Genomic DNA, 71095 nt, shown 5'->3' on the forward strand with positions numbered 1-71095 from the left:
TTTTATAGCGTGTTACAAGTATTGTGACATTTCCTTTTTAGGGAAGTGTTGCAAGTAAAAGAAAATGGAGGAAGTATATTGCTTTGTCTTGAATTGGAAGCATGAAATCAATTTCCTTGACTTTACCCAAATATGAAATCAAAACAGATTCAAAACGTCTTTTTAAGAATTACCATGGAGGAAACGTCTAGATATTTCAAATAACCGTTGGACGTTCGAAATTTCTGGGTGTTTCATTCTCAAACGCCCAAAAATCTCGAATGCCTAGTGGTGGTTCGAAATATCTAGACATTGCTGCCATAGTTTTTCACAAAAAAAAGGGCGTTTCAGCCCAATGGCTATACAAATATTGTGGCCACTATATTCAATGGCCACTATATTACTTTTCTCATCAATATGATCAACTTAGAAAACATTTTCTGTTATAACACCATATTTTTGGAATACTTCTCTCCGTGGTTGATAACTTTTCCATAAGACTACTCCATATAATTATAAAAAATAAAAATAAAAAAATAATAATAAAAAAAAAAAAGAGAAACAATTCTCTTCACCTCAATGCACTTCACATGGTTATCATTAATTTGTTTTTCTAAGGAAAAATGGAAACTAATAATCCCACCTTTGTCATTTCTACTCAAAACAATCCCATCTTTTCAAAATCTAGAAACAATCCCACCTTTGACCCATATCTTCTCAAAACTGTCCCTAAACCGGTTTGTGAAATTAGCAACCTATTTAAGAAGGTGACTTGCCACGTGTCACCTTCTAATTGGTTTTTTAAATAATTTAAAAATAAAGAATATTTTTTTTTTTACCGCCTGCTATCTAAATAATCATTAAATTTAACAAAATTATAAAAAAAAATCTTTGATTTTTGTGTCAAAAACATGTTCTTTAATGTTTTTGAGGTTAATTTGGTCCTTTGGAATCGATTTGAGGTCAAAATTGACTAAAAATTATAGTAAATACCTTATTTAGCCTACTAAAAATACGTCGTTTTACGTAATTCACACAAAACGAGACATTTTCGATAATTTTTAGCCAATTCGGATCTCAAATCGGTTCAAAAGACCAAAATGACCCCCAAAATGTCTAAATGACATGTTTTTGATATTAATATCAGATAAATTTTTTGAAAACCGTTAAATTTAATAATTTCTTTGACAGTTGGGGGTGATAAAAAACAATTTCGTGTTTTTCTTGGTGGTAAAAGTAAAAAAAAAATCTAATGATAATACTTTAAAGAAGAAAACGAATCAATTATATTTAGGAACTGTAATTATAAATCCAAAGTACTCCGTATATATATTATCTGACGCTAGTAATTAAAATTGTAGCCATGATGACAAGTGACAATGTGAAATTAATTCAATTCCTCAAGATTTCATTATGCCTTCACATGTACATATATAGTTTACAATATATTCCTAATTACCGTAGCCTTAGGAATAATATCAAATCAAATATTAACATAAAGATAACTAACATTATTCCTAAAATATTATCTTCCAAATAATATCTCAACATCCCCCCTCAAGATGGAGCATGGAGATCTCGAATGCCCATCTTGCTAAGAATAAACTCAAACTGTGCCTTTCCCAACGCCTTCGTGAAAGTATCTGATAATTGCAACTTCGTAGACACATATGACGGACATATGAGACCCTCTTGAATCGTATCTCTAATAAAATGACAATCAACTTCAATATGCTTGGTTCGCTCATGAAAAACTGGATTATTAGCAATATGTAAAGCTGACTGACTATCACAGAATACTTTCATCCCTTGCTTGTGTTCCACTCCTAAATCTCGAAGCATTCTCTTCAACCACTTCAATATTCACACGTCAAACCTGTTATTGAACGATATTCTGCTTCCGACGAACTTGTAGCCACCGTAGGTTGTTTCTTGGTCTTCCATGACACAGGAGACAAACCAAGTAACACAAACCAACCAGTCAAAGAACGCCGAGTTAATGGACAACCTGGCCAATCTGAGTCAAACCAACCTTCTAATTATTGCAAAGCACTATCAGATCTAAGAAGAATACCTTGACCCGGGCACTTCTTTAGATACCGTACTACTCTCAAAGCCGCTTCCCAATGCACTTCCTTAGGAGACCGCATAAACTGAGATAGAATATGCACCGAGTATGCCAAGACCGGTCTACTCACAACCAGATATATTAGACGTCCTACCAGACGCCTATATCTCTCAACATCCGCGAACTCTTTCCCCCCTGAAACGGCTAGCTTGTGATTCTGCTCCATTGGAAAATCTGCAGGTTTAGCACCTAACAGTCCTGTCTCTGAAATGATATCCAAGGCATACTTCCTCTGACAAACATAAAATCCATGTTTGCTACGGGCTACTTCCAATCCCAAAAAAATATTTCACAGCTCCTAGATCTTTCATTTTAAAGCATTCACATAAATATGCTTTAAAACTTTCCGATGCAAATTTACTGTTACAAGCAATAATCATGTCATCCACATAAACTAACACATTCAATTGCAATTTACCTTTCGACAAAGTAAACAGCGAATAATCATTATATGACTGCTTGAAACCGTATTTCTTAAGAGCCATGGACAACTTCTTGAACCAACACCGTGGCGCCTGTTTTAGCCCGTACAATGATTTCTTCATTTTGCACACCTTATCTGAATTGTTCCTTTGGAACCCAGGAGGAACTTTCATATAAATCTCCTCCTCCAACTCTCCATGTAGAAAGGCATTATGTACATCCATTTGATGCACTTCCCATTCCTTCACCGCCGCTACCGCCAGAAAAGTACGGATTGTAGACATCTTTGCCACCGAAGCAAACGTTTCATTGTAGTCTATGCCTTCCTCTTGATGGTTACCAAGAATAGCCAATCTAGCTTTTAATCTAATCAGCTTGCCTTCCTCATCTCTCTTCTCAGTATACACCCATTTGCTTCCAAGTGCTCTCTTCCCTTCCGGAAGTGTTTCCAAGGTCCACGTACCTTGATCTTCTAATGCCTTAATCTCGGATGCCATTGCATTCCTCCACCCTTCATGTTTCATTGCTTCTTTAAAGGATCTCGGAATCTGTGCCTCTGTCACTGCAGCAATATAATTTCTATGTTTTTCGGAAAACCGATCATAATTAACAAAATAGGTTATAGGATAAGGAGTACCCGAGGAAGATGATTCCACGGATGACAACGATTGGACTTTATTTTTCCGTATAGTATGCGTAACACAGTCACGAAGTTTTGTTGAAGGGAACTTAATCCGTTTTCCTTGGCCCAAATTTTCTTCACTCACTTCAGATTGAGTAATATCACTGACCTCATTCGAAACCACACCTTGTTGCACATCCGTGTGTGTCGCACCCAAGCTGCGGTTATCATCACTTCCCCGCAACTTAGCTGTGGACTGATCTGCCTGGGCATATTCTGCCCCTGCACCGAGCTGCTGCTGGCTCTGCTCACGCCCAGCACTCGACACAGGGGTGCCCTGCTGCGTACCCTGCTCTAGCACAGCCCCAGCTGGGCTGCCCTGCTGCTTGTCTTGGCCAGCGCCCGATGATGAGCCAGCGGGCCAGCCAGTAGTGTGCTGCTGCTGGAAACGAGTGCTACCATCACTCGATGGACCCCCGATGGGTGCTCCATTCCTGGCAGCCTCCTCAAATTCGGCATACTCACCCATGTTCCACTGCTCAAACTCGTCACCACCATCCACACCTAACATCTCCACTTCCAATTGTGACTTCGAGGGCTCATTAGTGTGTTGAACATAAGGAAAGGTTTGCTCATGGAATTTCACGTCCCTAGACACGAAGTACTCTCGAGTTTCCAAATCAAACAATTGCCACCCTTTCTTTCCAAAAGGGTAACCAAGAAAAACACATTTCCGACTTCGAGAATCAAATTTATCACCTTTACTTTTCTGATTATGTGCATAACACAAGCATCCAATACACGAATCGAATCATAAGATGGAGTTTTGCCAAATAACATCTCATATGGAGTTTTATTCCCAAGAAGAGGATTCGGAGTACGATTAATTAAGTAACAAGCCGTCAAAGCGCACTCTCCCCAAAATTTAATCGGCAATCCACCTTGAAATCTCAATGCCCGTGCCACATTCAAAATATGTTGGTGTTTTCTCTCCACTCTCCCATTTTGTTGAGGGGTACCCACACATGAGGACTAAAAAATAATCCCGTTTTTGACAAAATATTCCTTAAGATGATTAAATTCAGTTCCATTATCACTCCGAACTACTTTTATATCTCTATTAAATTGACGTTTAATTAAGGCAATAAAATTGAGAAAATGAAATTCAACTTCAGTTTTATTGCTAATCAAATAAATCCAAACGCCCCTAGAATAATCATCTACTATTGTCAAAAAATACTTAGCACCACACGACGAGGGAACTTTGTAAGACCCCCACAAGTCTATATGAACTAAATCAAACAAGCCACTAGCTTTATTCTCACTAATAGGAAAACTATCCCTAGATTGCTTTGCCCGAGGGCATACATCACACACATTATTATTCTTTCTAATAGACTTACTCACAGGTGTAAGTAACCTCAAAACTTTCTCCGACGGATGACCCATGCGTTGATGCCAAAGATCTACCACACAATCCACTACTAGCACCTTCACTTGCGGCACACCTCGGAAAAAATAAAGTCCATTGTCTCGTTCACCCACCCCAATCACCATCCTCGTCGACTGGTCCTGAATAACACAAATTTTGTTAGTAAATTGTATTGTATATCTTGACTCATCATTTAATTGAGTAACAGAAATTAAGTTACAATTCAAATTTGGTACAAATAAAACATTATCAATAACCAAACCACCCTCTAGTGTAACCGGACCCAATTGATTCGCGTTCACTGTTTGACCATCCGGTAATCCTACCGAACAAGTTTGAATTGTTTTAATGTTCCTCATAATTGACAAATCATTCGTTACATGATTAGAGGCTCCGATATCTACGATCCATGGGACTTTTGTCTTACCTTCTAAGCGAGACTTAGATTTATTACTCAACAATTCAATGGTTTGTTGAGCTTGGTCAGAAGTTACACCCGCAAGACCTTGCGTAGAGGAAGATTGATTGCTCGCTGCACTATTCATTCCACCTTATACAGCATTTTCTCTATGAGTAGTACTCTGAGAGGCCGTATTTCTCCCCCCGCTAGCACCACGACCACCTTTGCTTCCCCCACGACCACCTCGACCGCGACCTCTACCTCCTCTGCGATTCTCATCCCACCATTCGGGAAACCCGATCAATTGATAACAACTCTCTTTATCATGACCTTCCCGATTGCAGTGGGTGCAAAAGGGTCTTTCACCATCACCCGAGTTTGATTTACCTCGTGTGTCCACCTTAAACGCCATAACATTCTCCTTCGGCTTCCCATCCTTAGAACGAAGTCTCTCGGTATTTATCACTGCTTGATACGCATTATCCACATGAGGCAAAGGATTTTGCGCCAATAGTTGAGCCCGGATTGCCTCATACGGATCATCTAGGCCAATCAAGAAATAATGTAAGTAATCTTCGTCTCGAATATCACCTACTTGCTTGGCAATATTACACGTACAATGCCCACAAGAACACTTCGGGACTCGAGAGTATTGCAGCAACTTTGTCCATATCTTGGATAATCGACCAAAATATTCCGTCACCGACTCCGTGGACGTTTGCTTGCACTCACCCAACGAATTCTTTAATTGACATACTCTAGTACCACTTACAACACAGTATCGCTGCTGTAAGTGGTCCCATAACTCACGCACATAGTCATAATCACCAACGGTGGAACGCAATGACTCATCCAACGTGTTACTAACCCAAGAGACAAGCATGGAGTTGACTGCTATCCAGTGCTTCCTCTGTGGAGCATCGGCAGCAGGCTCCTTCAACGAGCCATCCACAAACCCATACTTCCACTTCGCAATCAAAGCACGACGCATAGCTTTCGCCCACTCGTCATAATTCTCCCCACGTAGCTTAATTGGGGTAATAATAATTCCGGGATGATCACTCGATCCCAGATGATATTCTAGATCAACAGGGGGTGGTGGTGGCGGAACATCGTCGTCTCCCTTTGCCATCACCAATAACAGTCACTCGAAAAAAAAAATAGGATACCTAAACCTAGGCTCTGTATACCATGTCAAATTAATTCAATTCCTCAAGATTTCATTATGCCTTCACATGTACATATATAGTTTACAATATATTCCTAATTACCGTAGCCTTAGGAATAATATCAAATCAAATATTAACATAAAGATAACTAACAATATTCCTAAAATATTATCTTCCAAATATTATCTCAACAGAAAATGATAATAATTCTAGACATTATCAATTATTACATGAAAATGGATGCAAAAACTCTTAAAAAAAAAAAAACAAACACAAGCTATTAATTAGCTAGCATAGATAGAACATAAGTATTGAAGCAAGGTGCAAACGCTTGCTATTGAAAGGCCGGCATTGGACCACAGCGCTCGTAATGTTGGCACGACCAACGATGGCCCGCTGCAAGAAGTTGGGTGTTGCCAGCATACGTGCTATCTTGTGCTATTGGAAACACCAGCTTCACTGGTTTTAAAGTCAAGTAAATCTCAGGGGCAGCAGCCCTTACAAGACAAAATGGGTCGATGATCAGCAGAAGAACCAGGAGAAGACGAAGATGAAGCACATTGAAAACAATACATCTTCTTCCACCATAGCTCTCGCCATTGTTTTTGATGTTCATCTTAAATTAATTTCTACTAATGACTTTTTTTTTTTCTTTTTTTTTTTTGTAATTTACACTCCTTTACTGATATCTGATCTCTCGCTTCGCTAATATATAATGTATGGCTTTTATAACTCTGCTGCAGGATAACATATATTGCTTTTATAATGTACTCACTTAATTGTGTATGTGAAATCAGAAGTGGCTGCCAGTTGTATATCAAGTTGACTTCTCTTTACTTGTCGGTTGCAATAATTGGTCTTTGGCATACTCATACTGCTCCTGGAGTCCTGGCCCTTATTTTTAGAAAATTTTCACAGTTGTTACCAATTAAAGGACCCTCCTTCACATTTACTACTTTTTTAATTTTTTTTTTTTACTTTGCTAACACCTAAATCATATTGTTACGCCCAAAGCTGCGGGCGGCGCCGGTAATTTGGGTGGGAATCGAACCCCTTCCCGAAACCACCCTAAACGAGTTTTAGGGTTTTTCTTAGGGTGGTTTTGGATGGCAGGGAACTCCTTCGACGTGGCCAGAAAAGGGAACAGGGGACGAGGAGGGGCTAGGATTGGGTTTTCGAGGGGAGATTGGCTGGGATCGAGGGGGTTTTCGAGGGGAGAGAGGAGGCTGAGATCGAGGATGGGATCGGGTTTTTGAGAGGCTGGGAACACGACACCGGCGCCGACGGGCTGAGTGGTCGGAGTCGCGAGCAGGGGGTGGGCTCAGGCGACGGTGGCAGTGGCTTGAGCAGGTGGGTGGACGGTGAGTGGCGGTTGTGGTGGGTTTGATGTTGAACAGTGGAGGTGGATTATTGGCAGCTGGTTGGTGAGAAGGAGTGGTGGGTGGAGGGAAGGAGTGGTGGCTGGACGGTGATTGGGTGGTGGTAACGGAAATACTAACGGTGTAAGTTAAGTGGTAGTGATTTTTAACAAACTCTGATTTAGGTGGTAGCAAAGTAAATTAAAAAATTAAAACGATAGTAAATGTGAAACATGGTCCTTTTGCTGGTAGCAAATGTGAAAATTTCCCTATTTTTATTTGGGTTTTGGGATGACTGAGGCCTAAGACATACGAAGTATATTAGGAAAGGTAACACACATGTTAAACATATATGTGCACTGATAATACTATTAAGTTACAATCTAATTTTTAATTGAGGTAGTATGATTTTTACACAGAAAAGTTGTGAAATTTCACTCACCAAATTATTATGTTTACATTGAATCCTCTGCTCTCTCAATAATACTCAAATCCTGTTATTTAATTGTTTCTTTAGGTTTGTCATTGGCAGGCTAATCTTACATACTTCCTCTGTTCTTTTTTACTTGACATGTTTCTTTTATCACGCTTGTCAATGCACAAGTTTAACCATCAATAATTTTAATACTCTATAAGTAAAAATTATAAAAATTACATACTGTGATAGCATTTATTTAGACGATTCTAACAAGATCCTACACGAATATGTTTTTCTTTACCTATAATTCACAAAAGACGGTCAAAGGTGGGTTGGTGAATAGTGTAAAAGTCAAAGCAGGAATTTTAGGGTTTCGGTTGTGGTGGTTTAGAGTTAGGGATGGCCGAAAAGGGTAGGGGGAGGGGAGGGGGGTCGATTTCGGTGGGGGAATCAGGGGAGGGGGGCCGATTTCCGGTGGAGGGAAGGGGAAAGGGGGTTACGGTGGTGTTGGTATGGGTTTTGGGGGTTACGGTGGCGGTGGTGGTCTGGGTTTGGGGGTGTCGGCTTAGGATTAGGATTGTCAATTTTGGGTGGGGAAAAGGGAGGGGGTGAGGTCGCCGGCGCCGGCCGAATCTTTAGGCGCCGGCCGCCGGAAGGGGGGAGGGGGAGGGTGGCAAATTAGGGGAGGGAGAGGGTGGCAGATTAGGCCATTAGGGGAAGGATGGTTGGGGTTGGTTTTTTTTTAATTTTTTTAAAATCTTTTTTTTTTTTTTAAATAAACTTAACGAAAATCCTAACGGATTCTGTTAAGTGGTAGTGATTTTTAACAAAGTCTGATTTAGGTGGTAGCAAAGGAAAAAAAAAAAATTTAATAGGTAGCAAATCTAAAGCGAGGCGTTTTAGGCGGTAGCAAATGTTAAAATTTTCTAAAAATTAAAGATTTTGGTCAATAAAAGTGCCCCTGATCCTTCAAAACCAAACTCCAAAAAGGTTGGTAGATTTCTCGTGGAAGACCAATAACTTAGGAAATTGGCCATCAAAAAATAAAAATAAAAAATAACATAGGAACTCTAAACTTCTGATTCTCTCAAATTTCGCCATCTTTTCTAAAATTTATGGATTCCATGAAAAAACCCCAAAACCACCACCTTTAATTGAAGAAGAAAGAGAGACAAAAAGTTGCAGTCTTTAATTTCCTTCAACAAAATTCAATCACGGCTTTCTTTGCGATCAACGCCCAAACAACCCCCAAATCCCACCAAAAATCCCAAATCAAAAACAACAATTTTGATCGATTGACAAAATTGGGTGTTGATAAATTGAGAACCCCTTCTCCTCACGGAGGCAGGGGTGCTCTGCCTTCTGACGGCGGTTGCCCTTCTGATCTCCTCTTCCTTGCTTGTGGTGGCTTTTCTGTCAATTACCCTTTTCTTCTTTTTTCTTTAATTTTTCTGGGTTTTTCTTAGATTTTGCTGATTTTCTGTTTATTTCGAGAATTTTTGGGAAGTATAAAAATGGGGGTTTTGGATAGAACTCTTACTATTAAGAGGGTTCCCACGGTTCTTTCCAATTATCAGGAGGAGGATGATGTTGGGAAGCTTGGTTGTGGGCGCAATTGCCTTGGGAAATGCTGCTTGCTTGGTATGAATTGATTTTGGTGCAATTAATATTAGTAATTTTTTTATGAGTTTGATTTGCATGATGTTTTTTCGTAATTTTTGTTTTTAGTTTGATCAAATAGGTGCTGCCTTTGTTGAATGATTTGATGTTTTGCTTGTGATCATGACATTTATGGCTCAATTTGCATGAACATCCAATATTCATGTTGAAAACTGTTGCATAAAGTGCATTTCTGAATGTGCTATTTGCCTATTTTATTTATCTATCATGTTTGGGATTATAATCACATTGACTAGTTATAGACATTGCTTTATTGTTCTTTATATGTTTGCCTATGACTTGATCATCGAAGCTTGTTTAAGTTTGATTTTCTTAGATATTCTCTTTAGTAGGATTTAGATTCTGAATTTCATACAATTGTTTGTTGAAGTTGTTCTTATCTTCTTGATTCGCTCTTGGTTGTGTTCGTTTTACAGCAGCTTGCACTCGAGCTTCTTTTGGTTATTTTTTATTCATGTTCCCGTTAATATGTTGAATCAAGATTTCTTTTGGGATATTGTTGAGCAATTGCTTTAGAGATGAGATCAAGATTAGTTTGGTTACCTTATGATTAGCATATGATGTAAACCTGTAGTTCAGTAATTGTAATCAGCCTAAAGCATGAGATTAACACATGTGTATTATCAGTTGTTTGCATTTGATACAAGATGAGAATCGAGAACGTGTAGCTTTGAAGGATGAGAGTCAATGTGTGTGTCTAGTCACTAGTGTCTCTACATAAAGATACAGATTCAAGGACTTAAGGGTTACTAAGATGCTTCTGGTTCACTCTAGTGTTAGGTGGATTTGTTTCCTGCCTTAGCTTTGTGCATAGAATATACTACCCCATCTATTCAATCCATTTGTTGGGTTTTGTTTTCAGTGTCAAAGCTTCCTTTATATGCATACAAGGAAGAGGATGATGCTATGATTGAAAATGGCATGGCCTATTCTTTGGATCAAGGGCCTTCTATTTCCTTTCTACATGACCTCTTGCTGGGACAGTGGGAGGACAGGATGAGGAAAGGGCTTTTCAGATACGATGTGACCAAATGTGAAACTAAAATTATAACAGGAAGATATGGATTTATTGCCCAGCTTAATGAGGGACGTCACCTGAAGAAACGGCCCACTGAGTTCCGGGTTGATCAGGTTCTTCAACCATTTGATGCTAACAAGTTCAATTTTACAAAGGTTGGCCAAGAAGAAGCACTTTTTAGGTTTGAACCTAGTAACAACCATATGACTCATTATTTTCCAAGTGCACCTGTCACATCAGAATCCGATTCACCAAACATTGTTGCTATAAATGTAAGTTTGTGTGTATATCTCAGCTTTGCTTTTCTTGCTGTCTCCCAAAAAGCAAGTTGCCCTTTATTTTTGCATATTAGATTAGTTTTACCAAGAAGAATTTTGTGTGGTGTGCCTCATTGGTATGTAATTGGTTTTATTGTCAGGTGAGCCCGATAGAGTATGGACACGTCCTTTTGATTCCTCGTATATTTGATTGCCTGCCTCAGAGGATTGATCATGCAAGCTTCTTGGCTGCTCTTTATTTTGCAAAAGAAGCAGTTGATCCCTTCTTTAGAGTTGGCTATAATAGTTTAGGTGCATTTGCCACGATTAATCACCTCCACTTTCAGGTAATTATTAATAGAAATCTTTTGGAGTGCATTACGGACTTCATTTTGACTTCTGTCTATATCCATGTTCTTTATTTTTTTTTTTTTTTTACTTGTGACAGGCTTATTACTTGCAAGTGCCTTTCCCAGCTGAGAAAGCACCAACTCAAGTGATATCTGAAGCACAAGATATTACTCGTAATGGAGTTGTGATATCTCAAGTTTTGAAGTATCCTGTTCGGGGGTTTGTCTTTGAGGGTGGTAACACTATACAAGAGTTATCTGATGCTGTTGCTAATTCTTGTATTCGCCTTCAAAGTACTAATGTCCCTTTCAATATTCTCATATCTGGTTGTGGGAAAAGGATATTGTTGTTCCCTCAGGTAATCTTTTTTCTTTTGCAACCGTGATCCAACCCTAAAGAGTAAATTGTGTCACACTTTTCTTAGTGACTTTTGTGTCTAGTTGCATCTATATCTTGTTGGGGTTTATTAAAGGATGCTGCCATCGTTTTCCATAAGTTTACTGCATATTTCATACCTTACAGACTTGTATATTGAGGCGGGACAGGGTTAGGGGTATGTTTCTGATGGAATTATGTGATTGATTTTCATTTTAGTATCTAATGTTTTTCTTGAAATCAGATGTTTGACAAATGATTGAAATGATGTATTCCATCAATTAATGGCCTGTTTGGTTGTTAATACGTAGTAATTAAATGTTTGGTAATGGACTAATGGTAATGAGTTTATAGGTTTTTGTAACTTTGTGAAGAAGATTGCCAATGGCCCAATACCCATGGACCCATGGTAATGCTAGTCCCTCCCCCAAATACCAAATTTTCATTACCATTTTAGGGGTGGTAATGTGGTATTGTGTGAAAATGAAAATTGTTCGACAAAAATACATGTTTGTAGGTGAGGTAGTTCCATTGATATGGTAATGGCCATAGGATTTCCTTGCAAAATTACATACAAATCCATTATCATTCCTGCCATTAATGACCGCTTACCAAATGTACTGTGTATATTATTTTCAAACCACTGTTTTAGTGTTTGCTGTTCTTTAGTGCAATTTAGAGTAAGATGCTAGTGCTTTGCAAGGAAAGAGACTAATATTTGATATTTTCTTTTGAAATACAGTGCTATGCTGAGAGACAAGCTCTGGGACAAGTGAGCCCAGAAGTGCTGGACACACAGGTGAACCCAGCAGTGTGGGAGATCAGTGGACACATGGTGCTGAAAAGGAGAGAGGATTTCGACAAGGCATCAGAGGAATACGCATGGAGGCTTCTGGCCGAGGTATCTCTGTCAGAGGAGAGATTCAATGAGGTGAAGGCAGTAGTATTAGAAGCTTCGGGGCTAAAAGAGATTCTAACCTGTAGGACTTGCTTAAAAGAAGAGGAAGGGACTGAGGAACTTCTCCAAGAATCTTGTGAATCGGCTCAACTGCTGCCAAAAGATTGTATAATTTTGCAGTAAAGTTAGCAGCCAGCGTTGGCACTGATGCAGTGTACTAAGTGCCTTACCGCCTGGCCTTCACTGTGCTAACTTTTGTACTCCCGTGAAATTAAGAGAGCTTGACCTCCATGTTAGGCCACACTTCTTTCTCTGCTTTTTTTTCGTTCTGATATTTTTCATTGGCTAGATTATACTTTCTGTATAATAAATCAGGATACGCCTGTAAAACTTCTTGAGTCCTAGAACTCCAGAAGCTATAGATGAAGCAAATGTCTATTCTCTGTAGATATCTACATTCTCAAAATAATGCACCATTAACAGTTGGAGTACGACCACCCTTTTTCTGCTATTTTATGTTTATTCTTGTTCATCAATTGTCTTGAGCCATTGCCCAGTAGTTTGGACATCTTCGTCATAACCATAGAGAATAAATGACACCCAAGAAATTTATCTATGTCAGGAACAGATTTCTTAGTATCTCGGTCTGTCTACTAGCAACTCTGTTAATCACAATGTTATTCTAGTAATCTCCTCATTTATTACGGCCTCCTATTTTAAATACCAAAACACGTCAATAAACACACAAGTTGTCAACAATGTTAAGCTAGTGGTCTTATCCTCATAACCTCATCAGTTAAGGTCTACCGTATTGATTAAGAGTCTCATCCTCATAACCTCATCTATTACGGTCACCCTAATTTAATAACAAAACGCGTTGATAAACATATATGCGAAGTACGCAAGTTGACAACTTGAGAGTTTTCGTTTTCACAAATAACAGACTCGAAGGCCTCTATTGTTCTATCAAACTTGGAAAGCTTCAAACTTTTGATATAGTTTTAGGGACGATTTCTGATGGGCTTTGGAAATGGTGTTCAGGACATAAATGGCCTTTATTGAAGACACTTAAGAGCCCATTTAATATCTGATAAAGTTTTATGGAAAAGGAAAAATAAGGAGGTTTTTTTTTTCGTCTTTGACCTCTTTTTTACTTTTGAGAATTTAGATTGACTTTTTTAATGTGAAATATTCTAAACTTTCACAACTAACACTCCATTCTCTGATTCTCAAGCAATACGCTTATTTGGGTTTGTTAAATACTTCCTCTATTTTCGAGTAATTGATTTATTTGGACTTCACAGTATTCACGCTTTTTTTTATTCGAGTATCATTTTTTCAAATAAAGTATAATTAATACTACTACTCCCTCCGTCCTAAAAAGAACGACCCATTTGGTCAAAACTTTGTCCCAAAAAGAATGACCCATTTGCATTAAAACACCACCAATTTGCAACAATATTTGTGTAAAATTAGCTTCCCCATATAAAAATTTCATTTTTCATGTTATTTTATTACTTTCTCTCTCTATTTTTTTACAAACCCCATGTAAATTTATCTTTCCAATATACTTTTACTTCTTTTTACTTAACTTCCTTAATACTTGCGTAATCAACCCAAATGGGTCGTTCTTTTTGGGACGGATGGAGTATTTTTTTTAATAGTCATCAAATTCTCAATTCATAATTTCATACCTCTTAAAAAATTATTATAATTTTTAATTAAGAAATAACTAAAGATATTAATATTCAAGTCAAACATAAACCGTATACGGACTATAGATACATTTATGGTGATTATCATACGGATTAGAAAATGAATATCCTAACAAGTATAATCTTTATTCTTAAGAGTCTTAATGGCTATAGCACTTAAGGGTTCGAACACATTCTACACATGATTACTAGATGCTTATTGTTTTCATTTTTAGATGCTTATGTGTATTACTTATTTGGTACTGTAGATTATTTATTATTTATTATCACCTCAATGCTTTAATCAACTTGGGACTAATATGATACTACAATAGTAGACTAGTAGTATAGACGTATAGTACAATGATAATATAATGTTCCCTCAGTTTTATAGTAATCTTCTCATTTAAATAATTTTTGGGAGGTAAAATTGGTCAAAGTGAGAAAATCAATATGAGGTGGATATAGTATCATCAATAATAGAGTAGAAATATAAGGGATAAACATATCGTGGTGGAACTCTCTACTTTTTATATTTCTTTTACTGGCAACACAACCTTTATGCACACAGTTCAAGGAGGCGATTAGTGAAGGTAAACAAATATTTTAACATTAGATTAGAGAATGAATAGGTACTATGTGTAAAATTTATTTTTGATTAATTTACACTATAATATCTCAATCTCAAAGTGCGTATTACGAAACTGTATTAATATTTTAAAACGGAGGAAGTAAATTATATGGACAATCTAACAAAATAGTAATTTTTTAAAGAAAAATTTAAGAACGTTCTCTTCAGCTAATTTTCAGTTCAATTCAGCTCCAATCAATTCAGTTCATTTTAGTTCCTAATTTCCTTCTTTTATATAATATTCATTTCAATTCATTTCAGTAAATCAAAATAGACCCTTAGGAACTGTTAACAACCAAATTGAAGTACAGTAGTAAATCAAGTAATAAGGAATCTCGTACTAATGTTCTTCAATTATATTTACTTATTAATGGGGGCAATTGTGGGTCCATTAACAGAAATAGTTGCGGTGACTTGGTGAATGGTGAGTTGGTGACCAATCTGAGCATTGGAGTTTCTGGAGCTTGGACCCACATTTAGAATTTTAGAAGATGATTTTCTGCTCTTTTCTTTTCTTTAGAAGAATTGTAGCTGAAAACAACCTCAATAAGAAAATTAAAAAATTCATTGACAAATTCTTCTGACATTGTTTAGAATAGGCTATATGTACGACATGTTCTTTTCCCATATATTACTCCACTTCCTGCTCCACATTCGCAGGAAACCTTAGAAAAGTTCTAAGCTAAACAACAAACCTTAACCATAATTCAGTAATTGTGTTATATACTTAGGCTTGTTCATTTCATTTCATTTGCTCTTAATTTCCTTCTTTTATAAAATATTCATTTCATTTCAATTCAATTAAGCTGAGTTCAGTCAATGAGAACAAGCCTTATTATATCGATCTTTTTTAATTTATCTATTGTAACTTTGTTTTATGAAAGTGCTTTAAAAAAACAAGACAAACTAGGTTAGGGTAATACTATAATATAAAATAATGCGGGATAATAGAAGGTATGTTGATAACTTAGGGATTAATTATATTTTAACATGATTTTGAACATTAAGTACATTTTTGGCAAAGAATATTTAGAGTAATTGTTAAATAAAAAGTTATTGTTAACTCAATATAATTACCATAGTAGCTTAGATAATACTACTAAATCTGAAAATGATACCCAGTATTAATTATGGAACAGATAATAATAATTTACATTGATTTTGTACCCAAAATAATTTAGTAAACAATAATAAAACCTGAGCCATATGCTATTGCCGCGCTCCATTGAACATTTCAGACATGTCTTGAATTTTCGCCACATGACTAATCAATTCCTCAAGAGTTTGTATCGTGATAGCATTATAATACACTAGATAATGATGTGTCACGATAATTTCCTCCAATGAAGGAAAAGCCCCAAAATTAACCAAATTATTTTGTGTGTACATTAATTATTATAGGTAATGCACACTTGATTGTTTTTGTGGTCATAAAATTTCTAGTATGGGCAACTCGCTTTCTTTCCGAGCGCTCTCATCTTTATTACACCATCCGTTTTAAAACACGATTAAACTTATACGAGTAAATAAATAAAATAAGCAATGATTTCATAATATGGTACGGCATGCACTATTTTAGACGCACCTACTATCTTAGATGTATATAGTTCACACGTTAAAATCTTACCCAAAAAATCGGTATGATCTATATTACGGAGTATATCTTATTTTTTCGTAAAGTATCGCAAGTAGCCCTACTAGCTCCCATATCGATTACACGATTGTCAAATATACACCGTATCTGTCAATTCCATACCATAAATGAATCCCAACACAAATCAAGCAATTAAAGTCGACAAAATTGATAGTAAAACACAATATTCGTCTAACTCATACTATATAGAAATTGAGCAATTGATTAGAAAACCTAACTGAATCTAAATCGAATAACTCCACAATTAGCATAAAATAAACAAAAAGAGAATTACGAATTAAAATCAGAAATATTAAACTAAAACCAGTTAGCAAGCAAAGTGTATTCACAAGAATACTTTTCCCTTCTTAAATCCCTAAAAATCGTCAATTAAGAAACCATTAACTAGCAGTAGTATATTCAACCACTAATTAACAATCAAAAAATTACACTTAAAAAAAGTAGTAATTAAAATTAAAATTAAAAATTATCACCTATACACAATTAATCTTCTTCTTCCTCTCTCTAGATTAACGAACGATTTCATCAATCAAGCGGCCATCATCTTCTTAAACTCCTCGAAATCGACATGACCATCACCATCAGCATCAACAGACTGAATCATCTTCTTACAATCTTTCAATGAACATTTTTCACCTAAACTCTTCAACACATCGTATAACTCACGCGCTGAAATCTTACCGTTGCCATCTTTATCGTATAAACTGAAAGCTTCTTGAAGTTCCTTAGTGGAGCCGGCATTGCCGCCAGATCCGGCGTGAAACTCGGAGAATTCAGTTAGATCGACGTAACCGTCGCCGTCTTTGTCCATCTCATCCATCATCTTCTTCACTTCTTCCGACGATGTTTCCGATCCTAAGGCGTGTAACAGCGACTTGAGTTCCGACGCCGAGATCTTTCCGTCGCCGTTTTTGTCGAATTTCTGGAAGATTATCTCAATTTCTGATTGAGATTTTTTCTGAGGATTTGAATTTGAAGTTGAGTTTTTCGCCATTGATGAGAGGAGAGGAGAGAGAAAGTGAGGGTTGAGAGGAGAGAGAAAGTTGAGGAGAGGAGAGAGAAAAAGGGGAGATTAAAAGGTTTTTTTGAGAAGGTAGTGATGGAGTTGTTTTATAGTTGGAGAAGACGCGGTTTTAGGAGGACGCGGTTGAGTAATAACCAACTTTCTTTGAGTATGATTTCTTATATTTTTATACTTTATTATTATTTTTTTTAGATTCTTTTTTCTGTTATTTTAATTTAATTTAATTTTTTTTTATTTAGTTAGTTGGGGGTAGTAGTTAGGGATGTCAACGGGGCGGGGCGGGGCGGGGATTGGCATTTCCATCCCCATCCCCACCTGACATTTCCATCCCCATCCCCACCCCCATCCCCGCGGCGGGTATGAAATATATCCCCATCCCCGCCCCGGCGGGTCTCAGTCTAAAACCACCCCCGCCCCGCCCCCCACGTGGGTATTCATCCCCACCTAATCCCCGCCCCGTTACCCACCTAATCCCCGCCCCAGACCCACCACAGACCCGCCACCATTAACCGTACATAAATATTGAAAATCTAACAAGGCAAATAAACACCTGCATTGTTTGATGTCATTCTCCTCTCCTAAAAAAATTGTAATGCCATATTGGTTAATTCATGAAATACTAGATCTCAACAAGTAAACATATCATTATTTAGTATACTAAAATGGATAACCTACTATTTATTGTTTGACCACACATTAACAAAGAGAACATGGCTAAATTAATTTCCTAATGTGAGCTTGTCTGCTTGACTTAGCATAAGAATGAATGAATAATTTCCAGTAATTGAGTTCAGCAATATTATCAACTAATTATATTGTACAAGCTCCAAAAAAAGAAGGCAAAAGCACTTAAGCTAACCAACAATCATATAACAAATACATTCATCAATAAATCAAATCTCAGTTAACGTCCAATGTCATAATATAAATACACACAGCTCCAACACCTTTCTCAATACGGCATGCAATTAACCACCCAAACCATAAGTCCATAACCAATTAACCACCCAAACCCACACCGTAATCCCTCCATAACCACCCAAACAAACCAGAAAATCAAATGCATATAACAAATCGAACAAAATCTAATGAAAAAAAAAAATTGGGGAAAACAAAATTAGATCAAAAATATAAAAGAGAAAGTTAGAAAGAGTACCGGATAATCGAAGATTAAAGATCAGAGTTCCTCAGTTCGAGTGAGGGAGTCCTTGTTCCTTTGAGAGTTTGAGAGAGGCTATGAGAGGTGAGAGAAACAACAGAGTGTTGGCTAATGGCTAGGGTTTTTTTTTTGAAAGCAGTGTTGCCGTGTTGGGCACTTGGGCTAGAGATTTTGTTCTTTTTTTTTTTAAGTATAATTTTTTTAAAATAAATAAATCTGATGGGTTGCTTAAAAAAATATGGTGGGTGGCCAGGTGGGGTGAATTATGGGTATGGGGCGGGTAGGCGGGTATGGGGCGGGGCGGGTAGGCGGGTATGGGGCGGGGCGGGTATGGGGCGGGGCGGGTAGACGGGTATGGGGCGGGGCGGGTCTGGCGGGGATGGGGCGGGGCGGGGATGGGGCGGGTATAACGTAAAATCCACCCCCGCCCCGCCACCCATGGCGGGTATGGATTTTAGACCCATCCCCGCCCCGCCACCCGCCAAAGCTAGACCCATCCCCGCCCCATCGGGGCGGGGATGGGGCGGGTCTCCTACTAGACCCGCCCCACTGACATCCCTAGTAGTAGTGCTGCTGTTGCCTCTTATTATACAGTTAGGGTTTATATTATTAATTGTGTAAATAATACAAGTAATGTATGATATGATGATTTCAGAATTATTCAAGATGGAGAGATGTGATTATATGTCATGTTGTTATGGTTGAACAAAGCAACTAAGCAACAGACTATATCATTGAATCATTCCTTAGTTCCTTTATAGTGATGGCCAAAGCTATTTGTTTAACCACCACCCAAGTTGCAATTTAGTACGGAGTACTAATCTAACGCGCACTAATTTTTAGAGTGGACTGTTCATGGATTAAATTTATAGCACACGATCTAGTCATACTTGTTATGAACTTAATCAGTTTTGTGACTTAAATTCACTTTCCAAATACACCTAGACAATCTAACACAAGTAGAATTATCTCACATCTTAAATTAAAAAGAGTAAGTCCCAATCCAACCAGTATAATTATTTGGTACTTGGTGCTCCCTCTTCACAACCTAGCTTGCCTCCAACAATCCAACCCGTCTAGCTACCCTAGCTTAAAGAACCAGGATTGTTAATATAAAAAGGACGTGATAATAGAAACCATTTGAAATTAATGCATGCATATCTTACACGCTCTCTATTTCATCCGTTTCATAATTATTGACACATTTTGATTAAGACATAGCTTAGACTTAGACTACGTTGTATAGCATGCCAATGATTACAAATCGAAGAGAGTATCAACTTATACGGGTACAAATTAGGAAAATAATTTTGTCTGAATATACATAGAAAAATAATACAATGATATACTAAACCCTTAGGGTTATATATAATAAGCTCCTAAAAGCGGAAAAAATACATTCACTATTATATAACAAATTAACAATTGCTACGCTGATCCATGCATATTCAATACTCTAATGTATAATCAATAAAACATAGCAAATTGATGTTCAATCTACAACAAAAACATAGCAAATGATCAACTTATAAAGTTAGTAATTTATCAAAACAGTTAACGACAAGTTTGGGCTTTAAAACGTACACGAGAAGTGTGTGCAAGTAAAAGTTTAGAAAGTGAATAAACGTAAAAGAAAAACAGTTAAATGAAAGAGATAGACAACCAATTTATTATGATCCATGTTCAAAATAGAAGCTCCATGTGATGTAGTTAGGTCCTATACTTTTCTGTGGGCTTTTTGGTTTGGCTTCTTATTTTTGGACGCGCTTTCTTGGGTACAATTCCAATCAATTTTACTTGCTTATATAGTCTATTGCTTGTATGTGTATTTATTGTCTTGTTAATTCTTAATTGGTGAGTGACACAACGGCCACAAATCCAGATTTAGCGGACCCGATTCACGGATCTGCTTTTATTAACAACGGAGTTGTTTTTTTTTTTTTTTTTTAAATTTATGAAAAAGGGAAACATTATGTTAAACACTATACGAGGAACTAGTAATGGAGAAACGTTATGCATGTAGAAATTCATAACAAGACATATTCATGTAATTACATATATGTACGAGAGTAGTATCATTATATATGTACAAGAGACATTCATGTATAGTGGTACTATATGCATGTATGGTGACATTATATATGCATTCAGTTTGTTTATGATAGGTTACATGTTCAAATCTCCCATCCATATGTGTAATTTGTAAGGAGGGTTATTGACTTGTCAAAATAAAACCCCTTACAAGTTAGTTAAATTCGTATTAATTGGTGGGACACCTTTATGAGTGAAAGAAAAGAGATGCATATGTTGAATTAAATTAAAAACAATTCAATTGTATAGTGGTATTATATATGCATTCAGTTGTACGTATATGATAGGCTACATCTTCAAATCTCCCATCCATACGTGTAATTTGTAATGATGGTTATTGACTTGTCAAAATGAAACCCTTTACAAGTTAGTTAAATTCATATTAATAAGTGGAACACCTTTATGAGTGAATGAAAAGAGATGCATATGTTTAATTGAATTGAAAACAATTCTATAATACAATTCTATAATACAATTGTACCGGTGTTTGTATATAAATCGCTTAATATTATTTGTAAGCAATGAGTAAGTACTTTTTTTTCTTCTTATAAGAAAATTCATGAAATTTCATGTGGATGATTTGAAAAAAAAAGTAAGGAAAGAAAATATTATAGCAAATTTTATGGTGAATAATAAAAATAAAAAAAAAAAGTGTAAGGGTGTATGAGTGGAACCACGTAAAAAATATTTCATTCATTTGTAAAAGTTCGATTTAGTTTGCATTTGTGTAATATTTAAGGTACTTTTTTGCCATTAATATCTTTAGTTAGATATTGAAAATTATATAAATTTGATATCTAAAAAGTTTATTGTAAAATAAATTTATTAAGATCTCAACCCACATGATATGCAATTACTTTTGTATACACCCGGTTTTCAGTAATTTACTGTACATCGAGGTCACTTTTGTCAAATTTAGTGTCACTTTTATCAAATTTAGTATCACTTTTGTCAAATTTATCAATGAAGCATAAATAACTCTTATATATGTCATAGTAACCTTTGTGCGTTTTAGTGTAACTTTTGCGCCTTTTATAGTCACTTTATAACGGATGTTCAGTAATTTACTGAACCTCCGTTTTATTTAAAAGTTTGTGTAATTTCTTTTATATAAATGATTATATGTAATCAAAGTAATGAGTGAGTCGCATTCTTAGAAATAGATGTAGTAATGAATAACCCATCGAAATAAAATGGGAGAGTTATTTTGTGTGTTTATGGAATAGAGAGATAGAAATTGAAAGTATAATAATATAAAACCCATCATAATTGATTATTCTTAGCTATATATTTTTTTTACTCCATTTCTCATTGCTACGAATAGGTTTCTTTTATTATTTCTAACTCAGCTAATCTATACTATATACTAAAGTAATCACCAGAGTTATCCCTTAAGTACACATGTCACATTCACAACAAAAATTTTCCCGCCCAAATATTTTTTAGCTTTTTTTTTTAAATTTCTTTTTTTCCCTTAAAAAATAACATGATAAAAAAAATTTAATGAAAAAAAACTTACAATAATTTATAAAATATTTTAAATAATGTATCTAACAAGAGAATTTTAAGGATAGACATGATATGAATTCAAATTCAAAAATAAAAAATGTTACATATAAGCCATTTCATTTAAACTAACTCCATTTTAATTGAATTTTATTCATTTATTTATTTATTTTTATTTTCAAGTCTTATTATTATAAATCCGTGCATTTGCACGGGGATAAAACTAGTTTATTGTTATTTTAAAGCTTTATATTTAGTATAATTTATGAATATTCTTAAGTACTCCACCTTTAAAATATCATAACCCTAAAATATAAAGGAATAAAAGTAGGAGATTATAGCGTTGAGGATTTGCGGTGGATCGCGACGCTCAGTACTCGTATTTATAGTTGATATTTGATGGTTTGGAGGAAGAGGAAGAAACTTCATTATAAATTGCTACATTAATCTAGAAGTCTTTTGAACCTTCATTATTTTTAGTATCTTCTACAACATGCAACCATTCAAGTATCTACTACAGTATTTTCCTCAAAAAAAAAAAAAAAAAAAAAATGATCTTTATGGAACTTAACCACGCTATTTAATTAATAGAGAACCATTGTATGCATGGTTTGAACAATTTCCTAAATTATAACTTTAAGCACTTGTAATCCGGATAGGTTCATCCTTTAATTTATAACTAGCATTTTGGCCCGTTCAACGAACGGGTTGAAGCTCATTTTATTTTTCTTGAAATGTGTTACTTATTTGTGTTGTATGTGTCGGTGATTTTTTTATAATAATTTGCTTAATTTTCTTACTTATAATTTGCAAGTTAGGAATACATAAAGATTTTAACATTAAATAATTTGTTATTTTAACTTTTACATTAAAAGGGGTATAAAGAGGAGTACAATTTTTTTTATAGTGAAAAACACTAATGGAACACTCCATTTCTTACTCAAATTTGCAAGTTAGGAATGCATAAAGACTTTAGCATTCAATAACATTTTATTTTATCTTTTACTTTAAAAGGGAGTATAAAGAGGAAATATTAATTGTTGTGTTATGTGGCATATGGGTGAATTATGATGACATGTGTCATATAGGTGATTGTGGTTTTGTTTTTTAAATACTAATAAAGTATAGATTAATTATCTTTACAATCTTTAAGTACTTTAGCTTGTGCATCTACTTCCACTGATTTTGTGTAATTGTTCTTTAATTTATCCGTTTGTTATAAAATTTAATACGTAATATAATAAAGGCAAAAGCTAACGAACACCATGGGGGTGTTGGATAAGCTAGTTAAAAGTAGAAAGATAAATTAAAATAAACAATAATTACATCGATCGACGCGTGATTTTGTCCTACTTTTTTAAATTAATACTTGACGTTCGTCCGTTCGCTAGCAAGATCCGTATAATAAATAGGCCTTTGAGTACTTTAGCATGTGCATCTACTTTAACTGATTTTGTGTAATTGTGTCTTTATCCGTTCATTATAAAATTTAATTCATAATATAATACGAAGTATAATATATAGGCGTATCATTTTGTAAAATATTATACAAAAGGTTATATGGTTGATAGCAAATAGTTGAGATTGTATTATTTTATACACACCGCTACTAATTAAATTATTTTAACCTAATTTTCCTACTTGTAAAGTTGTATATTTTTTTTATGTTGAAAATATGTTAAATATTTGTATTGCTTGAAAAAAGTCAAACATAATGCTCCACAAAACCTAAGAATTTCAAATCATCAAAATATCTTATATCTCTATTTTTATATATTTTTAAAAATAATAATCCAAAAAACAATAGCCAGAATTTTGCTTCCCCAACCAGAACAAAACTATCCACCTCCTCATCTCCAAACAAGGCTTTCTCAATCAAGTCAACACTCTCAAGCTCTCACTCAAACTCACTCCAAATTCTTCCCGATTTATCTCACTCATATTTTCATCTCCATCACTTTCATATATTTGCATTTTATTTTCTAGAAAATTAACCATATAATACCATAATTAACAATTTTGTACTACTTGTAAATTAAATTCTAAAATATATTAATGGCTCTGTATTTATCCCCTTTTCACTTCACTTCTCTCTCTTCCAAATCTGATTATTCTTCACCCTCTAAATTTCCCGGCGCCGCCGCCTTTTCCCGGCGAGAATTCCCCGGAACCTCTGTTTCTCCGCCGTCTACTGATTCCGACCGCCGTTGTATCTTGAAAGGTATCAGATTCTCTCCCAAATAAAAATATTTAATTAAATTTAGCTTTCTTAGATTATTATGTGAAGTTTAGTGAGTTTGTATTTATCAATGTGACAGTTATTAGTTGTTATACTACGAACATGAAGTAGTTGAGACTTTGAAAAAAATGATTTTGCCTTTTTATTAAAGTTCAAATGACGTGATTTTGGAATTAAATTTTCCCTTGAATTTAACATGATAATTGATACAAAATGTGAAAATTATGTGGAAAAAAAAAATAATTGTTTAGAATTTAGGGTAAACAAACAATTAATGGTTAAAATTGATTTTGGGGTTTGCAAAAATCTGTAGCTATTTTTGTGTTTGAGTTGATAAAGATTAACTTTAACTTTGATTATTACTGTATCAACTATAAAGTTTGGACCTTGAATTGATGATTACCTATAAAAGTAATTTTTGTTGACATGGGTACTTCTATAGATGAATTGAAATTGCTTTAATTAGTATTTTTGGATCGAATCTAGTAGAGTAATCAATGCATAAAGTTTAACTTTGGCTGAAACCAATTTCAGCAATGGCTTTAGCAAAAGTGTTGAAACTATTAAATTGCTCCCCATGTTTTTTGCTTCATGATGAGGTAAAAGGTGACAGATCTCTTGGAATGGACATAGTGAATTAGTGATTGATCAGCATTCGCTTTTCGGGCATTTTGATAGTCTTTATAGTAAATGTCTTTTTTAGTTACTCCGTATAAGTTATAAGTATTGATTTGCGATTTTGGTATGAAATGGGCTCAAGGGAAAGGAGGTAATGTCATTAGCTTATATGTATCCTTAAATGGATGAGTCAAAAGTAGTAAGTGGTAGAGAATTGGTAATAATTCTGTTAATACTATTTTTTTTTCTTTTTCTTTCTTGAGCTATGCAAGGCTTATTAAAGCATATGAAGTTTTATAGTTATACATATCACAATTTCTACTTCTGAGTGTGAACCGTTGTGCAAATTTGTTGGTACTTTTACCCTCTCTTTCCTTTTCTCCACTAGATATATATCACCCTACAACTCTATTCTAGCGTTAGCATTGAAGTGGTTTCCTTGACAAAACCCGCTTGAGGTATGATTGTTGTCCTTACAGTCAGGGATCAACCTCAACTATTACCTTCATACTTCATACTGCAACAGTTCTCTATATATATCCTTTGTTGCTTTCCCCTTCTATTCTGGTCTTCTGGAGTAGTTCCTAATATTCACAAGTTTGATTATTAGATATATCGAAGATGTGGGGGTGGTGCTTAATCTTGTGTACATGATCTTTTTTCTCCTCTTATTTGATATGTTGTTGATTATGAGATTGATCCTTCCAATGTTTATTATTTCATCTTCTGTAGCTAGGGCACAACCTGGAAATAATGGTTCATTTGAAGCAAGTGAGTCTTCCCTTGTGGTTTGCTTCGGGGAAATGCTTATTGATTTTGTGCCTACAACAAGTGGGCTTTCCTTGGCCGAAGCACCTGCATTTAAGAAGGCTCCTGGTGGTGCCCCTGCCAATGTTGCTGTTGGAATTGCTCGTCTAGGTGGTGCATCTGCATTCATAGGCAAGGTAACAATCCCTCCTTTGTTGCTGTGCTGCACGTTCCATTGTTTCATGTAATCACTGCCTTTCAGTTAATTTCACAGCTTATCCTTTATAAACTTCCAATATCTTGTACTTTGAATTTTAACATTTGAAGCAGAGCTAAATTTACCTCCATATCCTGCACAAGACTGTTCTGTTTCTAATGAGTAAAACCACCTGTTTCTAATGACTACAGGGAGGAGAATGAATATCAATTTTCAATATTTGTAACATACTTCATATTGGTATATGTATTTAATTCTGTTACACGAGTCTTGTTTATGGGTGAAAACCTGAATCATACATTTTGCTCCAGAATTTAAATGCTTTGCCAAACTACTTTAGTTTTACCATGAATGATGAGGCTTGTGACAGTTTCATGATTCTAGTATCTCAAGCACAACAGACTTCATTGCAGCAGTTAGATATAATTGAGTGACTGAGTGTATGGATAATTTGATTGTTACATCCTGTACAGAATTATCTATTGCAATTTGTGCAGCAAAAATTTTCTTGGATATCTTTAGTGTCTTTAAGACTTGCATGATGTTATTTTTAGTCCTAGAATGGACTTTGTGGCTGAATTTAATAGAAAAGTGTGATAATTCAAGAAGCTCACTCGCAAATCTAGATACAACTATTAGACTATAGCTAATGCACAACACTAAGTTTAGTCATTATGTGATGCTCCATGTTTCCCCCACTTCGCGTATGTGAGGACTACAAGCCTAAAACACTTTGCTGTTTTGGGGCCAGTCACACCTCAAGAATCACGAAGCTATGAATTGCAGAAACATAGTTGAACTTGAACATAAGGCTTTCTCCTTCAATACATTTTTATTTTTAGGGGGGTCAAGATTTAGTTGCTTTTAGTATCTTTGGTGATAATTTGCTGTCATATTGCTGTTTATTTGCACAGCTGCCTTAAAAAAGCTCTTCCGCTGTGTTTCTGCATTATCTGTACATGCAGGTTGGTGAAGATGAGTTTGGGTACATGCTTGCTGATATTCTAAAGGAGAATAATGTGAACAATGAAGGAATGCGATTCGATCCCGGAGCACGAACTGCGTTAGCCTTTGTGACATTGAGGAAAGACGGGGAGCGTGAATTTATGTTCTATCGTAATCCTAGTGCTGACATGCTGCTTCAGGAATCTGAGCTTGATTTTGAGCTTATTAGGAAGGTATTTTAAAACAAAAAAAATCCTTTCTGATTAAATGTAGAGATCTTGCTATATATAGTGAATACATTGTACTTTGTACATCAATTTTTTTGGTTGAAAAGTTAGGACGTGTGAGCTTGAAGTGCATGGATGGCAGTATGGTACTGATGAAAATCACTGTGACCGATGCTATGAAACTCAAGCACAACATTGCATGCATGTTTAACTAAGGCTGAATCATTAAGTAATTTGTTTCCATGTTATTTTCTTGAGGACTATGATCAGAATCCAAATTTCTTCGGTGGAAACCGGAAAGGATGGATTATTCTAACAAAGTAAGAAAACTGAATGTTGCATTTAGCTTTTCTGCTTTAAGATTAAGGATTTTATGTGATTTCTAGAAAACAAGCTATCTACTGTCTAAAACTAATACTACATTTACTTCAACAATCAACAGGCAAAGATATTTCATTATGGGTCAATAAGCTTAATTACTGAACCATGCAAATCAGCTCACATTGCTGCTGCTAATGCCGCTAGAGATGCTGGTGTGCTGCTCTCATATGATCCCAACTTAAGGCTTCCATTATGGCCATCTGCAGAGAGTGCGCGTGAAGGGATCCTTAGCATTTGGGATACTGCAGATATTATCAAGGTTGGAGACCAATTGTGATCTCATGCTAAAATATTGTGTTATATTTTAAATAAATTTAAAGGTGAAAGATGGATCTGACATTTCATTTGGGTATAGATAAGCGAAGAAGAGATTTCCTTTTTGACTCAAGGAGAAGATCCTTATGATGACAATGTTGTGCGCAAACTATACCACCAAAACCTCAAGCTACTACTTGTGACTGAGGGAGCAGAAGGTTGTCGGTATTATACCAAGGTAAGACTTCCTAAAAACAGAGATAGAAAGAAAATAAACAAGAAAATTTATTGGTAAAACAGTGTTTTTGGATTTGATATGTTGCAGGAGTTTAGTGGTAGAATTGAGGGTTTGAAGGTAGAGGCTGTAGACACCACTGGTGCGGGTGATGCCTTTGTTGCTGGCATGCTATCCCAACTAGCTTCTGACACGAACTTGATTCAGGTAAGGTTCCGATACCATATATCTATTACTGAGAATTGTTAAAATGAATGCGGCTACATGGTGGTGTAGTGTAGACTGGAGTCTTGTGTGTGGGGTGAGGGTCAGGAAGGAAAAGCAGTGGAATCAAGTCTAAGCAAAGTGCATTGAAATGTAAAAGATGCCTTCCATGAGACAATATTATTATGTCACATACATTTGTGGTACTTTTGCAGGAAGAGGATCGTTTAAGAGACGCTCTACGATTTGCCAATGCCTGTGGTGCATTGACTGTTACAGAGCGAGGTGCGATTCCTGCTCTGCCAACTAGAGAAGCAGTGCTTAATGCAATGCTGAAGTCTGTGGCTTAAGATTCTGGTTTAATCCATGTAATTTTTGTACCACTATTCCCTCACTTTTAGGCCATAATGTGCTTAATAATGTTATTTGCAAGGTCAACTTTAGTTTAAATAATGGCCCTTGCATTATTGCATGTCGTGTATATTAGCGTGCCAAGTATTAGTGTGGCTGCAATCTTAGGATTTGCCGGCAGTTTTCTTACATATTGTAATCTTGACTATTCTTCAAAAAAATTGAGAGATAATTTGCAAACATTTTTCTTACCCTTACTGGGTTGTGAATGAAATGCTTCAATTATATGTAGTTCACCGAAATTTGGCTAGAATTCTTCTTTTTTTTTTTTGTTTTTTTATTAGTTGTTTTCGCTTACATAGTTAAATGTTCTATTAACAAAGTTTTTGTTAGGGATTCCCTGAAAGATGCTTCATACTTCTGTTCATCAATGTCTGAACTTAAGGCTATGGACTAATGTTCATTAGGCAACCGTAAGTTAATGCAAGAGTTGAGACGCGCTGTTAATATTATGATATCGTGATTTTTGTACTACGGTATAAAAAAAATAATTCCATATCTAAGATATACTCCATACCAAAATTCTGTGGTAAATAAATCCATAACCACAAATAGGATTCTAGTATTTGGTCTTTAACTATATTTAGCAACAATAATCAATATTTAGATTCTAATTACAACCACATCTTCAACTCTAAGTTTAAGGCGATCCGATTAGTAAGCTAATTAATCCTCTAAAACCAATGGAAGACCTCACTACTCTGAAATTAATAAACATCTATATATATTTCAAACAAATGTATATCTTCCAAAAAAACTTAGAAGTTTTTAATCCAATAAATAAACTAGCCAAGAGGTTATTTTTGTTTGCTATTAACATTGAAAATAAACATGGCTGCTGAGGATACACCTCAAGACATTGCTGATAGGGAGAGAATCTTCAAGCGTTTCGACACGAATGGTGATGGCAAAATATCATCCTCTGAGCTTGGTGACGCCCTCAAAACCCTCGGCTCAGTCACCCCTGATGAAGTTAGAAGGATGATGGCAGAGATCGATACTGATGGTGATGGTTTCATTTCGTTTGATGAGTTTACTGACTTTGCTCGGGCTAACCGTGGATTGGTTAAAGATGTTTCCAAGATCTTCTAAGCTAGTTGATTAACTAACAACATTACACTAATGAACATGGAATGGTGTCTTTGGTTCTTGCATTTTTTTGTAGTAAATATGCTTTTTCTTTGGTAGAAATATAAGGACAAGGCACTAAAATCACATGAATTTCTGTAACTACATGAATGAATGTCTTTACGTAGTTATTGTATCATTTCTGTAATATTTTGATGAATTGTAAGGTTTCAATCTTTTGCATTATTTGATATTATGCAAGCGAGGAATTGAATCTACATGTGACCATGTGATTTCATGTCTAGTTGTATGAATTTTTTTATCCTATGTTTCCGGAAAGTGTATGCTATATTGTAATAATTTTGAGTGACAACCGCGATTTTCTGACTTAGAATCCATACTAAAACAGACCTATCCCTGAATTCGCCAACCTGAAACAAACCTGACTTGGACTCGAGTCACTCACACAAGAACTTGTATGGAAAGTATGTAAAGGTAATTGTTTCGGCATACTATTTGTTCATGGGATGAGATTAAGGCTTTGTTGTTGTTGTATGATACAATAGGGTTTTATTAAGTTAGGCTGCAAGGTAAATCAGACTTCTACACAAACATTTATAATTCATTCAAACAATTCAGGTGCAATTTTCTGACTTTCTCATTTTTGATGTGGCTGATTCTAAAAGACTGGAGTCAAACAATAAGACTTTATCCAGTCATCATCACTGTAGGACCCACTTTTATGGAAAAAGTTGTTAATTTATTTACAAAACTGCCATGTGATAAACAAATTTTGTGAATCTCAGATATTAACTTGTATTTACCCCTGAAATTCATAGATCAAGTGCATTGACATTTTATCAGAAATTTCTTGCATCAACACTGCAACAGATTACTTAATACATTTTATCAGAATTTGTCACTTGGTCTCATATTCGTAGAGATGGCAATGCTGTGGCCCATCATCTAGCTAGGTTAGTACCGTCTGATAGGGAGCAAGTGTGGGTAAATGTTTGTCCCCCTGCTATCGCCCCTTATGTACTCATGGATAAACTCTCTATTACTTAATACATGGTACTACCAGCGCTTCTCAAAAAAAAAAAAAAAAACACTGCAACAGAGTTAATATTACTGGTGTGAAATTGAAGTGTCAAAAAAAATTATAGAACAGACTCAATCACTCTGAAATTCTGGACAAATTTTCACAATGTTAAGTTTCTCAGTTCCCCAATCAACTTCCTAACGAGAAGCTCGATCCCTCTCGAGCAGCACATTGAAAATATTTATGTACACACTGATCCTACTTCTATACAAAACATTTAGCATCCCCTGCTCCTATCACCACCTTATGAAAGAGCCTGACAAATTCTCTCAATAGTCAACTAACAAACGACAATAAACAACGCTGATGTAGAAAATGGACAGCCATTCACACAAGGAAAAAAAAGTTCACCGGACTTTCATTAGTGTCATCGACCATACAGGGAATCATCATCTTCCAGCTCAGATGCTCCAAGCATAGCCAAAGCCAAATGAGACTTCATTTCACTTTTTGTTCGTTGTAATATTGGAGGAACATAACTTCTTCGACTGCCTAAACTTGCCTTACCCTTAACAAGGCAGCCTTCTCCTCTTAGCAGAATGATGGCTTCATTGATGCTTGGCCTACTAGATTCTTCACCACTCACACAGGCAGCTGCAGCGCGTACCAATTGGGTTATAAGCTTTGAGCTTTTAGGAGTAACTTTAGCTCGTGGGTCAAGCAAACTGTCAAATGCTGAGTCTCCCTGGTCCATTAGTGGCTTCGCCTGCAATAGCAAGAAACGATGATTTAGTACATTTTGATTCACACATGAATACAGCAGCAGAACACAACATTGTGATCTTCAAAAAAAGATTCACATTTACTCTAAAATTTTGAAATGCCCTCGTAAACTAAACTTTGGTACATTCAGAAACACTAGTATAAATTTTAACTGCATAGATGACTTGATTATTTGTGGATTTTGATACTCTTATCAAATAGATCTGCATAAATGTAAAGATGTGGTAGGACCATTACGAAGGAATCATTTTTGCTATAAAAACAGAAAACTTTCAAATTATCGATAAATGAACTTATGAGCCATGTCTTTGTCAAACTAATTATACACCGTACAGGCTGTTGGTGTTAGTCGCCATTATCCTCTACCAAACAGTGGGGGACTACCAAGAGTACTAACCATATTCATTAAAACTAAAAATCAGTTTGATGGCCTCACTAGAGTTAATGCTATAACCCTATAGATGAACACTTGTACTAAGGAAAATAAAAAGGATCAATTCATCTTAATCCAGAACTAGTCAAATACAACAGTTTCAGCTCTTCTGGTCAGCGTATACAATGAAAGCAAACCGACAAATGTCATCATCAAAGTTAATGTTGCAACTTTCTTGGTGAATCGTTTGTTTTCAGGATGATCTAAGGAGGAGAAATTATCATAAGACCTAATCGAAAACTAGACAATGACTAGAAATTTAGCTCATGCTCATCTGATCAGGGCGCTTAATGAAAGGAATACAAGATTGAAGCAGTAACATACCCATTGAACCAAGTTCTCTTCTCCGGATGGCCTTGATGATTCTATTGGTTTTCGGCCTGTTATAAGCTCTAAAAGGACAACTCCAAAGGCGTAAACATCAGTTTTATCGGATACCTTCCCGTGTTGGAAGTACTCAGGAGCCAAATATCTGCAAAAAAAATTCAGGATTCACTAAGTAACAGAAAATAGATGAAAAACCAACTTTTTTTCTTTTTAAAATTGACAAACAATGATACTTGTATTTATTTGTAAATTCATACCCAAAGGTTCCTTTCACAGTTTTGCAAAGGAAAGGGACTGATGGTGCTGCAGTCCATGTTGCTAATCCGAAATCACATAGCTACAAAAATTCATAAATTCAGTTTAGAGTTTAGACATCTTATCATATATTAAATTCAAAACATAACATTAAATCAAGAAAGAAACCAGGAATTCACCTTTGGCCTTTTCTTGGAAGAAAGAAGAATATTGGAGGGCTTTATATCTCTATGAACAATACATTTTTCGGTTCCATTATGTAGATATGCAATAGCTTCTGCAATTCCTACAGCAACCTTATACCTTGCAGACCATGAAAGCGACGCGAAACCCTTCCCACTCTTCTTCTTACCTGCAAATAACATCTCATATTTAAATTTTCATCCCAAATTTACACAACACCAATGAAAAATCTCATAAAACAACAAAAAATGGCGCTAGCTGTACCGTGCAAATGTCGCTCAAGGCTTCCACTGGACACATATTTGTAAACCAAGAACAAGCCTTCCTCAGGATCAATACAAAATCCCAAAAGAGGAACAATGTTTGGATGTTCAAGAGAACTTGCAATCATCAACTCTCTACAAAAAGCCTTTGTATTCTCCTTATCTTCTTTATCTAACCTCTTTACTGCCACTGCTGTTCTCAAAAATCCAACTCTACCTCTAAATACATAACTCAATGCACCTCTGCCCAATACTCTACCTGATTTCACATCAAATATACACCAAAATCAATCCCTTAATATAACAATTATTATACTAAATGAAACAGAAAAGATTCAACTAAAATAAAAGCAACCCATTTAATTACCTTAGAAATATCATGAATTGTAAATTTCTTTTATAAAACAAAAACAAAAAAGATAAAAACTTTTTTCAATTCATACAACAATCAACCAAAAAAAACCCCAGAAAAACACAAAACCAGAGTAAAGCAACCCATACAATCAGCAAAAAAACGAACAAAAACCCAGAAAAGAATGAACTAAATTAAAGCAAACCCATATTAAATTCAAGAAATGATGAAAAAAAAAAACCCATGAAAGTACCTTCAGAGAAATTGCGGGTAGCAGAAAGAATTTCAGCAAAGCTAAACCTGATCAAAGAGTTAGCAACAGGTGAAATACTCTTCTCCAATGATTCAATCCTTCGCCATTTAAGCTCTTTGGAGTTGGAATCACTCGAATTATTATCCAAATTCACCATTAAAATAGTAGTAGAAGAGTTCAAATTAGCAGTTTTTAAGGAATCAATTTCCTTTTGAGAACATAAACTGAACCTAAAAGAGGAGTGAACTGAGTGAGGTTCACAGTTTGCTAAATCACCACCAGATTCTGCAAGTAACCATGCTTTATTATGCTCTGAATTACTCTTCTTTTGCCCTTCATTTTTGCCCATTTTTGGTACAAAACAACCAAACCCAAAATCCCAAATCATATTCATCAAAAAAGATTTAAACTTTAACTCATTGTAATTATCACAATAATCATCCTCATCATTGTCAATAGTATCACTATAAGCAGGGATTAAAGAGAGAGAATTTGAAGAATTTGAAGAATTTGTAAGAATTTGTTGGTTTTCAGTGTAATCACATTGGGAAAACCCCATTTTAGATCTCAAAAAAAGAATATACAAAAAACCCAGAAAAAATCATAAAGAAGGATGAAAGAAAGATTGCTACTTTACTTGAAAGAGAGGAACAGAATACAACAGCTTTTGAGAAAGAGAGAGATTATGAGAAAATTTTTAAAGTATGTCAATAATATTAAAAAAAAAAAATGAAATGTGAGTGATTAGAGTAAACCAAGATATTAATAATTAATAAAAATTGTTGGTTGATATAGATTTAATTAAATGAAGAGGGGGTGAGGGGGGTGGGCTGTTGAAGATGCTTGATGTTGAGGAGAATGAAGACAATAAGCACCTACTTGGGACCGTTACTCCATTATTTGGAGGGTAGTGAGGTTGGGTGATCGATTTATTAGGGGGGTTTATAGTGTGTTTTTGAGGATTGATTAATCGACCTAAATAGAGGGTTTTTTTGGATGGAAGAAGTCGTCCACGTATTGTTTTTTGGTAAGCATTTATGTTCATCGGGTTTTAATTTTGGGTTATGAGTTCATATTAGGCGAAATTTGTCTACTAATGATCTTTTAGGATATACTTCATACTATGATCATATCTTAAGGATTGGGATATTTATACCTAAAAGGAAAGAAAATATATGGTAAAGATTTGTGCGTATATATCTTTATAATTTGGATATTACTCATATTAGTCATAAATATATAGATTGGACTTAAGTAACTATAGGGTGAAAAGATTCAGTTCAAGAAAACAAAGTAGAAAAATATAAGGTCTTTGACCTCTTTGTCTTGAAAATATTATCGATTTGACAATTTAGGTTTTATTCGGTAACTAAACTGATTTTTACTATTATAAGTTTCTTTTACTTATTAGAAACTATTATACATTAATTACCACATCCGTCATCAATATTTACTTAATAAAATTGGTTTTAATAAAAATCTAAAATTGGTGTGAATAGTTGCCATGTTGGAAAATCAAAATAAAATGATTGGTCAATGAGATTTGAAAGGAGTGGGATAAAAGTGGTCTATATATATATCTACCTAAGAAGAGAAAAGAACAAGATATGAAAGGTTGTGACTTGTAAAAAAGATATGGGGATTTGGACGTTGGGATATGAAGATTAAAAAAGTATTACCAATAATGATAATAGGATAATTAGTAGCCAAATTAAACAAGTATGATTACTAGTTTGGTGACCATCCGACACTTTTTCATTCTTCACCCCTTAGCAACTAAGCATGACAGATGAGATGTTTTTATTTATGGCTTCATTTCCTCACCACTTGAAATGCGAACTTTTGTAATACACAGTGTTTTTTTTGTTATTGCTACGTATATACTCTGTACTTCGTATGTATTAAATATTCCGTATATTATATGATATTATGATTTATATTTTAAAAGTTTATGTAAAACAGATTTGAATTATTAAGCAATAATTATAAAAATATACAAGATATTTAATAAGAAGTAGTACTTTAAATCTATTTTTAACCCTCACCCCTCTCAAGCTTAAATATAACATTCCAGATTTCCGATAAAGTAAGCCAATAAGGGTATAAGATTTCATTTATTATTATTTATTTTTTTTCATCTTTCATTTATTCATTTTATATTTTTTCTAGCTAGATCAATCTCTTTTGAGATTTAGGGTTGGGGTTGTTGTATTATTTTTGTTTGTTTATGGGACACAAGATAACAAACACTTTTATACAAAACTTTTATGCTTTGAAAACTTCAAATGTTGGCTAAAATTGATTTGCAAAAAGTGTGGTGAAGGTGTAAGTGTCATTTCTTAGAACACACGAATTGACTTTTACTTATATTTCTTGACCATAATTATCATAAGTGATCACCACTCCTATATTTTAATAAATAAAGTTAGGGTTTATTACAATTTTTATTTCATTGTTTAATTTTGTTACGGATGGAGTATAATTTTTACTAGTACACTACTAAAAATATTACAATATAAGTGATGCATTAATTAAAAAAAAAAAAAAAAAAAAAAAAAAAAAAAGAAGAAGAAGAAGAAGAAGAAGAAGAAGTATTAATTAATATAGTAAGATAACTAGATATGGGGAAAAAAATTAGGAAAATCAAACATCAAAATAGAAAGTGTAACAATCAGTATGAAGTATACTACTATATTAGTAAGATACATGTATTATGTGCATGACATGTGTTGTGAATGCATTAATTAATGGAATGACATCGGCAGATTAAGGCAAATAGCAAAAAAAAAAAAAAAAAAAAAGTCACAATCAAATTAAAATTGGTTAGAATTAGATATACTACCTTCTTCCTTCCTTTGGTTTTATTCAGCTTTCTGCCAAAACTAACCGGTTTTTAGGTATGAACTTTCTAATAATTATTGGTTATGGCTATATATTTTTTCCTTTTATTTACAACATTAAAGGACAAACCTTAAGAATATAGCAAAATACTCCTTATAATGCATAATCTAAGGAAGAAAAAAATGAATAAAATAACAATGATGCAAAATAATTTAAATTCATATTTAAGAAGTATGGAATTTAATTCCACATGGACTTTTATGAAAATCGTAAAGGGTATCAACTATCATTATTTTAATTTTAAAGCAATTAATACTAGTTATGCTAAGAGACATGGGTGCGGGTCTTGTAGTAGTCATTCAGAATGATTTGAACTAAAGCAAGCTCTATATGATTTGACGTAAAATGTTTTCAAGAGGAAATGATTTTTTACTAAAAAAAATACTCTCTAATTTGTAATGAAACAAAAATCACATTTTCAATTGTGTTTCACTTTATTATTTGGTTTTGAAATAATAATAAAGGAGAAAATGGAAATGGAAGAGAGAAGGTGGATTGGATGCTTTAATTTGTAGGGCTAATTAATTGATCATTTTGGCCGGATTGTTATCACTCTCAATTTGTAGGGCTTTTAAATGCTCACGACAAGATAGCAATTTATTTATTTATGTAAGAAGCTACTGAGTGGTCGGTTGAAAGTGGTAGTTTGATACTCTCCCTCCTTTAAAACCCTGAATAAAAGGGTCACCTAATTTTATAATTCATAATTCAAGGAAAGAAGAATTGTTTGTATGTTATTATTATTCCCCTAATCACTTCATCAATATATTACTATCCCGTTTCATATTATTTAGTATTTATAACGATTTAATTTGACATAAAATAAAGAGCTAAGAAAAATCTCTAATCGTTGCAAATAATATAAAACTGAGGTAGAGTAATATTTATGCATTAATCTTATTATTGTGATAAGTAAAAAGCATCCAATATTGAACCAATCAATTACCAGCACAATCATTATGCAAAATACGGTATGAAAGTACTGGTATAAGACTAAACTTAAAAATTAATAAAGACATCAATTGATAAATACGTATCTATACATACGAGTGTACAACAATTAAATTAAACCAGCCTTATTGTAGCATAAATTACGCTCGTTTTTTTTTATTATAATTTAAACTCAATTGTATCATATATTTTTTAATTAGCCTAAACATGCATGTAACTAAAACCAACTAACATTGTTAAAATTTCAACAAAACAGCAATAGGTATTAGCCAACAAGTAAATATGTTTAAACTTTAAACCAATAAAAAGTAAGTAATTTAAATAATGTAGTAATTTGCTATTTTATGCATAAACGTGTAGCTCACCTGTGACTGTTAAAGAAAAGGCATTTTAGACTATAAAAACATAGAAGTAGGCGAACGATATATATCAAATTAGTCAATAACACAAGGTTTTTTATAATTTTTATTGTAGTCGTGTATAAGAGGACTTTATAATATATCACCAAACTCATCTTAACTAAGAATTTAATGACTTTTCTTATCTTGGTTGATTGTGATTGCACATATTTTGCACACGCAAGAAAACAACTCCAAAACAAAACTAATGTGAAAATAATAAAAATAGTATTTGATGTACGTAAACTAATTAAGTGTCTTTATAAAAACTAACCATATGGTATATATGAGGATGACAATCAACTTGTATATATTAAGAAGTTAATACCGTTTTATATTTAGTATATGAAGTAGATAATCTAGTAGGAGTTGAGGTAAACGTATGGTATTCAATAGAGCTCTCACCTTATGATTAAGACGGTTTAATTAATATTTATTATTACCCTCAACTACATAATTATATTATGGGGATTTTCCTTTGAATTTAAAAATTACTCATATATAGGTATCTAAATGACTTATTTTCTGTGAGTTGTGTCATTTGTGGCTAGTAAATTAAATCTCTTAGCAGAAAAAATAATATACAAATAAAGTAGGCCAAGTTAGTATTTAGAGAATTCTAATCCTTTCATAACAAATTATAACTTCTTTTGTAAAAATACAGAGTACTGAACTGAACTAAATTTAACTAATTGGAGCTGAATTGAACTAAATTGAATATTTTACAAGAGAAGAAAATTAAGAATTGAATTGAACTAAAAATAAGCTGAATAGAACAGACCCTTAGCTTAGTGCCTTAGCTTGACTGTGTATGGCACTACTACACAGAGTACACACTACCCATATACTCGTACAAATGTACATAAATACGGTATATATACTCATCACAATTTCTCAAGACAGCAAGTAAATAAAAGGTGGAAAATATTAGAAATGTGGGACCCATAAGATAGGGTCAATAATATTCCTTAATCCTCATGCACTTAAGGTGACCCTAATTAAAACCAAGTGGGCCATAAAATACCTAAGGAGACATAATATCTTACACAAGTCATACATTGGATCATATTAAACCATATCTTATAACAAACACTCCTATCATTTTGACACTTATTAATTATATTATGGCAATTGTAAGGTGTACATCAACAACAATTAGGGGCCACAAACTATAAAAATGAATGAAATTAAACTTCTTTAATTACATCTTTGTCTCTATATAATATATATTAATGCACATACATGCATGTTCATAGATCGAATTACTTTCTAATGAACCCACTAATTATGTAATTATGGTTTTCCCATGCATGATGAGTTGCCAAAAATCAATCATTTAGCAACATTATATTAAATTATAATATATATTATGCTTAAATGATTTAGCCTAAAAGCTCATTTTCAACTCAACAAAAGGGTTGAACATGAATCACAATAATCTACATACATACTCTAGAATTCTTTTGATTTTTTGAAGATTTTGTGATTGTTTTATTTGTTTATACACGTGTATATGGTATTAATTTGCACATGACGACCCTTTCACCTACCTTCATTTGTAGTTTGTTCGAGTAATTAGTATGAATTCTTTTACAAATTGGCCAAAACTATATACGTAGTATATTTATGATAATTATTGCACATTGATCAACAACAGTCGATGCATGATCTATTAATCAACCAATAATCATAAATAATCTCATTTTTGTAAATGTACAAGAATAATCTAATCTTTTGGTATTACTCGTGAGTTGTGATAGTGCACCTCACCTTTATGAGCAAATTAAAAAACAATATGAATATACATGAACAATAATAATGCTTCGTACATAATATTCTTCCCATCATTTGCAACAATTCCTTAAAATTAATATTAACAGATTAGTATTTCTTTACATACAATTAAAAAGGTGCTTCAATTATTTACTTAATGATTTTATTATATTTGTTTTTTTTGGTGTTTATAGAGTCACAAGGACGGGTTGAGAATTGATTCTAAAATCTCCTGAAACCGGAAAGGAAGCTCTAACCACTTTAGTACAGTTATCCCTCACTCTGAGGTTTCATTATGTTTGTAAAAGTATATGTATTTTTTTTAGAAAATTTAATTAAGTGGGCGTTATATCATATTCATATATCATATGAAGTATTATTTTTCAATAGTGTACACTCACTTATTAGAAGAATAATGTTGAGGATAAACTATTAAACAAAGACATGCATGCTGACTAAACTTTGAAAATAAGAGTCTTATATATTTTAAAAATTATGAATTTCTCACAAAATAAAATCACAGTCAAATTATAATACTAGTGTTTACTGTTACATAACTAAGATTTGGAATGATTTCATTAAACTATGCATGAAAGGGATTGGTTCTAGAAGGCTTGCAAAATTCTTACACATATAAACTAAAATGAAATATATTAAGAATTTATAGTAACTTGTTTAGTTAAGCAAAACATTAATAGGAGAAATTTAGCAAGAGAGCAAAACTAAGCTTACCAAATTTTGGGGAAATAATATTATTTTTGTGATAAGCTAGAAATAATGGGCCCATCATCACGTGCGCATGAGAAACTTGGGTATTGGAGAATGGGTTATTTGTGTTAGTTCGTGATCGATCTACCTCTTTACGTGCTTCCTTGCCTCGAGAATCATTAAAAGTTTAAAACTACTCTTAATTTAATTGCCTTCCTTCACCGTTACTCCATTTGCATGTTATATGGTACGTGGTCTCATTAAAGAACCGTACCAATGTACCATGCATGCATGTTTATGGTATGTTCACTATGTAAATGCGTGCCTTTATGAGCATTTTAATTAGTTTTTGTAATATCGAGCCATACATTATTCTAGGCATCTAGCTCCCTACAGTACAACGGCCACATACGTACGTACGTACATATTGAAACAAATATAATAATATTTTACATTTATGTACTCTTACTTTCATTATTCTAGGCCAGGTATTCAAAATGAAAGATGTAAATGGTTTAAATTACTAAAAGTTTAAAAGTAATAAGTTAGAAATATGGCATACTTTCTCTATTTTTTTTTATTTGTAATATTTCTCTTTTCATGCTTGCCGATGCATTATTTCAATTGGTAATATTTGGTCTTTAATAATAATCAATATTTTGTAAAAGTTATAAAAATTTGATATTGAGCCATCTAGCTCCCAAACCGTACACATTGAAATAAATATAATAATACGTTATTCGAGTATGGTTTAAGTTTAAGGTATTAGAGTGAATGATGTATAAATATGGTAAAAGAAAAACAAATTACAAGTGAAAACTAATAATATGTGCAAGTTGAAATAGTGAATAGTGATTAATCCAAGATTGTGGGCGTGCCGGAGTGGTTATCGGGCATGACTAGAAATCATGTGGGCTTTGCCCGCGCAGGTTCGAATCCTGCCGCTCACGAATCTCTTACCCCGCTTTTTTAAGACCCAAAAACAGAAAAGAGCTCCAAAAAAAAAAAGAAATTATACGCTAGAAGGAGGGGTCGAACCTCCGACCTTGTGGTTAACAGCCACACGCTCTAACCAACTGAGCTATTCCAGCTTTAATGTTTGATTAATACATTGATTAAATTATATCTATATTATATGCATATGACTAATCTTAATAATACAATAAAAAATGAAAATAGTATAGTGCACCCGGATGCACCATGCGCATAGTGCACCCGGAAAGAACATTAAGCATATTTTAAAGAACATGGGAAAAAAAAAAAAAGAACATGCTAGTATTTGAAAAAAAACATATATGTGTTTGACAAAAGAACATGTTTGTGTTTGACAAGAACGTGACATTACAAAGAACATAAAGTCTGTACAAAAAAAAACATGTTATTTTTCATGGTTACTTAGGTGGTTGAACGTGTTTGAAAAAGAACATTATATTTGACAAAAAAGAACATGTTCGTGTTTGACAAAGATATAGGTGATCATTAGACGGACCAGAGCAAGGTTAAAAAATCAGCTCACTTCTCGAGTCGGGCCAAGTTTTGGGCTGAAGTTTTTGTGCCCAAACCTGCCCAAAATGGTCCGGCCGTGCGGGCTTTTCGGGTTGAGTTAAAAAAATCAACTAAAATAATGCATAAAAACGCAATCCCAAACTCGCCCAAAAATTTAAATTTACAGGCTGGGTCCGACCCGATTTGGGGGCAAAAAAATTCTGCCCAAAACCCGTCCAAAATCAAGTCGGGTCAGTCTAACTTTGATCACCTCTAGCCAAAGAACATAAAGGCTTTACAAAAAAAAAATGATAATACAGTAAAGAACATGTTCTTTTTTCTAGTTACTCGGGTGAATTTTTTTTTTTTTTTTTAAATGTACATACATTAAAGAACATATTGTATAATATAAAGAACATATATTTCAAACTCAAGGAACATAATAATCAAATTTAAAGAACATATTATGTTCATGTTCTTTATAAATATCTATAATGTTCTTTTTTTCGCCCATGTTCTTTTAAATATACCTAATGTTTTTTCCGGGTGCACCAACCATACATTACAATAAAAATCCATTGATTTGTTTATATCTAAAATTACATTAATATGTCCTTCAAAAAAAAATTACATTAATATGACTAATCTTAATAATACAAAAAATTATTACTATTAATAAAAGTATTACAGTTTGGTTCATAAATCAGAACACAATTCATACTTCTTCCTCTCAAATGAAGACCACTTAGGGCCTTATCTCTTACGTTGAAATTCAGTTCAGTTTAAGCTCAGCTCAGTTCAGTTCAGTTCAGCTGAGTTTAGTCAATGAGAACAGACCCTTAATCTTCCATTATACAGTATATGGGCTATATAGAGCTCAGCAGGCATAGGAAATTGGTTGTTCCGGGCAGCGATGGAGCCACATTTATAACATCAACTTCAAAGCTGATATTCTTTTTAGGTAACTTCATCATGCATAATATTGTAAGGCAACTGAGGAAGATCATGTTTATTGAGTGTTGTTGAACGCAAAGAGGTCGAATGTTGATATAATAAAAGTTGGTAATAAACTTGAGCTTTTCTGTTAACATCAATATCATCATAGAGCAGCAACCCTTTATAAAATTGTAAATAACTAAGGCAAACTACTCCATGTAATTCATTGTACAGAGTTCTCGTATAATCTGAATTCTCTTGTTCATGTACTCACTTATTGAGGGTATAATCTGAATTCTCTTGTTCATGTACTCAAATTTTTTTTGGTCAATTCTAATTAAGATCATTCGCGAAGAGAAAGATGTAGAAAAACTGGTTAAATACATCACCAACCACGAGTAATTCATGGGTGGAACGAATGGAACAGAGTTTCACATCCTACCACGCTTTTGGTGTCCGACTTTTTTCAAAACAGCTCAGTCTGAAATATCCATGTTGGTTTTCATTTGTATCAAGTATCAACCAAGGACATCTGGAGTCGTTGCGGAAGTTACATTTCAGCACAAATCATGAGGATGAAAATGAGTGCCACAAAATCAAGGGTTATTAAGCAATATAGTAGAAGACAACACCGGGCACATGAGAAAAACTTCAATGCTCAAACACATGAAAAAGAAATATGGATAAAAACGAACATAAGTAATTTCTCCCTTATTTACAGAAGAAGGAAAAAAACCATCATAATTCATAAGATCAATTGTACAGTTCTGGCTACTGAGTACAGGGCGTACCTTCAGAAACATTTTTGGAAAGGGAAACAAATTAGTGTTTAGATTTTATGATTATAATGTTGACTGCTATCCTTGTTACCCCAGAACAGCGAGTATCCCTGAGTGAGTATAACATCACACCGGCAGATCAAAATTATGCCAATGCTTCTAAAGGCTCCCACTTGTGTCAAGGTAAGGGGAACACAGTCCACACCCTTGCAACAGAGAGGCTGTTTGAAATCTGGAAATGACATAGGAAGACTGGAGAGTGATAAAGCAAACCTAACGAAGTTTCCACTTCCTAAATAGTTCATCATATACAGGACCTTTTCCTGCCTTTACTAGGTTTTGTTTCAATTTAGACAGTGTAAAGGAACTCAGCTTTATCTTCCGTTCAATCATGTCTTCAGCATACTTAACTGCCTCTTGAACTCTATTGCAGTCACGAAGCCCTAAAACCAAGAAATTGCCAGTCTCTTCCAACTCAGACTGATAATTCTCAACCATGAATTTCCAGACCTTAATAGCCATGTATGGATCCCCAGAGTCTAAGTAAAGACTAATAGCAGCAGTGCAATTAGCTTGGGTCGGTAAAAATTCATTCTTCACCATCTCGGTAAATACAGATGAAAGCTCATCAAGCTTACGACTCTTAACTAAGTATTGAAACAAAGTATTATAACTCTTTGAATCTGGAAATACACCATCATAAACCATCTCATCCAAATACCTCCTAGCTATATCAAAATTAGCAAGATGAGAATGCAATGAAATCATCATATTGTACATTTGAGTATCAGGCCTGAAATCGCTCCTCACTGTCATCGCTTCCCACAGCAAGGAAGCTCCTCGGGCATCACTCTTCCTCACACAATCCTCCAAGGCAACCCCAAAAAACTTCATTCCAGGGGAACACCTCCTCTCCTTCATGGTGTTCAAGAACTTCAAAGCTTCATGAAATCCACTTGGAGCCTTAATCAATGTGCACAAAAACGAGTCATAAGCCGGCACATTCCTAGGGTCCCAACCAATCTCCTCCACCATCTCTCCAAAAGTCCTCTTCGCACCAGCTACATTCCCTTCATTCTCCCACCCCTCCAACAAAATAGCAAACGAATCAGCATCCAAACTAATCTTATCCTTAGCAATCCTCAAAAACTCATCTGCTTTCTCCGTCTTCCCTTCCCTACAAATCGCACTCAATAGCGAATTCAATGCCACAATGTCCCTAGGAACACCATACTGATCCATAACCTCGAACGTCATAAACGTCTCATCAACCCGATTCCCTAACACATAACTACTAAAAACCGATGCAAAAGTCGCAAGAGAAAGAATCCCTTCTTCCTTCATAGACTTAATTGCATCCCACATTGCATCAAACAATGAATTCTTCCCTAACAAATCAACAACTAAATTCCAAGCATAAGGGCTATGTCTATCATTCAATTGGTGTCCTGCCCACCTAAAGAACTTCACAGCAGCAGCAGGATAACCATATGACAATTTAAGAACTTGTTCAACATCTTCCTGAGTTACCCTAATACCATTATCATCTAGAACTTTCGCAACTGATAGAGGTGGGGTACTAGCTACAATTTCACACATTAATTTGATTTTGGGGGGTAAATTTGGGGATTCAAGATACGAAATAAAAGCTGGGCGATGCTTACCCAGATCATGAATTTGGCGTTGAGGGCTTTTGCCGTGAATATGGTGGTGCTTCTTCGATGATGGTGGTGATGGAGATCGATCGCGGCCATGACGCCGCTTTGATTGCTTCATTATGCAATCATTTCGATGGAGAAAACCCAGAAATTTTGGTGATTAAAGGGGAAATTGTGTTAGGGTTTCGGAGAGTTTGAATGAAAAAGATGATTTTTTTTACTGGAAAATGGAAGTCTAGCATAAACCCTAATTCAATTTGGGATTTTTTTTTTTTTTTTTTTTTAATTCCCCAATTTTAAGTCTCTCTCACAAATTTCCTGAGCTAAGGCCTAGGGCCATGGCATGCCTGATCTAATTTGGTTAACAAAAGGGGAAAGGGGTAATATTGGTTTTTTTTAGGTTGCGGTAAGTAAAGAGAGGTTACACACTTACACTTATATTTAGCAATTATGAAATAAAAAGGATAAGAAGAGAGGATAAACTGATACAGATAGAGAATTGATAGGTGGGACAACGATAAATAAATTTTAATTGGAATATTATTGCCCTTATTTGATATAAATTTGTTTAGACTAGTGTATGCATGCTTGATTTTGTTTATGGGTTAAATGGTTAATTATTGAATTAACAACTAGTAAATTAATAGAATGAAAAAACATAAAATTTGAAATTTGATAATATGAGAATTGGGGGGAAAGTGAACAAACTCAACAAAGATTATAAATTTTATAATTTAGTAATGTATCATTATGGGGTGAGTCTGAGCCTTGCTATGTTGCTCTATTATGTATACAATCTTAACATCTAATACATTTTTTTATTATTATTATTATAATGCTCCTTATTAAATTGGATTGCATGACAAAATCACTCATTCATTGGTGTACTTATACGACGGTTGTGTGTTAGAATAAGTTAATCTAGAAAAATCTAAAGGTATATCCAATGTAAATCTAGGACATAGTCTAGAAAAATCTAGTGAGATAATATCTAGAAAGTCCTAGGAAAATATTACGAGTAGTTGTTCTAGAATAATAGCATTTGATATTATCATAATTTGTATGAAAAATGTAGAATAATCTAGATTAACCTATGTAACTTCTATAAATATGTGATAGCATCAAAATATGTAGTGTGGAGTCATACAAATACTTCCCATAATATATCCATAAGCAAGAGTTCCTTAAGATCAACCTCCAATTTCTAATGAATGAAATTTTTATCATTGTGTGCTATTGAGATGATCTTTGTGCGCTTTTTTTTTTTTTTTTTTTTTGTGAAGGTTAATGTGTCTCACACTGAATTAGGCATCCCTGAACATATCAACTTGTTTAGTATAATCATCTTTCTGGGCATTAGATTTAAAAGTTTCTTCCTGCTTATTATACTCAACCATCCTACGATCATACTCAACTGCTCTTGCCTTTGATTGAACAATTCTTGTTGATGATTAAAGGATTTTTGTCTCTAACATTTAGTCTATAATCTTCCTTTAGTTTCAAGGTTTCTGATCTGTTCCTCCATTGCACTTGTTTTCCTGGTAACAGCCAGATTGAATATTCAATTCAAAGCTAGTGCGGATAATTTAGGCATCAAACAGAGAGGAAAAAGTGCAAATCGACGATTTTCTTGAACTTTTAGTTATGAAATCACAGAGTGTAATTTTCTTGAAATTATTTGTTTGCAACAATCATCGAAAAAGGAATAATATTTAAAGATTAAAACAAAATCATGAGTATTTAACAATTTGAAATGTCTATATTGCTTGTACAAATAACAAATCTTTCTTGAATCTTGATAAATAGAAAATGCAAAACTACTTATGGAAGCAGCAAATCAGTTAAATTAATAACATTTATCAGTAAAGAATGTGATCTATAAAAGGGAACAAGCCAATAACCCAGCTGATTCCAAACAATAGAATTTTTAGTACTCAATTGCTTATTAGAAACACAGAGAGAATACAACTTTTAGAGAGAAAAAGGGGAAAATGGAATATAATACAAATTGATAGAAAGAGGGAAAATCAGAGAAAAAGAGCATTGTTCTACTATTAAAGAAAGAGAGGAAGAAATAGGAAAAAAAAACAAAAAAAGAGCATTAAACAAAGACAGGAAAAAACAGAGAAAAAAAATAATCCAAAAACACTTTTTTGTTGAATACGATCATCTAAAATGCAGAGCAAGAATTTGTGTAAAACAAAATCACCTGTAATTTGCGATTGCCGATGATGCCTAGATGATCGAGGGTTGTTTATACAAGAAATCTTGTGAATTGTTGAGTGGAAATGCAGCTTCTATTAATTTTTTAGCTAATTCGAAGATAAGTGGAAGTTAAAGAAGGAAGAGGTTTTAAAGTTTTAAAATATAGAAGAAAAAAGAAAGCCGCCGGAATTTGGATATGTAGCCTATTGTAGGTATGGTAAAGGTAAAATAGGGCTAAAAAAGTCAATTTCATTGTTATTTAGTGTCATATTTTTGTCAATTGGAAATTTCAATCAAATTTATAATAAGTTTCAATAACTTCTAATTAGGTCTATTATTAAGTTTTAATCAGGTCTATTAAGTTTAATTTGTTTTTTTTTTTCCATTTGATTATAGTTGAACTTATTAGAATTTATAATATTTTGAACTCGACTAAAAGTAAATGTAATTTACCTTATTTTAGGTTTAATAAGTTCATTTTAAGAAAAATTATTTTTTATAACAGTTACTCAAATTCAAATTACAGCTAGAATAAGTTTTAATAAATTTTAATAAGTTTAGATAAGATAAATTAAGTTTATAAGTGAAATCAGGTCAATAGAACACACTTTTAGGATTTGTTTTATTCACTTTATTTTCACTTATTTCAGGTGTAATAAGTTTAGATAAGTTTAGTTAAGTTCATATCGGGTTTAATAAGTTTTGATAAGGGTTACCCAAATGCAAATTACAACTAAAATAAGTTTTAATAAGGTCTAATAAGTTCAAATTAGTGAAAATCAGGTGAATAGAACACACCCTTAATACATAAAAAAAAAAATGATCAAAACATATTAGACCTGATTGAATAGATTAAAATTTATTTGACCAACTTGGAACTTATTGGAACTAATTAAAACTTTTTATATTATAAATTAATTTATTTTTTTGTTAGTGTTAAAATTATTATTAATTATTGACAATTCATTATGTTGTTTTCATTTAAACCTATTATAGTCATTTATTGATATGAATCAATTATGATACTTCCTCCAATCATTTTTGGGCCTTAACCATTAACTTAAGCTTTTGGTTGAGGCCCAAAATTATGTTTAATACTCTATCACTATTGAATACTAAGCTTTTGGGAACATAGTTAGCAAGTCATCACCATTAACTTTCCTGGAAAGACATCTTATGCTGCTAAACTTTTACTTCTTTTGTTTCTTTTTAGTTGACACGTTTCTTTAGTCACGTTTGTAAATACACGATTTTAACCATTAACATCTTCCTTTGAGTCTCATCATTGGAGATGGTGTAAGAGGAAAGAGTTGTGTTGGGTTCACAATTTCACCATATATGGGCCTGGGCTAGTGGCCTCTGGGGTCTGGGCAATACTCATCTCCGAGTAATTTTTCACCACGAAAATGTTGCAGTCTTCAGCTTTATGGTTACAGTTTTAGTTTAAGGCTTTAAGTTAGTCTACTCAAATTAATACTCACCAACTTTTTGATTAATTTCTTCCCCAAATTCCCAAATTTATTGAAAACCCTAATTCCAAATTTTACTAAAATTCTGTTGAAATCAAGTACTATAATGGCGGAAGAAGCTGGTTCCCAGCCCAGCTCACTGCTATTGTTACCCCAGCAACAAGAACACTCTCAAAGTAAGCTTCTTTTATTTCCCCTTTTTTTTTTTACCGTGCTTTTTATTTTGGGTTTTAGAAATTTTAATTTCAGCTTCTATGCTTTTGTATTTGATAGGTAAAAGTGAATAATTTATTTTTATTATTATTTTTTTTAGTGAAAGTGAATGAATTGAATTAATGCCGTTTGTTCTGGGAATTGGGGTGAGTTTAATTGGAATTTATTACCCTTGTTTGTTACAGATTTGTTTAAATAATTGTATGCATGCTTGATTTTGTTTCTGGGTTTAGTGGGTAATTGTTGAATTAACAGCTAACTTACTAGGATGAAGAATCATAAAGTTTGAAATTTGAATAAGGGAATTGGGGAGAAAAATGAACAAACTCAATAAAGATTACAGATTTTATAATTAACTGATGTATCGTTATGTGGTGAGTCTGAAGCTCTGAGCCATTGTATGTTGCTCTCTTGGTCTGTCGCCCTTGAAACCGGCTTGTGTTAAGACCATTAATTTTTCTTAATATGATGCTCCGCGTTAAATTGGAATGCATGACAAAATCACTCGTTGATTGGTATTATTATTGCTTGGGGGCGGAGGGAGTAGTTCTTGTAAAATTGCACATAGATTCCTTATATGCACTGTTGAGTGCTACTAATAATGTGTCTCACACTGAAGTAGTCATTCCTGAGCATAATCAACTTGTGGAGTATAATCAAAGTTCTGTGTCTCACACTGATGTAGGTATCCCTGAGCATTTGCTGTACAAGAATCGCTTGCAAGAGTATGCTCAAAAGGCAAACATACCATTACCAGTTTATCGTACCATAAACAATGGAGGAGCTTCACAAGCTCCAAGATTTACGTCTACTGTTGAGATAGATGGAGAAACTTACACATCTATGGACACACTTACTAACAGAAAGGCAGCTGAGCAAGATGCTGCAAAGCATGCGTTGGAAGGAATATCTAAGAAGATAAAGAATTGTATATCCAAGAAGACAACTGAAGGAGGATTTCCTCCAATTTTTCAGGTACATTACGTATCGATAATAGCTTGCGGTTTGCCAATATTCTTTGATTTTTTGCTCTGGACCTCTTCATCAACTTAAAGTTGTGTGTTTTTTTTTCCTCATTTGATTCTTATTGTTGACAGCAACCATAAATTTGTGTACTATTTTGTGAATGCTTGATAACTGCGTTTTATCCTTTCTAAGATCCACCAATTCTGAAAAATTAGGTCTATTGAATAAACATAAGAATGAGACAGATATATTGCTCAAATGGGAGAGAGACCATACAACAATAATCAGTGCTGTTAGTATCACAATTTCCCAGATTATAGAAAAGCAGATGGTCATCTCATCGGATTGAATGAGTAATTACTTTACTATCATGCATAAGTGCATAACTATTTAGGAAACCTTTCTAACGTTGCGCAATGATGTAAGACGTAACTTAGAAAGATGGGCAGCTTTTGAAGATAAATTTATATATTCCAAGATTCATCTTCATTTCTTCTTGTTTTAGTTCAGATTTGTGCCTTTGATTTTCCTCTAATATTTCATATTCAAATCTATGTTTTAGGATAAGGTATTTTGTAAGTCTATTCTTCATGAGTTCGCAGTGAAAATGAATATAGAAAAGCCCAAGTATGATACTGTGAAGTCGGAGGGGCTTATTCCTGTTTTCATTTCCACTTTGGAATTCAGAGGGGTAAGGTATGTTGGTGAAGCTAGTGTAAACAAGAAAGAGGCTGAGCAGTTAGCAGCACGTGCTGTTATTTTATCCATTTTAGGTATGTTCTCACCTTAATGTGAAACTTATACATTTAAGTTTTAGCTGTGATGCACGATCGTATATATAGCTCTTTACATAGTTTCTTTGATTGTGCAGCAACTGAAGAAGGAATGCATCTGTCAGAGATTATCAAATCCAAAGCTAAACTTTTTTCTGCAGTGCATGAACATATCCATTCAAATGCAGATACATGTGTAACCTCTTTGCAGCCAAATTCCAGAACCGCCCTTGGGCCTTCTGCAATCCAAGGAGATGCTGAAGGTACTTGTCAAGCTGGTGAGATTGTGAAGGTTGCTGAATTAGCCGTACCAGACCAATCAAGCAAAAAGGAAGATAATGCTGACCAAGCTAGTAATACTCTTGGGAATGTTGTTGAATTGGCCCTCCCAGAGCAATCAAGTGAAAAGGAAAAAGTCACTGACCAATCTAGTAATGGGATTGGAAATGTTCTATTGAATGTTCTCCAGGGACAGTCTCATATTCTACCCAGACATGAATTTAGAAAGCCAGTACTAAAGACATATACTGAACCAGTTCCGCTTACAATTGAATTTATATCTTCACTTGGGGAAAGAACTCCTTTAGATGCATCAGATAGTGTGGGGAAAAGGAAGCGTAGAAAGAAGAAAAAGGCTAACAAGAAAGCCAAAACTGAGATACAGTAAGTCTAAGCGTGGTTTCCCGTTTTTATTTTTGTATGCATTTTGCAATGTTCTTGGGGCATTGAATCTCTACCTGGTTATATCTTTTGCTTTGTCAAGACCCTATAGGCCTAATGTTAGTGTCTTGGTAATTTCTTTTTTTCTTTTTTGGGTAAGTAGAGTATCGTTGACTAAGTTTTGTTATTAATTCTTAAGCATGGGGAGTGGGGGACTAAATTTTCAGGAAGGACATGCTAAAGTTTTAAAAATGAAAATGGCCACAACCTGGCCACTGCTTTATTTTTTTGGTAAGTAAAATTCTATTACCAAAATATTCCATTTACACACTGAAGCCGAGTTGGAAATTGGATAAAATTCTAGGATCATCCAAAGACCAAAAGACTAAAGAATACATGAACCAACAACCTGGTCCACTACATACACTGCTCACTCTAAACCAACTTTTATCCTCTGTACTGACCTTTTTTTTTTTTTTTTTTGATCATGTGTATAATCTTATTTTTTTGCAATGAACTTGATATTTTGTATGATTATATGAATTTGGAGATAAGACAGAATGATGCCGAAAACATGATTTCTTGTATACCATATACTATACAAAACATCTCAAATTTAACTGTTATCATAAAAAACTGCAAAACCAGTCTAAATCTCTACCCGTCTTTTGCCTTAAACAATAATCTATACTTCTATTGTATGCTAAACATTTTGTACGAAATTCCCTACGGAATCTACCTTGTTCAAAAGTGAATCATTCCTAGCTTGTCATAAACTGTATACAGCGCTGCAATAACTGCTTTTATGACCTCCTACCTGAATGCAGAGCCTCTCTAGCTTCTTCAAATCCAGAAAATCTGCTGGGGTAGGCTCCTTAATGTATAGGAATGCTTAACCACTGCTGTAAGTTGGTCATGCATGATTTGCTAAACACACATTTATGGACAAAGATTTTGGTGGCTTACATTGCCACCAGAGAGATTAGGCAACCTTTAATGCATTGCATGCATGTGTTACTATTAACTTCCTTCGATCTAATATATGAGTCGTGTCAGCAATTTTTTTTAGAAGTATAAAGAAAAAAGCTAATTTTTAAATATTGTTAACATTGTAAAATGGCACACAGTATTGTGTTAATTAATGATACTACAATGATATTTATGCAAGAGACCAGCTCAGGCCCTTGGTGCATTTTACTTATGCTCAGAGGAGGCCCAAACAGAAGCCTGTTAATTGAGTGTGAGCTGGACAGATGAGCTGGAAGGTAGTTACAGGGAAGGGTCAAATCAGTAATTCAGGTTAATAGTTTGTTATTCCTTGTTTTTTGTGTTGAGTCTGATAACAGAAGTTTGTTAGTTTGTTTTGTGTATTTAATAAGGGTATTATAAGTGGGGAGGGGTATCTAGAAATCATTGTGGAAGTTATTCCATAAGAGAGCATCCTTTCCTCTCGAAAGAAAGGAGTTGTACTGTGGGTTACTCTGACTTGCAATACAATCTATCTTGTGGTGTGCCTATTTCCTCTGTTTCACTTGAGTTTCCCTGTTTCTTGATCTGATTTCAAGCAATTTAGCAATGCATTGGTATTGTAGAACGACTTGTATATATTGGGTCAAGAAGGATTAGGTAAAATCACTCGTCTTTTGTTTCAAATGGAGTATTTCATTGTATCTTCTATTCTTTTAGGTCCTTTTGTTTTAAGTAGTGTGAGGTTTATTTTGTGCATTATGTCTTGCAGGTCACAGATCTGTGAGTCTGATATTCAGTTCCAAAATGAACTAATTTGTCAATTATTGTCTACTACAAACTTTTTCCCCTGAGTTGTAATAATTGTTGTTGAGCTCCCAATACCGTCTCTTCTTTTAAAGGGCGGGGGTAGGCTCTCTCTACTTCAAGCTTGTGCTGCTTTCATGTGTGCATGACATATGCTGTTGACTAATAACATGTTAGTGAACTTCCGTTCACAGATTATTATTTTTTCCTCATCAATTCCATCTTTTCTTATAATTACAAGATTCAGTGATCTAATTTCTCCTCTTACTAGGTAATACTGGTATTGAAACTTTGTTGTATTTGAAGACAACTCTCGTACAAGTGGAGCCTGATAGAGATATATGAATGCGAGTAGACTTGCCGATGTGCTTGCATTTTGTCAAATGATACCGAGATTAACAACTGGTATAGTCTGCCCCAATTACTACATTGTGTATTTAAAAGTTCCTATGATGATTTTCCATCTTTTGTTGTATATATTTGGAACTATGCCTCAAATAGTGGCAAGCAATTAGCTTTTTCTTTGGCTTGGGATCTTGTATGTGGCACCGTGGCTGACCAACTTTTGTAACAAACAAGTAATATCTTGTAATTTTAGATGTGTTGTTTTAGACCATAAATCCAATCTTGTTTTGTGCTTACATATACGGTGTAATTCTCGATTTTCGATTTGTTGTGAACGATTAACAAGCTATACGCAGTTACTGTCTTACTGACTTTCTTAAGAGCCTCACAAGTCTCAACTCTGGCTCAAAGTTCAGATTATGTTCTTGTGAGGGAGAATGTGGAGTGTTCAAAACGTGGACCATGTGCCCAACTTGTTTGGGCCAATTGTCTGGACTCTGGCCTAAGGAGAGCCTAGGTAGTCGTATAATTCTTAACACCTACCCCCTAGTGTAGCTTCCACTACCTACACCCCCCCTAAACGCTGCGTATCACTCCACTAACCCACAGTAACCACTAACCCCACTAACCCACAGTAACCACTAACCCCACTAACCCCACACTAATCGCAGTAAAATACTAACCGCACGGTAACTGCACAGTAACTGCCCCTACCCCTTCCATATATATATTTTAAAAAAAAAAACCCAACATTTTCTCTCTCTAAAAGATTCCTCTCAAACATTCTTCCATTTTCTATCTCATAAAATTCAAAAAAATCGAAGCATTTACAGCAAAAAATTGTTCAAAATTACTTGAAAATTAGTACAAATGTCTGAAATTCCAGGTGATAAAGCATAATCAGAACAAGATTTAAGAGTAAGTAATTTTGTTAATTTTGTTCATTTATTTTTGCAATTGTAGTACGATTTTGAATATGAAACCTAATTTTTGGTTCAATTTCTTGCGATTGAAGTGTAATTTCGCAAAAGGAGACTTCACAGAAGAACATTGAAGTTGAAACTGCAAAATCGGAACAAGAGTAAGTAATATTGTTAATTTTGTTCATTTATTTTTCAATTGTAGTACGATTTTAAATATGAAACCTAATTTTTGGTTCAATTTCTTGCGATTGAAGTGTAATTTCGCAAAAGGAGATTTCACAAAAGAACATTGAAGTTGAAACTGCAAAATCGAAACAAGAGTAAGTAATATTATTAATTTTGTTCATTTATTTTTGCAATTGTAGTACGATTTTAAATATGAAACCTAATTTATGTTCAATTTATTGCGATTTTAGTGTGAGTTTGCAGAAGAACATTTCAGAGAAGAACATTTTGCAGAAGAACACTTCAGAACAAAGTAATTCGGAGAAAAATACTGAAGAAATGTATGAACCCTAATTTAGTTCAATTTCTTGCGATTTAATGTGTGAACAATAATTTTTGTTAAATTCCTTGCAATTATAGTGCGATTTTAACAATTAATTAAACAAAACAGAGATGATGATGAAATACCTCTTCAGTCAAGAGTAGATAAATTGAAAAAAAGCGCGAAAAAAGTCCAATTGTAGATCCTGGACTTTTAAAAGATACTGAAAAGTCAAGTGGTACAGATCTAAAAATGTCTCCAATGCCAAGGTATATAATCATTTACATAATATATTATGTTCATTTTGAATATACTATTTGTATCTGATCATATGGTTTTATAGTTTGATTTATATTTGTTCTTTGAATATTCATTGGGGCTTAAATGCACATTTAATTGAAACTCTATGAACATATAGAAATATGATAATAATCATTTCATTTGTATGCCTTCAAACTAATACGATGTAATTAATTTATATTGTAGTGATGTATCGTTTAGAGTGATACACTTGCTTCAATTTAGAGATGGAAAATCTGAACCATTAACTCTAAAGAAAGTTATTGAACAAAATGAATTTGGTAGTAGTTATCAAAGATACACTCTAAACAAGTAAGTTTATATGTATTAAATAGTTGTTTTTATATGCAATAATTCTACATTGTGTATATATATCAAACTTATTAGGTAATTCTTAAAATTTTAGTGAAAAAAAAAAGGTTCGAGTGAAATTTATTCTGTCAAAATCAAGACCACCAGAGACAAATCAACAAATGAGGTATAAAAACTTTATACCAAAATAACTAGTGCTCTACTTCATAATATAAATTATTTATACTTCAATGTCATATTATATAAAATAATCCTAATTTTTTTAGTGAACAAAGTGAGAATGTCTATGCTACTCAAAATGAGATTGGAAATCAATCTGCACAAGAGAGTAGAAATCAATGGTATGCTAATGCTAACTTTTGTATTAAAAAATATTCATTTTACATATGATACTTGTTCATTTTTTTTTCAACAAATTAGAACTAATAAATATATTCAATATTCAGTGACAAAAATGTGGAGCAAAAACTGGATACAATTCCATATGAAAAGGACAAAGATAATGTTGATCAAAGGTATTAATAAACAAATGTTCATTTTATTATAGATAAATGTCCATTTTGTGTACCATTTATGTGCTTTTTTATTAAAAGTATTACCTAATATTGATTTCAACAAGGTAAAAGGAGTTGAATTAGAGGGGAAAAGCAATACAGAGAAGATAAATACTGGGCCAAAGTAAGAAATATTAAATGTTCATTTTATATAGACTTTATGTTCATTTTTTATAGACTAAATGTTCATTTTATAATTAATTAGTCAAAATTATATATTCATGTATGTTTTTAATAAATTATCAGAAAAACCAAAAATGATGATCAAAAGAAGTAAAAAATAACAACTTTAAAGGAGAAGATGCAACAAGTACATATAGACATAGAAGAAAACCCAAAGTATGTTCAAATTTGAATAACTAAATGAAATAAAATAAATAATGTTATATAAAAAAATTTCATAACACTATCTCACAATTACAGGAAGTACAATGAATCAACATTGAGAATCATGAAAAATCTCAAAAGAAGGGAAGAGTTGTACAAGAAATTTAACAAAGGTAAATGTTCACATATATTGAACATTTTGTTTAATGTTTATATATATCAGTTATAATAACCATATTCATTTTGCAGGTAAAGAAAAACAAAAACAGAAGAAAAAAGATTCTGTAAAGAAGAATATTCCTGAAAAAGAAAAAAAAGCCCGGAAAAGAAAGAGTTGAAAGGTAAAAAGTTAAAATGTACATATTTATTTCATAAAATGTTCATTTTTGATATATATGATAAATTATTGTAATGTTCAACAAGATTAATCAATTTCAATTTTGACTGAAATAATTCTCTTAGAAGCACAAGAGGAAAAGAGGCAAGAAATAGACAAAAACACTGAAAAGAATACTGTGGAAAATGTTTTTCAAAAGTCAGATGAGCAAAAAGGTAAAAAATGTAAAATGTACATATTTATTAGATAAAATGTTCATTTTTAATCTGCATAAATTTCAAATTTCCCTAATATAATTCTTATACTAGGAGAAGGGAATAAAGGGCCAGAAAATGAGAAAATCCCTATAGAGAAATCTGTGAAAGATGCTTCTCAAAAGACAACAGATCTGAAAGGTAAAATTTTAAAATGTACATATTTATTACATACAAAGTTCATTTTTTATCTGCATAATATATAATGTTCAAGAAAGTTAATTTATTTCAATGATATAATATGTATAGAAGGGCAAAAGGAAGATATGCCAAAGGCAACCCAGAAAGAAACTAAAGGTAAAATGTTCATTTATATTGTAAATAATAAACATTTTACATTCTTTTCCATAAATGATCATTTAAAATTTATCATTTGATCATTTAACATGCAGCAGAAATGGCATATGATTATTATGAAATTGAGGATGAGACTGATCTAATATCTGAGGATTTGGATAGTGCACGTGTAAATGATGATCCAGCTCCATCATCTCAAAAGAGTGAACAATCAAGCCAAAGGAAAACAAGATACAAAACGGTAGCAAGAAAAAACAAAAATAAAACCCCTATAGTGCCAAGTACAAGAGTTACAAGAAGCCAAGGTAAACATAATACTTTTGTATTTAATGTTAAATAGAAAATATTTATCTTTACTAACAAAAAGTTTAAAAACACAATAGATGTTTTGTTAGATGAATCTGCTAATGAAGGCCAAAAGGAAGAAACTGCTGATCCTGCTGAAGTATCCACAAAAAAAGGTGTGCAAAGAAGAATTTCTCCAAGGAAATCTGCAGCACCTACTCCAATAAAACAAATGGCAGGTGTTCCTGCTGAATATGTTCAAGCACCTATTAGAAAAATGGCTGGTGCTCCTGCTGAGAAAGTTGTGGAACAACAAGGAAAAAAGGGTAAATGTTCAATTGATTAAAAGTTTGTTATGTTTTAATTAATTTAATATTTGTATGTAATATATAAAACTTTAAAATTATATAGGTGGAAAAAAGAGACCTGCAGAACAGTTGCAGAAAACTTCTAAGGTTGCTGGCAAAAGAAAAGCAGGTATACAATGATTTGTGATAAAAGTTCAATTTCAATGTATAGAATGATCATATATAAAAACTATATTGTTCATTTTGTCATTTGATTAAATTTCATTTAAATACATGGCTAATCATATATGATGACTTTTATATTCATGTCAATTTTCAGCTGCCAAGAAAAATGTTGGAAAAAGAAAAAAAATTCAAGAAGTGTCATATGATGAACCATCTCAAGATCCTTCTGACAGTGGTGATGATAGTGAAGAATATGTCTATAAAGCTGATGAATTGGAGGATGAGGAGGAGGAGGTTGAAATTAAGCCAAAGAAGAAAAAAAGCAAAGAAGGAGGAGAAGGTGGTGAAGCCAAAGGCTGAGAAGAAGGTGCAAGAGTTGGTTGTGTATAAGTCAGAAGGTGAAGATAAGAAAAAAAAAGAAAGCAAAAACTGAAATAATTGAGGCATATGAAGTTGAAGAAATTGATGAAGAACAGTTTCAAGAAGAGAAAGCATCAACAAGAGGGGGCCATGTGAAGTTGATGCAATGGATAAAGCAAATGAGTAAAGAACATAAATTAGAGATACATGAGATTGGATTAGGAGCCCTGCTTGAAATCCAGTTACCTCAATTGGATCAAAGTTTATGTTATTGGATTTTGAACGGTTTTGAAGAAAGCAGTCAAACTTTTGAACTTCCAAAAAATCATTCGATTGAAGTGGAAGTAGAGGATGTTAGAGTAGTTTATGGTCTACCAATGGGAGAAATACCCATTGTTGAAGCAAAATCAGAAAAAGCAAGTGAGGAATTTGAAGGTTTTATGAAGAAGTGGAGAGGAAAATGGAATGGAAAAATTAAGCCAAATTGTGGCAAAATACATTGACAAAAAGTTTGAGAAAGACATACCTGACAATGAAGATTTCATTACAAACTTTTTGGTGGTGGCAGTGAATGCATTGATAAAGTGCATACAAAACAATCGATGCCATTACAAGTTTCTCTATTCAACAATGCACAAGGAAAATATCAAAAACTTGAATTGGTGTCAATATGTGTTTGATTCACTAATGAAGAACCATGTTGATTGGAGAAAACAGTCAAGCAAGGGATTCTACAAAGGACCCCTACAATTTCTAATGGTATGAATAATAATGTTCATTTTTTAATTATTGTTCAAATTTGTTATAATAATTGTTCAAATATATATGTTGATAATTGATCAAATAAAATGTTCATTTATTATTTGGTAATTGATCAAATATGTTTTATAATTGATCATATATAATTTTGATCATATATAATCTGATAGTTAATCATTTTATTTTTTTTGTAGTTGTTCTATTTTGATAGAGTCCAGAGATTGGGGAAAAAGCCACCAAGAACAATTCCAATTATTTCTGTTTGGAAACGGGACATGGTTCTTGAAAGAATAAAAAATGAATTGGAATTGGGACTTGGTAAAGGGAAGATACTTCCTAGAATTGTTGAAGAAGCTGAAATCAGTCCTGAGGTATGTAAAATGAACACTTTGAAATACATAAATGTTTATTTCTTTAATATGAAATATATTGGTTAAAATCTAACAATTTATCTATAATATAGATTTTTATGAATGATTTCATTGATGTGGTGATTGAAACTGGTCGTTCCTTGTCAAAACTATCAAGCAAACTGTTGAAAGCTAAGGAAATATTCCCTGAAAATGACTTGGTAAAGAAAGTTGTAGAGGTTATGGGGAAAGTGGCAAGAGAACCATCAATCTTAAGCCAAGATGAAGAAATCTATGGCTCCGAAGATTTCTTGAATGCAATTGCAGAAGCTGAAAGGGAATTTTTTTAAAGCAGCTGATATGGAGAAAAACAAAAAAGGAAAACAGAAAAAGGAGGAGTTCAACATCAACAAAGCATTCAGTTTGGGACTTACTCCCCCATCTCCACAAATTGGTAAGAACAAAATAAAAATGTTTAAATATGATACTCAATATATTTAATGATATGTTTAACTAACAATTGTTCTTTGTAAAAAATGAAATCAGATACAACAAATCCAACATCTACAACAATGGGTGTTATTGCAGCTGAAGCTTCTGCTTCTGTAGAAGATGAAAATCCTACTGGAAAATCTCCTCCTATAGGTAAAAAAAAATGTTCATAATTATTATGTATAATGTTCATATTCATATTTGATAATGTTCATGATTTTATATTTGTTAATGTTCATTTTATAAGCTGCAGAATTGGCAAATCCAAAGAGCACTGAAAATCAAGCCTCTAGTTCTGTACAAGTTGTAGAAGACAATTCACAAAAAAAAAACTCCAGCAGCTAGTGAAGTTATGAGGAACAAGGAAAGTGAACAAGAACAGGGGTAAAAAACAAAACCCCCAGCAATTAGTGATGTCCTATGTATTATTAGTAATAATGTAGTTTATTTTGGTGTTTCAAAAAAACAATTAAGGTTTATGTAACTTTGAAGAATGTTTTATTAAATCAAGAACAAGTAAGGGTTATGTAATTTATGAATTTCAACATGTTATAGTAATATTAATTAGTTTTTGTGTGGTGTAAACTATTTCTATTAATAATTTAGTTGTTAAAATATAAACATAACATTATGTTACTAACTTGATTTGATTTTTCAGAAAACAAGTGAAAAATCTAACAGTGGAGATACAGAAGAAAATTTTGACAATAAAGAAAAAGAAGAAAGATTCATCTTCCTCAGAGACTGGCAAAAGGTAAAGATATTACATATCTTGCTCAACAAATAAATGAACATTTGTGGGAACCAATATGTTCATATATAAATTACTTTTTGTTCAGGGAAGAAAATATAAAAAAAGTCATCGAGAAGTCAAATGAAACACAACCAGAAAAGAAGATAGATGACAGGTATAAATTACAATCCTTAATTTTCTAATTATTTTAAATGTTCATTTGTACATACATATATGATAATATTTGGTTCATAATATGTTCAGTTCATCAAAGAGGCCACAGCGTCAATCCCAAACTCTTCCTCTTGCATTTAGATCTCCATATATGGTCAAATACAAAGATCTTTTTAAAGATGAGAAAAAAATGAATCAACTTGTATGTGACTTTGCTTATAGTGGAGAAGATGAAAGGTAACTTATTCATAATACATAAACTTTTATAAGTTTTTGAGAAATTACTCATTTACACATTGCTTAATGTTCATTTGCAGTGCACTGTTATATCATGATGGATTAAATAACATAAATAGAACAGAAATGAAAACACTTGGAGATGATGTAGAAGTTATGAATTGTGTCATAGATTCATGGGCAACAATTCTAAATCATAAGAACACAAAAAACAAGATATATTTCTCAACAATGCCACATGTAAGTTTATTTCAATTATTTTAGATTTTTATTACTCAACAAAGGTTTTATTAATTAATGTTTACATGTTTAAAAATGCAGCAAATTATGTGCACAAATTATGTGCACAAATAATGTCTGCAAAGAGGGGTCAACAATGGAAAAAAGATGTAAGGAATTCATAGAAAGAATAAACAATGAATTGAAGATGTACAAAATCAAAAGCATTGTTGGATACAAACAGGTAACATCAATACATATATTATAACATGTTCAATTCTAATAAATTAAATGTTCAATAACAATATATTATTTGTTCAGATATTTTTTCCAGTAGCAGCTGCCAATCATTTTTTCGTGTTGTGCATCAATCATATGAAGGATACCATCCATATCATCGACAATAGAAAGTTACCACAACATGTATCAGTACCTCAAAAGTATCTTGACCAACCAAAAATGATTGTAAGTTAAAATATTATTCAATCATTTTGATAAATGACTAATTTTTATTATATATAATTTAAATGTTCATTTTCTGATAAATAAATATTCACTTGTTGATTGATAATTGTTCAAAACAACTAAAAGGATTGGCTGCATACATGAAACATATTGGTTATGAGGATGCAAGTTTCACTGAAGATTATCAAATTGTATTGGAAAAAATGAAATGGCGCAGCAATGCAGACTACACAAACTGTGGAGTTTACATCATGAAGCATATGGAAACTTTCACTACTGATCCTAATGAAGAATGGATTTGTGATTTGAAAGCAAACAACGTAAGTATATCAAATGTTCAATTATATAACATGTAATGTTCATTTATATAACATATAATTGTTCTTAACTTATAATTCATTCTTATTCGCAGCTGAACCAAATAAGGAAACTGAGGATGCAATACACAACTGAACTGATGCTTTTTGAAGAAAACACTGAGTCTAGGATTAACAGAAGAAAAGCAAGAAAGTTGGAAAAATAGTAGTAATATAGTCATTTTTCAAATAAAGACAATTTCAATGTATAAACAATATTTCATATTTAGACAATTTCATTTACATATCAGCATTATTATTTTAAAAAGTTTGTATTTGGATATTTCTTTTTAATCAATTTCATGTATAAAAAAATTACATATAAAATGTTCATTTATTTAAGCATAAATGTTCATATTCAAATATGATCATATATCATAAAAAGTTGCATGTGTTGATAAAATCATATATAATACTATGATAAATGATCAAATATGAACACATAATGTACATATATAAATAATAAAAAGAACATATTTTCAAAATATATATATAAAAAAATGGAACTGTTAATAATATTTGGTAGAAACACATTCTAATATCAATAATGGTGTAAAAAAGATATATAATCTGACAATATAATTCTTAAAACAAGTATGAAATACTTATTATAATAATACTTGAAGAAGTATTAGCTCTCTTATTTACCACTATTAGCTAATCTCTTAGCTACATTAGTATCAAAAAAAGCTAAAAATCTATCATACTTGGTAGAAAACTGTCCAGAACCAACATCATCATTTTTTGTAACATTAGAAGCACTCTCATTATTAGCCCTTGAAGAAGTAGCACCAGCTTGAACATTCTTTTGAGTAGAAGGAAGAACAGTATAATGTATTGGAACTGTTGGAGCCCTAAAAGCGTAATGATCATTCAAAGAACCAACACGCACCCTTTTCAAAACATTTGTAGATGTATATCCACTAGCATTGGCTTGAACATTCTTTTGCATAGAAGAAAGAATAGAAGAACGTATTGGAACTTTTGGAGCTCTACTAGCAGCATTATCATTCACATAACCAAAATGAACCCTTTTTTGAACATTTGTAGATATGTGTGAATCCTTTTCCTACACAAGAAAATTAAACATTATGAGACAATTAAATGTTCAATTTCTAAAAACAAAATGAACAAATAAGATGATATTACCTTAGCAATAGCAGAAATATCCGGATCAACAGATATATTGGATTGAAGAGAGCTTTCGCCAGTAGCCTTTAAAAAAAAATTTGAAAATGTTAAAAATGTACATATAAAATGGAAAGTACAAAATGCATCTATTAAAAATTTTGTAAATACCTGATCAACCTCATTTAGAACACTTTGATCAGAATCCTTTGAGCTAGAAGGAATATCTACAACCTATAATTTATTATTATAAATTAATTTTTATAAAATAAATATAATAATATTCATAAAATAAAGAAAATAAATAAATTAACCTGATGTAAGGGGTTTTCAAGAACAATTAAGTCAGTAGGATCATTTACAGAATTGGCATAACTAATTGCAAATCCATTCTCATCAAATTCCTAGCAAAAAAAAAAAAAAAAATTATGTTTGAAATATATAATCAAATATAGTTATATAAATGTTCATTCCTGAAAATAATATTGTATATAATGAATTAAATGAATATATATGATAACATAAATGATCATAAATACCTGAACAACAACTTGACCTTTAGATCGTATATAAGGAGTATAAATAGCCTTTCTCTTCCTCTAATTACCCTTTGCTTTGTTGCATGCTTTCTCTAAGGCACTCTTTGGCCTAAAATTCCTCTCACCAGCAGGCCTTGATTTTGGTGGATTCTTGACTTCATGATTAACAATTTCAATACCTTCAGCAGGCTCACTAAAATCTATAGCACCAGAAACACTCTCAACCTTTTCCTTTAAAAGGTTAAAATAACAATCAACCTCTGCCCTTGCATTCAATGAATTTTGACAACTTGTTACCAACTTGACAAATTTCCTTAGTGTTTGTGACCTCCACACACTTGTAGCCACAACATTAGTTCTCAAAGTTGGTTCTTCAATACCATGACTACACATAGCAGCCTTTGTCCAGCGTTTCATTATGTACTCTTGTGGAATTTTACGAACACAATGCAAATGATATACTCGTAGAGAATGAGAGCAAAGCAAACCAGCTTCACTAAAGAACATGCAAGTGCAAAAGATTGCATGTGTTTCTTTAATAAAAACAACTTCATGTTTAACAGTGTCCTTCCCAGGATGCCAAAGATGATACGAATATTCAGGAAAATGCAAACCAGAATCTCGATGATCATATGCAGTACCTTTGATGAACTGCTCTTCAAAAAGCACATAAGCCTGAATAGTATATATAGTTCTTGCATGAACTAAGATCCCAATGTTAGCAAAAGCTAAATGTCTATTTCCCCTCAAATTATTGTAATCTATACAACCTTCTTTGCTTCTCCACTCAGAAACAACATCTAGAAAAACATGGTAAAAGTCACATAGACCTTGTGTCTTATTAAGTCTATGAGAAACTGACTTATTAGTAGTTTTACTACGTTGAGAAGATAGAATACCACCGGACCAAAACTTCTTAGAATAAGCTGGACACCACATCTCCTTTATTTTGTACAAATCACACAACCAATCATCTTTTGCACAATTATATTTCACCAACATTCTGTGAAGCAAAAATGAACATTTATCATTTAAATAAAGAACATAAAGTAATTGCATGAACATTTATATAAATATAAATGTTCATATTTAAACACAAAATTTAAATAACCATAAAGATGTACAGATTCCATATAATAATAGAATGACAAATGATCAAATTAAAACAACTAATGTACATATATGAATAATAAAATGATCATATTTTAAGAATTATCAAATAGACAGAAAGAATAAAATATAAAAATATTACCTTTTCTAGAAATACTCAAACTCAGCAGGGGTTTCACAATATTTCAATAAATAGCTGAACAAATCTGTAAAACCATCCAAAGCTCTCAATGCTGCAATATGCTTCTTTGAATTTTGCTCAAGATGCCATACACATAATCGATGATGGACAGTTGAAGGGAATGTGTTTCTTATACCCGCAGCAATGGCTTGTGCTTGATCAGTAATAATAGTAATGGGACTTTTCTTTCCCATTGAATAAAGAAATGTATCAAATAACCAATCAAAAGAATTAGTGCGCTCATTAAGAATAAAACCCATACCAAACATCACATTTTTACCATGATGGTTCATCCCAACAAAAGGAGCACAAATCATTCCATATTTATTAGTTTTATATGTTGTATCAAAGACCAATAAATCTCCAAAGTAATGATAATCTCTGAGCATTCTTCCATCGCGCCAAAAAAAACTAACCAAGGCACCACTATCATCTTGCTCAAAATCATAATAAAAATCTGCCTCATCTACATGTCTCTTTGCAAAATACTTAATCAACTTATTGCTATCACATCCATCAAGTTTGGCATCTTTATCACATGATAATGCATTATACACATCCGAAGCCGTAAAAGTAAGGTTAGGAGGCCCACCAACCTCCTTTTTTAAAGCCCTCAAAGAATCAACAACTTTTACTCCACTCATTTTCAATGTAGAAATAAATCGAAGTTGTTCATCATTAACACTCCTTTGAGACCTTATTAAATGCCTCTTTTCAACAGGAATCATATCATGATTATGAACCATTTCATGTCTTGAACATGTCCAAACACCATCATGATCAACAAAAAACTGTATAAAGGCATTACAACCAGTTCGACAATCAAACTTCTCATAAGCCCTACGATTCCTACACTTATCATCCTTATAACCCTCATTAGCACAAAGAAATCGTTTCTTCAATAATGAGCCATCTCTTCTCCACTTACACTTCCCAACTCGAACTCCAAAACCCTTCCTAAAAGCGTACTCATTATACATTTCATAAGCTTCGTCTTCAGATTTAAATTCTTTATACAATAATTCAGACTTCTCTGCCTCTTGATATACAATACCATCCTATTTTCCCACTACATAAATATGTGAAATAAAATTATGATCAACATCAAAAAATAAAATGTACAATAACAAAACAACAAATAATCAACTATAAATAAATTTAAAATCTAATATAATTAAAAATGATCATGTACACAAATGATCATTTATCAATTTAAAATGAACAATATGAAAATATATCAGTAACTCAGTAACAAATGATAATATAAAAATGATTATTTAGAATAATACATTTGATCAAAAAAACCTATAAAATGTTTAACAAATTAAACAAAACAAATTAAAACAAATTACAACATAAAAACAATTTAAATTAAGATCTAGCAAAACAAAATGTACTAAAATGTACTCCGGTTCTTAACATGCAAAAAATCAAATCGATAAACAAATCAAAATTATTAGCGAAATACTGAACATAAAAATACAAACAAATCGAGTTCGTTGATGAATAATCAAAATCACAATGAACATGCAAAAATTATAAATTACGATATTAAAATCAATTACAAAATCAAAATTACAGGAAACATTCATCAATTACAGAATAAAAGAGCATCAAAATACAAACAAATCCAGAAATTATAAAAAATAAAGTAATAAAACAGAGCATAACATAAACACAAAAAAAAAAAAAAATTAGGATCATAATTGCTCACATTGATGAACAAATGAATCAACCAATGGAACACTAGCTGGAAGAACAGCTTCACAATCTCGATCAAAATCAACAGTAGAAGAATCATCCATGACGAAAAACGCAGAAATTATATGAAATAAAATTGAAGAGAGAGAAAAAATAAGAACAAAATCAATTGAAGAGAGAGAAAATAAATGTTTAAAATGATATATATATACATAGCTTGAGTAAAAAGAAAAGAAAAAAAAAAAGAAAAGAAAACTAAAAAACTAGCCAAAAATGGCAGGAAAAAAAAGGGAAAGAAAAAAAAAAAAAAGGAATCATCAAAATCGAAACTCAGCAAAACGACGCCGTGGGGAGGGGGGGTGCAGGTAGAGGAAGCTACACAGGAGACTAGTGTAAAAATTGTAGTAGTCGTATGCAGGGGATGGGCTATGGTAAAAAGTGCTCATGGCCCAAACAGTTTTAGTACTTTTAGATATGGGGTTGTTTGTTGGTCAATAAAATTGTGATTTTTTTTTATTTATTTTTTTATTTTTTTTAAATGAAAAAAAGATATATGCAGCCGTAAAAACTACATATAAGAAGTTAAAATTGAAAAGAATTGACAACAAATAAACATTTATTACACCGATTTACTCGTGAATTGTCGATAAATTCCAAAATTTATACTAAAAAAAAGGTTGCATATAGCATTACTTTTTTTTTTTTTTTTTTTAATATATATATATACGGGTTCATTGTATACCAAACTAACCTAAAATTAGGTTTTGCTTTTCACTTGATGATTAAATGAAAAACAATCATTAAAATGAGAATTGGCTACTCATGAGTTTATCGTGCACCCAGATGTAATGATGTATACAAGTAATTCTCAATTGGAAACACTTTTTCCTATTTTTACATTGTTATTAATCTTATTATCATAATAATTCGTAAGCCATATCGGTATTTGCCTTTCCTCACCCTCTTTCAAATAAATAAATATAATATAATATAATAAGAAATTAAAAAAAAAATGCTGTATGCTTCTCATGCGCTAAAAACAAAATACTGCTTTGTAAATGTATTCCAAAATTCAAAGAAAATGTGTATTTTGTCCGTGTCCTTTTCTCTTGAATTCTTGATAGTTAAATAAGGGCTTGTTCATATTTACTGAACTGAGCTGAACTGAACTGAACTGGACTGAACTGATTGGAGCTGAACTGAATTGAACTGAACTGAACTGAACTAAGCTGAAATGAATATTATATGAGAGAGGAAAATTAAGATCTGAACTGAACTGAACTGATTGGAGCTGAACTGAACTGAATTGATTGGAGCTGAACTGAACTGAACTCAACTGAAAATAAGTAAATATGAACACGCCCTAAGCATGAACTGGTTGAAGAGATACAACAGAAAAATCTTTATTTTTTCCTTCCGGTGAAATTATAATATTATTAGTTCTTATTATGTAAAAAAAAATTCTTACTTATTTTATTTCTTTCAAACAAAATAAAAGAAATAAAATAATTCGATTTTTGGACCATGCTAAGAGTCAGCCGCAGCTACAAGGGAGCACCAATATGATTATACGCCCACAAAGTTTGAAAATTACTCAAAATTATATGCTAAATTATGCCTTTATCCTAATTTTCCATTTACAATTTAGCGGCTCATAATAAGTCAACAAGATTAAAAACCTTGTTTTTTCTACATAAGCATATTTTTGCAATCATAAGATCAGAAGAAAGGACAAAATTAGACTAATTTCCAAGCTAAATGCCAAGTATTTGAAGGTTCCTTTTTTCCAATTTTCTTTACCAAGTCCGAATTATGGGGGCTAGGTTTACTTGTACATTATGAAATATGAACAACCTTATGAAGGGTATACCTAGAGATTCAAAAATCGACATAATATATATAGGTATAATGATTTAAACTTAAACTTAAACCAAACCCAACTCAACCATACTGAATTTGACCCTTTTACCTAAAGTGATACCTTTGTAAAGTTTGTATACACCCTTTATGCTTGACTTGAATTATTAACACTAAAAAACATGTCTCAAAAGATGTAGTAACTTTAGTTTTACTTGTTTTTGGAGGTATGTTAGAAATAAATTTCACTTTTTTTATTATTTAAAATCAATTCGTAACTCTATATTTAATTTATATTAATTATTGCGGTATCATTATTATAGAAAGAAATGTAGTGATAATGTTACTATGAGTACAAAAGAAAACCAACTAATTGATCTAAATGATTACGAGTATAACTGTTTTATGATATATGAATCCGAGCTGAAAGAGCTCTATTTACATTAGATATATATATATTCTAAAATAGTACTTTATACGTACGAAAATAGCTAATAACATTCCGCCTTAAGCTCATTAAAAAATCGAATACATCAATTTTCATTTATCTAACTTCTAGATCATAAAATAAGAGAGAAAATAGTTTGAATGAAAGACAGATGTTATAGGAGATGTCAACAATGTTGTTCGAAATTAGCAAAAACACGGAAATGCTCATATATTACATTAAAGAGCCTCGGAAGTTAACAAAGAGCCAACATGCCTAAGCACAAAGTACAACCACCTCATTTATTACTGGAGTATAATTATTAATTTTTGTAATTTGCAAAATCCAAGGGTGAGATTTTCAATTTTGTACTAATTTCTTTTTTTAAAAAATATAATGGAGATTTTTGTTGTGATATGATTCATAATTGCTACTTCCACTAATAATATTTCTTTAATAATACCCGCTGCTCAATTAATATGTCTGGTGTCTATAGCTAGTGGCTCAAGAAGGATTTTATTTTATTTTTATGAACTAATCGTAAAAGAAAATTTGGAATTATTTAATTTGTAAAAAATGTACGAGTTGCTTCGAAAATTGTTACTACGAATTAGGAATAAGCTAATGTAATTATGTATGTATGCTCGGTCATTTAGGCTAAATGCAAAACTTATACTGAGAACCTGTTCTAGCTCTTCAGCATAATTTCAATTCAGTTCAGTTCCTAATTTTCCTCTCTCATAAACAGTTCAGTTCACTTCACTTCAATTTAGTTCAGCTCAATTCAATAAATCAAAACAGACTCTAACTCCTATTTGTCCTATGGAATTGGTCTACATTGAAGCCTTGAAGGTTCCCGTTAAATTTATTTTGGAGATAAGTAAAGGAAACTCTACTAATTACTATTTCTGTTTCTTAATATTTGCAATAAAGCAATGTTTTATATCTCACATATAATACACCGACCTTTGTTGCAAATAATAAGAAATGAGGTAGTATTAAGGATAAATCTGTTACGGACGCTTTAAAACAAAGATCGTGAAGTCATGTTTGTGAAAAGCATTTCAATATCCTAACAATGTTAAGTAAATCGCTAGATATCTGGAGCTAGGGTAATGCGTCCAACTTTCTTTAACTAGAAGTAGATAATTTTCATCATTGTCATTTGACGCGTAAATAAGATTGAAAAAATTACAACTAATCTAGCTTAGAGTTAGTATGGAATAGTATTCTTGTCAATATTGCAATTTAATTAGGAATCCAATCTTCATATTAATTAAGGGAAAGGTGTCTAACTGTCTATGGATTATCTAATATACCCTATAAAAAAGATGTAACGTCATGCATGCATAGGAAAGTAGGAATAGGATTTTATATTGTGGTAGCCTTGGACAAAGTCATTGCCAATCAAAGTAATTTCAAATTCAATTGGAAACTCATGGTAAATATTCAAATTAAAGATAGTATCATCCTTAGGGTTACATTCAATTTTACAGAATATGAGCAACGTTGAATAATGTGTAATTTTTTTAACTTGATAATCGATACAATTTGAATAGAGCTCTCTGTATAAGTTGTCATACCTGCAGGGTTTTTTTTTTTTTTTTTTTTTTTTTTTTTTTTTTTTTTTCTAGAATTCGATAATCACTGAAAGATAATGAAATGAAATTTGACGTAAGCAAGTTTTAAAAAATGAAGAATAGAGTGGGAAAAGCATAATCTCCTAGAGACAAGGGAAGTACGAGCGCTTGTAACAATGA

General features: G+C 33.0%; 9 protein-coding genes and 2 non-coding genes across 15 annotated transcripts; 5 read left to right on the forward strand and 6 right to left on the reverse strand.

The window, feature by feature from the left end:
- Positions 1-1536: 1536 nt before the first annotated feature.
- On the reverse strand, positions 1537-5129 carry LOC145555468 (uncharacterized). Its single transcript, XM_081617205.1, has 6 exons — positions 4830-5129; positions 4560-4724; positions 2526-3921; positions 2054-2371; positions 1856-2011; positions 1537-1733 (listed from the first exon to the last, which is right to left on the reverse strand). Exons 1-6 carry the CDS (start codon positions 5127-5129, stop codon positions 1537-1539), a joined length of 2532 nt encoding a protein of 843 aa, XP_081473331.1.
- A 6-nt stretch (positions 5130-5135) lies between these two features.
- Positions 5136-6116, reverse strand: LOC145555469 (uncharacterized). The gene has a single exon (XM_081617206.1). The coding sequence runs from the start codon at positions 6114-6116 to the stop codon at positions 5136-5138; it is 981 nt and encodes a 326-aa protein (XP_081473332.1).
- Positions 6117-8999: 2883 nt separating this feature from the next.
- Positions 9000-12999, forward strand: LOC145642240 (GDP-L-galactose phosphorylase 2-like). Its single transcript, XM_081693350.1, has 5 exons — positions 9000-9570; positions 10472-10899; positions 11046-11231; positions 11333-11593; positions 12353-12999. Exons 1-5 carry the CDS (start codon positions 9444-9446, stop codon positions 12689-12691), a joined length of 1341 nt encoding a protein of 446 aa, XP_081549476.1. The 5' UTR covers positions 9000-9443; the 3' UTR covers positions 12692-12999.
- Positions 13000-16794: 3795 nt separating this feature from the next.
- On the reverse strand, positions 16795-17633 carry LOC145642241 (putative calcium-binding protein CML18). Its single transcript, XM_081693351.1, has one exon. It carries the CDS (start codon positions 17479-17481, stop codon positions 17017-17019), a length of 465 nt encoding a protein of 154 aa, XP_081549477.1. The 5' UTR covers positions 17482-17633; the 3' UTR covers positions 16795-17016.
- Positions 17634-24091: 6458 nt separating this feature from the next.
- On the forward strand, positions 24092-28980 carry LOC145642243 (putative fructokinase-6, chloroplastic). Its single transcript, XM_081693352.1, has 7 exons — positions 24092-24488; positions 25857-26068; positions 27054-27266; positions 27703-27900; positions 27997-28134; positions 28222-28338; positions 28551-28980. The coding sequence occupies exons 1-7, from the start codon at positions 24323-24325 to the stop codon at positions 28683-28685; spliced, it is 1179 nt and encodes a 392-aa protein (XP_081549478.1). The 5' UTR covers positions 24092-24322; the 3' UTR covers positions 28686-28980.
- A 597-nt stretch (positions 28981-29577) lies between these two features.
- On the forward strand, positions 29578-29838 carry LOC145556528 (polcalcin Che a 3). Its single transcript, XM_081618186.1, has one exon. It carries the CDS (start codon positions 29578-29580, stop codon positions 29836-29838), a length of 261 nt encoding a protein of 86 aa, XP_081474312.1.
- Positions 29839-30912: 1074 nt separating this feature from the next.
- On the reverse strand, positions 30913-34578 carry LOC145642244 (putative serine/threonine-protein kinase PBL7). Its single transcript, XM_081693353.1, has 6 exons — positions 33706-34578; positions 33102-33359; positions 32834-33006; positions 32657-32736; positions 32397-32544; positions 30913-31622 (listed from the first exon to the last, which is right to left on the reverse strand). Exons 1-6 carry the CDS (start codon positions 34262-34264, stop codon positions 31284-31286), a joined length of 1557 nt encoding a protein of 518 aa, XP_081549479.1. The 5' UTR covers positions 34265-34578; the 3' UTR covers positions 30913-31283.
- A 6726-nt stretch (positions 34579-41304) lies between these two features.
- Positions 41305-41386, forward strand: TRNAS-AGA (transfer RNA serine (anticodon AGA)). The gene has a single exon. It is a non-coding gene; the product is annotated as a tRNA-Ser (tRNA).
- Positions 41387-41453: 67 nt separating this feature from the next.
- TRNAN-GUU (transfer RNA asparagine (anticodon GUU)) lies at positions 41454-41527 on the reverse strand. Its single transcript has one exon. It is a non-coding gene; the product is annotated as a tRNA-Asn (tRNA).
- Positions 41528-43548: 2021 nt separating this feature from the next.
- LOC145556529 (pentatricopeptide repeat-containing protein At5g15010, mitochondrial-like) lies at positions 43549-45586 on the reverse strand. The gene has a single exon (XM_081618187.1). It carries the CDS (start codon positions 45410-45412, stop codon positions 43910-43912), a length of 1503 nt encoding a protein of 500 aa, XP_081474313.1. The 5' UTR covers positions 45413-45586; the 3' UTR covers positions 43549-43909.
- A 3216-nt stretch (positions 45587-48802) lies between these two features.
- LOC145642245 (uncharacterized) lies at positions 48803-53996 on the forward strand. 5 transcript variants are annotated; one of them, XM_081693357.1, is made up of 6 exons: positions 48803-49144; positions 49867-50156; positions 50710-50920; positions 51019-51583; positions 52749-52879; positions 53625-53996. In XM_081693357.1, exons 1-5 carry the CDS (start codon positions 49075-49077, stop codon positions 52816-52818), a joined length of 1206 nt encoding a protein of 401 aa, XP_081549483.1. In that variant the 5' UTR covers positions 48803-49074; the 3' UTR covers positions 52819-52879; positions 53625-53996. The 5 variants fall into 5 exon arrangements, with proteins under 5 accessions (XP_081549483.1, XP_081549480.1, XP_081549481.1 ...); XM_081693354.1 differs by lacking the exon at positions 52749-52879 and adding an exon at positions 53319-53525; XM_081693355.1 differs by lacking the exon at positions 52749-52879 and adding an exon at positions 53319-53455.
- Positions 53997-71095: the final 17099 nt, after the last annotated feature.

The sequence above is a fragment of the Chenopodium album genome, chromosome 8 (assembly GCF_948465745.1).
Source record: "Chenopodium album chromosome 8, dcCheAlbu1.1, whole genome shotgun sequence".
Classification (NCBI taxonomy): Eukaryota; Viridiplantae; Streptophyta; class Magnoliopsida; order Caryophyllales; family Amaranthaceae; genus Chenopodium; species Chenopodium album.

What these genes read in the sequence shown, in the direction of transcription:
- LOC145555468 (XM_081617205.1), bottom strand. Translation starts at nt 5,129, where the DNA reads ATGAATAGTGCAGCGAGCAATCAATCTTCCTCTACGCAAGGTCTTGCG. An exon ending in GCTGTTTACTTTGTCGAAAG is followed by an intron (nt 2,372 to 2,525) that starts GTAAATTGCAAT and finishes GATTGGAAGTAG; the next exon opens with CCCGTAGCAAACATGGATTT. An exon ending in AGAATATCGTTCAATAACAG is followed by an intron (nt 1,734 to 1,855) that starts GTTTGACGTGTG and finishes CTAATAATCCAG; the next exon opens with TTTTTCATGAGCGAACCAAG.
- LOC145555469 (XM_081617206.1), bottom strand. Translation starts at nt 6,116, where the DNA reads ATGGCAAAGGGAGACGACGATGTTCCGCCACCACCACCCCCTGTTGAT.
- LOC145642240 (XM_081693350.1), top strand. Translation starts at nt 9,444, where the DNA reads ATGGGGGTTTTGGATAGAACTCTTACTATTAAGAGGGTTCCCACGGTT. An exon ending in TGGGAAATGCTGCTTGCTTG is followed by an intron (nt 9,571 to 10,471) that starts GTATGAATTGAT and finishes TTTTGTTTTCAG; the next exon opens with TGTCAAAGCTTCCTTTATAT. An exon ending in TTAATCACCTCCACTTTCAG is followed by an intron (nt 11,232 to 11,332) that starts GTAATTATTAAT and finishes TACTTGTGACAG; the next exon opens with GCTTATTACTTGCAAGTGCC.
- LOC145642241 (XM_081693351.1), bottom strand. Translation starts at nt 17,481, where the DNA reads ATGGCGAAAAACTCAACTTCAAATTCAAATCCTCAGAAAAAATCTCAA.
- LOC145642243 (XM_081693352.1), top strand. Translation starts at nt 24,323, where the DNA reads ATGGCTCTGTATTTATCCCCTTTTCACTTCACTTCTCTCTCTTCCAAA. An exon ending in CCGCCGTTGTATCTTGAAAG is followed by an intron (nt 24,489 to 25,856) that starts GTATCAGATTCT and finishes CATCTTCTGTAG; the next exon opens with CTAGGGCACAACCTGGAAAT. An exon ending in ATTTTGAGCTTATTAGGAAG is followed by an intron (nt 27,267 to 27,702) that starts GTATTTTAAAAC and finishes AACAATCAACAG; the next exon opens with GCAAAGATATTTCATTATGG.
- LOC145556528 (XM_081618186.1), top strand. Translation starts at nt 29,578, where the DNA reads ATGGCTGCTGAGGATACACCTCAAGACATTGCTGATAGGGAGAGAATC.
- LOC145642244 (XM_081693353.1), bottom strand. Translation starts at nt 34,264, where the DNA reads ATGGGGTTTTCCCAATGTGATTACACTGAAAACCAACAAATTCTTACA. An exon ending in ACTGTGAAAGGAACCTTTGG is followed by an intron (nt 32,545 to 32,656) that starts GTATGAATTTAC and finishes TTTTTTTTGCAG; the next exon opens with ATATTTGGCTCCTGAGTACT. An exon ending in AAGAGAACTTGGTTCAATGG is followed by an intron (nt 31,623 to 32,396) that starts GTATGTTACTGC and finishes TTGCTATTGCAG; the next exon opens with GCGAAGCCACTAATGGACCA.
- LOC145556529 (XM_081618187.1), bottom strand. Translation starts at nt 45,412, where the DNA reads ATGAAGCAATCAAAGCGGCGTCATGGCCGCGATCGATCTCCATCACCA.
- LOC145642245 (XM_081693354.1), top strand. Translation starts at nt 49,075, where the DNA reads ATGGCGGAAGAAGCTGGTTCCCAGCCCAGCTCACTGCTATTGTTACCC. An exon ending in GCAACAAGAACACTCTCAAA is followed by an intron (nt 49,145 to 49,866) that starts GTAAGCTTCTTT and finishes ACACTGATGTAG; the next exon opens with GTATCCCTGAGCATTTGCTG. An exon ending in AAAGCCAAAACTGAGATACA is followed by an intron (nt 51,584 to 53,318) that starts GTAAGTCTAAGC and finishes TATGTCTTGCAG; the next exon opens with GTCACAGATCTGTGAGTCTG.